This window comes from Bidens hawaiensis, unplaced genomic scaffold (assembly GCF_021521415.1).
Source record: "Bidens hawaiensis isolate Kalapana, Puna unplaced genomic scaffold, B.hawaiensis_p1.1 tig00000566_1, whole genome shotgun sequence".
Lineage (NCBI taxonomy): Eukaryota > Viridiplantae > Streptophyta > Magnoliopsida > Asterales > Asteraceae > Bidens > Bidens hawaiensis.
The window spans coordinates 546,966-619,054 of record NW_027491035.1 but is presented as its reverse complement, the minus strand read 5'-3'; positions in this window follow the sequence as shown (position 1 = coordinate 619,054).

Sequence of the window (72,089 nt, the reverse complement as noted above, 5' to 3'; positions counted from 1 at the left end):
ATTTGTTTGACCAGCTCCAAGGATCGAGTTACTACTCGAAGATCGATCGGCGATCCGGTTACCATCAACTAAGAGTGCGCGAAGAGGATATTTCAAAGACGGCTTTCAGAACACGGTATGGTCACTACGAGTTTTCGGTTATGCCTTTTGGACTAACCAACGCACTAGCCGTATTTATGGATCTCATGAATCGAGTATGCAAGGCGTACCTTGACAAGTTTGTGATTGTTTTCATTGATGATATTCTTGTCTACTCCAAGAACGAAGCTGACCATGAAGAACACTTAAGGGTAATTCTGGAATTGTTGAAGAAGGAACAACTGTATGCTAAACTCTCGAAATGTGAATTTTGGCTTCGCGAGGTTCACTTTTTAGGGCATGTGATCAACGAGAATGGTATCCATGTCGATCCCGGTAAGGTAGAGGCCATCAAAAACTGGGAAGCACCTAAGACTTCGACTGAGGTGCGGCAATTCCTAGGACTGGCCGGCTACTACCGACGTTTCATCGAGGGATTTTAAAATATTGCTCAACCCCTCACCGCTTTGACTCACAAAGGCACTAAGTACAATTGGGGTGACGCGCAAGAATCCGCTTTTCAATTGTTGAAAACCAAACTCTATAGCGCCCCTATTCTAGCCCTCCCCGAGGGAATGGAAAATTTTGAGGTACACTGTGACGCGTCTATACAAGGTCTCGGTTGTGTGCTGATGCAACTCGAGAAGGTTATAGCTTACGCCTCTCGACAACTACGGGTTCACGAGAAGAACTACACGACCCATGATTTGGAACTCGGAGCTGTGGTGTTTGCCCTTAAGATATGGAGGCATTACTTGTAAGGTACCAAGTTTACCATTTACACCGACCACAAGAGTCTCCAACATATCTACGATCAGAAGGAGCTGAACATGCGACAGCGTCGTTGGGTCGAGCTGCTCAAGATTATGATTGTGCCATCAAGTACCACCCTGGCAAGGCCAATGTAGTGGCCGACGCACTCAGTAGAAAAGAAACAGATAAACCCAGACGAGTGCGAGCACTGCAACTCACGATCCATGCAAACTTACCCGACCAGATTCGCGAGGCGCAACCTGAAGCTTTGAAAGATGATAATCTTCCATCGGAACTCATGCGGGGCATGAAAAGCAACTTGAAACCAGATCGGACGGGGTCCGATATTTTGAGAACCGGATTTGGGTTCCACGGTACGGAGAGTTGAGAACTCTGGTGATGGACGAAGCTCACAAGTCCCGATATTCTATCCACCCTGGCTCAGATAAAATGTACCATGATTTAAAGGCACTTTACTGGTGGCCGAACATGAAAGCCGACATTGCCACCTACGTGAGCAAATGCTTGACTTGCGCCCGAGTCAAAATAGAATACCAGAAACCATCTGGCCTACTACAACAACCGGAACCAATGTGGAAATGGGAACACATCTCAATGGATTTTATCACGGGTTTACCTAAGACACCGACGGGATGCGATACCATCTGGGTGATCGTTGACCGGTTGACTAAGTCTGCACACTTCTTAGCGATTAAGGAATCGGACAAAATGGAAAGACTGACTCGTGTTTACATGAAAGAAGTGGTGTCTAGGCACGGAGTGCCTGTCTCAATCATTTCTGATCGAGATTCTCGTTTCACTTCGCACTTTTGGAAGTCGCTGCAAAGCGCACTAGGCACCCGTCTTGATATGAGCACAGCATACCGTCCTCAGACGGATGGGCAAAGTGAACGAACTATTCAGACCCTGGAGGATATGTTGCGTGCGTGCGTGTTGGATTTCGGAAAAAGTTGGGAACCTCACTTACCTTTGGTAGAGTTTTCGTATAATAACAGCTACCACGCAAGTATCAAAGCAGCGCCGTTTGAAGCGCTGTACGGACGGAAGTGTCGATCACCACTCTGCTGGGCAGAGGTGGGTGACAGCCAAATCACTAGTCCAGAATTGGTACTCGAAACTTCGGAAAAGATTGTTCAAATCCGAAATTGCATGGCAGCAGCACGAGATCGCCAAAAGAGTTACGCCGACAAGCGCCGAAAACCTCTCGAATTTCAAGTGAACGATCGAGTGTTACTCAAAGTCTCACATTGGAAAGGTGTGGTTCGCTTTGGTAAGCGAAACAAACTCAACCCACGATATGTTGGTCCTTACCGGATAACTGAGCGCATTGGTCCGGTGGCGTACCGACTGGACCTACCAACGGAACTCAGTGGCGTACACAATGTATTCCACGTATCCAATTTGAAGAAATGCTTATCCGATGAAACCCAAGTAGTCCCTTTGGATGAACTACAAGTTGATGAACAATTACGTTTCATTGAGGAACCAGTCGAGGTTTTGGATTGGGAAACCAAAACGCTCAAGCATAGCAAAATTCCAATCGTAAAGGTTCGTTGGAACTCGAGACGTGGACCGGAGTTCACGTGGGAACGCGAGGATCAAATGATGAAAAAGTATCCTCACCTTTTTGAAGAGCTAACCAAACACAGAAAACCGCGAAACTCGGCAAACTGTCGGACATCACCGAAGGTATGAATTAAATTTCGGGACGAAATTTCTTTCTACTAGGGGATGATATGACAAACTGAAAATTTTTCTTACTTTTTCAGACACTCATTACGACTTGACTCAAATTTTCGGGACGAAAATTCTTTAACATGGGAATGATGTGACAATCGTCAATTTCAGGTTAACTCCGTTAACTCAACTCCGTCAATTCAAACTTAAGATCATTGAATCTATAACGCACACTTCATTACATTTAAACTAGGGTTAAATGACGCTTAACACTTACTACATGTGTAGTCTTTCGGGATTTGCACCGAAACGCAAACGAGTTAACGCAAACGATTGGTGAATAAACGAAAAACGTCAAAACAGTAATTATGTGATAATTATGTGTTACACTTATGTGTTATGTGATAACATGGTTATAAACGTTAACTCAAGATGTAAACAAGTTAGTTTAAGCTAGGAAAAGTAATACTTAGAAGTGGAGGGGCCAGAGTGTAACATAGATTATTATAAATACATCATTAACAATTAACCCTAACTTATTTTCTTTCCCCACAAGAATTCCGATCGGCCTCTCCTTCCTTGTGAACCTTTGGCTGCCGTCACCTATACACACACATACAACCATCAATTCAAGCTTTTGATTGAAGAATTAGGTGCTAGGAAGGTATAATCGATTATCCTATGCATCCTTTATACTTGATTTTGATGTTTGTTGGGTTAACTACCAACCCTAGCTGCCGATTTTCTTATGGTGTTGTGTTAATATGATTGTTGTTGATTTGTTAATGATATGATAACTAGAATTGATATTGTTACATACTAATTACTTGTGTCTTTGATTTGAGTTCAAACAAAAACCCTAATCATGTATGTAATGTGTAATTGATGTGCATGGATGGTGTTTATGGAGTCTAGAGTGTTATACGAATGCATGATAGTTCATAGATTGTTAATATGTTGAGTTTGGATGCAAACAGTTTCTGGACAGAATGTGTTATTGATGTTTAAGTGACTGTAACGAAGTGTAAATTTGAAAATTGGTTGAGATTATTGATACTACAGTAAACTAGGTTGAGTCTAGTTTCTAAAGAATATAAACTTGTAATTTTTGGACAAGTAGAAGTTAACTTTTATGATTTTACAAAAACTTTGTGCAAAGCTGAGCTGTTAGACCTGCTGTTAGGATGTTTTGTAAATATTATATCTCATGAACTACGAGACCAATTGGGTTGGTTCCACTTCTGAAAGTTGAGTTATTGAGTTAGGAACCTAACCCAAGTGGTCTTCCATTTATTGGATTTTTCGTTTAACGGGAATTGCAAATAACATTCTGTTGCACATGAATTTGACTGTTATGAGTTTGCTGTAATGATTTGATGATTGTGAGAAAACTATGTGGAATAAAAATATAATAAAATATGTTCTGGAAACCTAAGACATATATGCTTCTGTGATGATTTTTGGTAAATTAATTGAGATGCTATGATCAGTGGAATAGTACAATCTTTCAAGTAGAATTTCTGTCTTGGTGAAACTAGCTGCTGAGTTTTGTGAAAATGAATGAAACATGATACTTGCTAATTTATTATTGTGTTTTGACCAAATTGCCCTTGAGGGGAATGATTGCAAATTAATTGTCGTGTTTTGACCAAAATGCCCTTGCGGGGAATAATAGCTAATTGATTGTAATGATTTGACCAAATTGCCCTCGTGGGGAATAGTTGCTAGTTAATTGTTATGAGTTGACCAAATTGCCCTTACGGGGAGTAATTGCTAGTGATGTACTTTATGAATACATGACACGTATATGATTGCTTACACATGTAATGTATCATAAATACACTTGTTAAAGTCACACACGATTCACAAACGAAACACGAAACATGTTATGTGCATAGGTATTATGTGCCGGGTCTAGAGACTCGATAATATTCCGACACTTAGAAAATCTCTTTGTTGTTTTAGAACGCTAGAGAGAGTTTTTCTGTGACGCGCATCTTGGTGATTTAATTTGGGAATTTCTTCGCAAACAGTGAGTTTCACTTTCCCCTTTTAAACTTTTTAAACGCTTTTCACATGGGGGAGATAACATACTCCGAAACGCATTTAAGATTTTGTTAATATAGATTATATATCACTTGTAAAGACTAAGTGGCAAACGCAATAACAAAAGTCCTTCATAACATCGAACCGGTTAATATTTGGATAATAGCGAGTCACTGTTGAGTAGTACTACTGGGTTTGACAAACCCCACCCAACGCTAAACTCGACTGGAGGTCGAGTGGGTGTAATCTTGGCTAAACACATACCATGGTCTGGATGACCTAGTGGCAAGGCAAATGATAAACAGTCAGCTTCGGTGTCGAACACTTAGTGATACTTGTTTTATAGGCTAGCTACCTATAGATATATAATTGACATAACACTATCTGGTAACGCAAAACGTTGTAACGCAAAACGCTGAAACGCAAAACGCTGTACGCAAAACGCTGTAACGCAAAACGCTAAACGCAAACGCTAAACGCTTTATTTTATATAAACTGTGAACTCACCAACCTTGTGTTGACACTTTTAGTATGTTATTCTCAGGTAGCCGAGGCGGGCGCGCGGTTTAGGATCATGCATTGCTTGAAACACTTTTAATTATGCAAACTTATTTTAAACTGTTATCATTGGGTTTTTAAGTCGTCCTGCGTGACGCAACATCGGTTTCTATGGTTTTACGCTTCCGCACTTATTTTCATTTAAACGTTTTTATGGTTTGATTATAACTAATGATTCCGATCCTGTTAGTTCACACCCTCTGACGGTAAAACTCCGTTAGTGGATTTTGAGGGTGTGACAAAGTCCCAAGAGCTTGTTCAGTTCTTGGCAACTCTACACCTGCACCTTTCGATGCATTGGGATCATCGTCTCGATCGTTACGCTTTTTTGTCCTCAGCTCGTCACCCTTACAACTCATCTCTTCACACCCTTCATCACTTGTAACCAGGTATAAAATCATAAAACGACATAAGTCTGGACAAGAACCAAGTAACCAGGTATAAAATCATAAAACGACATAAGTAGAATAAATTTTAGAAATAAAGTACACGAGATCAAATTTAGTCTAGTCGGGGACCAACATGTTTTAGAAAAGATCCGAACAGGAATCATACTAATTAAGTGACTGTCACATAGATCCATGTTCAGCTGTATTATGACATAAAGAAACAGGTTGTAAGCAGGTAAATAACTTAAAATGGTTTTCATCGTTTTTGTGATACGGGTTAGCTTCAATTAAGCTCAAAACTTAAATGGGCAACACATCAGAGATTATGATGCCTCCTATCTATTCTCAAAGCTTATTTGGCTTTCCCCAAGTCACCCCGAGTTGACCTCGACCCATAGTGTCTGATTAAATTGTAAGTACACGCCGATCTGTAGAGTCTTCTTCCCGTTCTCTTTCTTGCATCTTGATTGAGAAGTATTAACATTATAAGCTCTAGAATGTCTTAGTAACACATAATAATAAATTTTATTTTATTATTTATTTATTTTTTTTAAATAATAAGATTTACACAGCTTCAAGTAAACTACTGCAAGTCCCGAATCTGGATCACTGCAGTTTTTGACACACCATCTTCACGGGAATCAGAACACTCACGGGCTCGTGTATGACTTGGTAATCGCTTTTCTGCCTATCATTCGGAAATATATATATGGAGACATGCACAACTCTTAAGGAGTTTCCACGTAAAATCGAGGAGATTTAGTTAGTATCACTTCTACTTTTATGCACCATAAAAAGCTACCATGACATACAATGACTGTTCTAAAGTCTTTTAGGCCTAATAACTTCACTAGTTAAGTACATAGAATCAGTTTGTTCATCACTTTCCAAGGTTGGATCAATTTTCTTTTAAACATTGTATAGATACTTCTTACGAAGCAGTAGACTTGAAAAATTATTTCATCTCCCGTAAAAAATTTTAACTTCTATCGCCCCGATCAAGTCAAAGTCTTCAGGTAAATGGCTATCCTGAAGATCCAATGGATCAGCTGGACCGACCACATACGAGTATTTGTCCTTCTAACTAATTATGAACGACTAATTTTCAGCGAAAGAATAAAAACACATCATAAACCGCCCCGGTCACGTTCAGTCATCTGGTTAATGGCTATCCTCATACTCTACAGGTAGAAATGAGGACCAAACATATCCGAAGATATGTCCTTCAAACTGAAGCAACCGACATAATTCTAAGCGATAGTGACGTTTTTTTTTTTTTTACAATAAAAAAAACGAAAAACTCGGTTACTCGGGATTGATCATCACATTTAGCTCAACAAGGTTTTGAAAACGAGTTTTGTCAAACGCTTTAACAAATCAGCGAAATTATCTAACGAATCAACCTTTTCGAGCACAATCAATTTCTTCTCAGCACAATCCCGTATAAAATGATGATGGATGTCAATGTGTTTAGTTTTGATATGCTTTACGGGATTGTTAGTTACTGAGATAGCAGCAGTGTTATCTATGAAAATAGGAGTATGAGTGAAATTCAGACCGTAATCGCGCAATTGCTGTTGTATCCAAAGAACCTGGGAGCAGCAGTTCGATGCTGCCATGTATTCTGCTTCACAGGTAGAAATGGCGACTGAGGTCTGCTTCTTGCACTGCCAGGACACTAATCTGCCTCCAAGAAACTGACATCCACCTGTTGTTGACTTCCGATTCTGATTGCATCCTCCATAATCAGAATCCGTGTAGGCGACTAACTCCAAGTCTCCCCCTTTCGTGTACCACAACCCTAGCTTAGGCTTGCCTTTGATATACCGCAATATCCTCTTCACACCCTTCATCACTATCCATGCCTCTGGTATCTTGAAACCAGGATACAGTACGATCGCTTCATTTTTGGTAAGTGCACAGTGTAATCTTTGTCACAGATCTGAGACACACTCAGCAGATTATGCTTCAGCTCTTCAACGAAATTCACCTTTTCTAACTTCATTTTACCATTAGTCACCGTCCCAATTCCAGTAATTCTACCACCACTCTCTCCAGCAAAACTTACTCTACCTCCCTGAACAGGTTCCATTCGTGTAACAAATTCTTGTTACCCGTCATGTGCCGGGAACAGCCGCTATCCACAACCCATAGATTGTTTGCAGCCCTGTTCAACTGTTCCTGCACGATTAAAGCAAAGGATTAAAATCTGGGGACCCAAGACCTACTGGTCTTGGGTCGATTAAATCTGTTAAAAGGCATCCCGTACTTTGGCTGTCCAAAGTTAGTATTAGAATGATTTCTGTAAGTCCTAAAAGGATACCTTCTAGTAGATTGACTATGAGGCCATCCAAACCTTCGTGAATTAAATTAATTATAACTAATGATTTGGTTGTTAACAGGGAAAAACTGAGATCGACTTCTTTGAAAACCTGGATTAGTCCAATATCTGAACTTTGATGAGTTTTTATTCTTACCATTATAGTAATTACTGTTAGTTCTATTCTCTGTTTTCGAAGGCCTCATACCTCTGAATCTCTGATTCAGAGGGCAATCAGCAATCAGGTGTCCTATTTGATTGCATCTGAAACAGCTCCTGTGTTCAACTTTCGTCTCAACAGTTGTTTTAGATGTTGAGGTTGCATTACTGCCCGTTTGTCTAACATATGGTGGGACATACGGGTTTAGTGGAGAATTCTTTTCAGTTGGTTTATGTTCCTCTCTACGTTTTAGTAACACTGCCTCTTCTTTTGTCTCACTAGACTCGGATGTCTTGTCCGAATTTGATGAGACAGAACTAGGAACAGAAATCTTAACATTCGAAACAGGCTTACTCGTTTCGCTTTTACTAACTTCTGGATCTTTAATCGTAACCTCAACAGGAGCTGTCTGACCAATTTCAACATCAACAGATTTCTGATTACTAGGATCATAAGTATAGTTATGATTATAAGGTGGTGGAACTTCAGAATATCCAATTCCTCCTCTTTTAACTGGGGAACGTTGATCACTTACGAGGTGATCAAGTATTGCGGAGGAATTTCTAAATTGCTCAAGCTTTCTGTTTAGTTCCACCACTTTCACCTGGTAATCAGCTATCTGTTTATCCCTTTCAGCAATTAGTTTGGTTTTCTCTTCTAACACTTCATAGCTAAGATCAATTACTTGTATTTTTTCAGCTAGACTGGCTTTAAGACTTCTGATATCTTTCTCACTAGCTTTTATTTTTACAGTGTAATTTTTTTCTCTAGTTTTAGTGTAATAATGATCTTCTTTTAATGTTCTAAATTGTGCATCCAAACTAACAAACTGATCAGTTATTGTTTTCAATTGTTCAGACAGATTTTCACATTTCGTACAAGGGAGCTTAGAAATTACCTCAAAGAGCTGATCTGTCACCTCTGCCATATAAGCTTGATCTTCTCTTGACTCTGTTTTTTTCTTCAGTTTCGATGTTAACCATGTTGGCCTGTTCGAACACTTCCTCAACTTGCAGATTCCAATTGTATTCCCCGTTCTGTCTGGATATCATCGCCCTATTCTCGTTACTTCCCCCATTTGGTTGTGTTGGCCTGTTCTGACTATGTTCCACTCGTTCATTTGTGCATTCTTTAGCAAAGTGTCCATTCTGTTGACAGTTATAACACCGAACCTTTGACTTATCAAACCCTGGTCTTTCACCAACGAATTTTCTACCAGTCTTCTTCATAAACCTTTTAACTCTTCTTACTATCATCGCCATCTGCCATTGCAGATACATCTCCTCCAGATCATCAGCATCGATCTGATCATAGTCTTCCTCTAAAGTTGCAGGGTCAACAATTTTACCTTTAATGTAATTTTCGTAAGAAGCAATGAAAGATGTATAGAGAGCAAACTGTTGTTCAGCAGATTTAACACTCATGGGCATCTGAGAGTAGTTGTTGTTCGGAACACTTGAAGAAAAACTACCCTTTGTTGTTTGAGGTTTAGAAGTATTTGTTCCACCAGCTACGAAACACACATCACCATCCATGTTGAGAGTTACACGACCATCATGAGTTGAGTTAGCACTCGAGTCTCCCTTTGAGTAGTAAGCTGATGATTCCGACTTCGAACTTGAACTTGAATTACCTTTCGCACCATACATTCCCGGATCCTGAACCTGATCAGTTGGTGTCTTTTTTCGAACCATGTTAAGTTCAAAGTTCGTAGTTTGTTGACTGCTGTTTCCAAGTCAATGTTGGCAAACTCTTTATCTTCTCTCATCAAGACAGTGTATATCTCCCATTTCGGTAGGAGAGCATCAAGGAGTTTTTCTACGATCTCCTCTTCTTTGTAAACAATGGAATAATTGCTGAGTTCGGTCATCAGGTGATAATATCTTGTGATGATATCATCAAGTGATTCATTCTTCAAGTATTTGAACACCGAGAATTGGGTTTTGAGTAGCTTAATCTTGGATGCACGTATCCCCACATTACCTTCAAATCGGTTTTCAAGCGCTTCCCATAGCTCTCTAGCGGTTTTATATTTCCTGAAGGTGTGAAGAATCTCTTGTGGAAGAGCCATTGTTATCGCAGCATGAGCTTTGCTTTCAGCCTCATACATCTTCTTTTCTTCCTCTTCCATCTTATTGTATTTCTTAATTTGTTCACGACCCTCATACAAAGCCGTTGGTGGAATGTATCCATCTTGAATGCACACCCACATCTTAGCATCTTGATATTTAACATACCGCTCAAACCGAACTTTCCAAGCCACGAAGTCGGTACCCTTAAGCATTTTCGGTGCCTTAGTAGCTGAACCTGCTTCCACCTCCATTTTCACCAGTTCCGTAATATTTATAGAAGTCATCTTTGGAAGAAATACAAACGAGCACTCAAAGAAACCAAAAATAAAAATTTTATTCTGAATAGTACTGTAGGCGAAGTTAAACTTAACTTCGCTTAAGTCTTAAGTTCGCTTGAATTCTTAACTTCGCTCCTTTTTAAATTCGCCTGATTAGGCGAAGTTGTAGATAATTTCGCTTAAGTTAAGCGAACTTGTGAGGTAGGCAAAGTTGTTAATAACTTCGCTTAACCTTATATCTTCGCCTAAACCCTACAAACAGTAGCGGCAACTTCGCCTGATGAACAATTGTTTATGCAGGTTTGATTTTGAAGTTTTGCGAGGTATGCGAAGGTGTAATGGGTTGTATTTGATGGTGGGAGGTGAGTAAGACACAAAAACTCGGTATTTTAACGTAAACTCGTCCCGCAAAAAGTCGAACGGAACGATTTCTACACCCGTGTGATAATCCCGAACCACACAATCACGAGCAAATGCTCTGATACCAATTGTAGGTTCCCAGCCGGATCTACACGGAATATCTCGTTCTACGTAGGTGCGGAATCCCTACGTAAGACGATACGAGCGTAGAAGACGATACAAGTTAAACACAATCAAACACACGTTACAATAAACAAAGAACACGTTGTATTGCAACTGATAACACGTGATATATCAATCACCGATTACACAAAACTGAACCACTCTCACAAACAAGCCGTAACCTCAACCTATATAACATTCGACAACTTCGCCTAACATGTTTAGGCGAAGTTGTCACTAACTTTGCTTGTTCAACAAGTTCGCCCATATCAGGAGAACTTGTGAGACAACTTCGCTTAATTCTTAATACAAAACATACTAACTCGATTACAGATACTAGATACTGAACTACTGACATCATGTACCAACAATTAGTTAGATGATGAAGTGCAAGCAGTTTCAACTTGCAAATCATCAGTTTCAATTTCAGTAGCAGCATTGAGTGTGAGTGTTATGGATTCAGGATCTTCATGAGTAACTTTAATGTGGTCTGAATCATCAGTTTCATGTCCACACTCCCTTGGAGTCTTCGCAAATGAAGTTGTGCTAAGACTATCAGTCACTTCATTGTTACATTCTTGAACAACATAGTCTTTCTTTCTTGAGTAGTCTCTCACATCCATATTCATCTCTTCCTTAAATTCAACCTTAGGTTTGCAAAGAAATCCTTGAGGTTTATAACCATGTTTCAACAAGAACTTCTCATCACCAGTTAATTAAGTAGGTTTCTTCCTAGGATGAACACCTTTGTTTATCTTCTTTTCACTGTTTGGTGATCCTGAGAATCATCAGATTTAACTGATTTTGTGTCATTATTGGGAATGATTCTAAGAGGTTGAAAGTTCTTTTTCGCAACAAATTCAGATTTCTTAGGAGATCTGCTTCTTCTACCTTGTTTAGCAATTGGTTTCTTGGGTTTCAAACCAACATTCTTTTCTTTGGTAGTCTTTTGTGCAGCTTGCTTATCAGATTCATTCTTCATCTCATTTTCACACACCTTCCCCTTTCCCAAATATTATTCATACTTCTGTTTATAGAGAATAAAGTTTTGTCCAAACTTTTTCTTATTTGGAACATTGAAGGGTTTGAAGTTGAGTCATCACATTTCTTGCACCACACCTTTCCTTTAAATCTTTCATGATCACTTCCTTTCTTGAATCTCTCACTTGGTCTAGGGGGTCTCACACCAAGTGATTTCTGAGTCTTTATACCATCAAAGTCAATTGAAAAAGGAACAAATTCTTCAATCTTGATATCTTGTCTTTCAACTTTTCCCTTAACAATGACAATTTTCTTCATATTCAAAGGCTCTTCATCTAAGTTCTCTTTATGCCTTGACTGCCTTTTCACATACTCTTCCATGGTTTCAACTTCCCCAATATCAAACACTTCATGGTTTGAGAAAATTGGATAAACTGGAATGTAGTTGTCACCAATAATTGTTTCAGTGACCCTCTTTGTCACACCCTGCCAAGACAGAAACGCAGGTGTGTGACGTCATGTATACCGTAAGCATATGATTATCGCCAACATTCATGTATTAGGATACCAATAGTATTAAAAAGCGTTTACAAATCATAACTTATTTTCAAACAAAATTTGTTGAAAACAATTAGGAGATTTCTCGTATATGTCCCTAAACATCGATAGGGTTATACAAGAAAGATCCTCCAAAATGGTATCCTAATTATGCATTGAGGTCCCGTCTTCATGATTCCTTATGAGCGTTGTTAATTCCCTGATAAACATACGTTTAAAAAGTCAACACAATGGTTTGTGAGTTCACAGGTTTTAAGACTTGTTATGAAATCATGTTTTCATAAATCATTGAATCAGTTCACAAACAAGCATACGATAACTTATTGAAACAAATACGATGATCCTCCGTAGACTAGCTAAATCTAAGAATTAATATGATGAACCCTGAGCCTATAACCAAACCACGACTTATATCCTTTTGCCATGTTCAAATCTCACAGATAGAATATACGCACCTTTTTTCGATGCAATATCGGAGGTTAGCGCGAATAACCTAACAGTAGAGGGAAATGTCAACGTCAATAGTACTATTCGTATATTCCTGTGGCTAACTCCTTTAGCTAATGGTTATAGTATGCAAGCAAGGGACTTATAGCACTACATAGTTCAACTCATGATCGCATAAGGATTGTGTGTTTTGTTTCTAATTATCGAATATAAAAGCAGTTGTGTATGTTTTCCACCCCCGGATTAATAAAACAATAAAACAGTAAAAGGGGGTAGTGAAACTCACCTCGTGAGTTCAGTAGTTGTTTGCTGGCAATTGAAATTTAGACCCAGTTATGCTGCCTTCACACGTCCTAAACGCGTAAGGTCAGTTAGTTCGTTATCGACTCACACTTCGGTTATGCTAGTCGCTTTCACCCAACTAGTAGTCTTGTTTATTCGTTTGTGCCGGTTGCTTTCACCAACCGGTCGTTTCGTTTGTTTGCGTCGGTTGCTTTCTCCAACCGAACGTTTCGTTTGTTTGTGTCGGTTGCTTTCACCAACCGAATTCTTCGCTTATTTCGTAAGTAACTTTTCATACGCTAGTTTTTGGACGTCCGTTGGTGATAGGTTTTTATATAAATTATTTATATACTTGTATAAATATTAGGAACATAACTCTTATTAGTGTCGGTTTCATTTATATATAACCGATTCGTTTGTTCGAGTAGTAAATAAATATAAAAATTATATTTATTTCTAGTTGATAATTTGTTAAATTACAATTAATGTTTGTAGTGAAACGTAATATATTTACATTTTCTTTCGTAATCTTCGAACCTACTTTATATATCGTTTCGGTCATTTAAGACGCACAAGTTATTATTTTCTTTTCGTCATATGTTTTCCAATATTTTTCAATATATATATTAATGTAAAAAAATCAACGTTTTGAGAAAAATTACCGTTGTTGCAAATAACATTTATTATTTATTGTTTTAAAATATAAAACTTAGTTTTATTCAGGAATCACATGTAAGCTTTATATACTTATGTAGCTTGTTTTGAACATGAATAATTAAACAAATATATTTTTGTTTACTTGAAATTTATGGGAGCACATTTTGACACTAAAATATCTTTATTTCTATAAAAAAATATTTTATTTTAAAAACATAAGCTTCTATTTATATGTCCAAAAAGCCACGTTTTTTTATTCTCAACTTTATATATTTTCCCAATTGTTTATATTTTACTAAAATTCACGACACATATATGTTTCTCAAAATCGTGTTATAAACCAAGAGAACCGTGTTTCTACAACCTTAACTTTATATATCTAAAACTAAATACTTCTATAAGTTTATTTTTCCATCTTTCAAATGAACTATATTGGATATATATTTTGAATGAAAATCAATCTTTATGTGTTATTTTTGAAGTTTTGTAATTACCATTTAGGTTCATCTTTTATTCTCATCACTAATATGAAATAAATCTTTTCAATAAGTATGTAAACATCATCTTTTACAATATTCTTGTACATAATCACCTTTCATATTTTATTAACTTGTATTTTATAACCCTCTCAAATCTTAACTAAAACTCATATTTATTAAGTTAAGCTTATGTTTTAGCATCATTAACACATTACCGTGTATTTTAATCGTTGGGTGCTTAAGCTAGCATATACACACTAAATATATAGATAGGCGCAAGAGGTTTAGCTCACATAGTTTTAAGATTAAACCCTTAGTGAGAGAGAGATTAAAGAGTCTTGAGCTTGTGTCTCTATGTAACGCTCGTTTATCTTCCGACCGGGAAGCGTCTCCTACACCATCTTGATCTTGAAACACAATGATATATATTAATTAGGAAGTTTGTATGTATGTGTTTGCATGTACATCACAGAGAGAGAGAGAGAGAGAGAATATAATGGAGAAAGTGATCGTGAGTATATATGAGTATCATACCTAATGAGTGAGAGTGTAGAGAGATATTGTAGAGAAAAAAGGTAGCGGTTGATGATGGTGGTTCGAGGGCGATGGTGTAGTAGCTCTATGGAGAGAATATATATATATATATATATATATATATATATATATATATATATATATATATATATAGGGAGAGGATCATGAGAGAACTCCTTTTTATGGAGATAACTAAAGAACTAATAATGAAATATTTTTAATTTAATTAAAAAAAATATTTTTTAATTTTTTTTCTTTCATCCTTCTTATATGTTGTTATTCTTCACCACAAAAAAATATAAAAATGAAAAAAATAAAAAAAAGTTAACGAGTAATGCATATATGCAATACACCGACTTTTTCCATAATGCATATGTGCAATAGTGTGCATTTTGATATTTTAAATAGTGTTGAATATCATATATATAGTTGTTTGTATTGTATATTTGCAATAATGTTATATTATATACAAAAATTAAAAAAAAATCGATTAAATGCATATGTACATTAGTGTTGTATTACATATATGCGATAATGTGTTTTGCATACAATTATTAGTGTTGTATTTACATATATTCAATAGTGTGTATTGGATAATGCAATTGTGTTGTATTATATGCAATAAAACACTATTGTATATATGCAATAGGCATTAGTGCACATATGCACTACAGTACTACACCGACAAGTTTTTTTTTAATAGGAAAATTATCATCTTTTTAGAATGAGGAAAGAAAAAGAAATCAAAAAATATTTTTTTAAAAATAGTTAAAAATAAATCTTTACTAGTTCTCTCTTTAAAATGAGTTCTCTATAGATCTCACCCATATATATATATATATATATATATATATATATATGTTCGAGTCCTTTAAAAATATCACCAACGCTCGTATTCTTCCGACAAATCCGAAAATTCGAGTAATTTAATAAAAAAAATGTTACTTATATGCAATGTATCGTGCATATGTGGGCTTATGCTAGACTCATTATGAATAAACTTGACAAGGTTTAATCTAGAGGGAATTAATGTAAAGAAATCATGTTTAATGTTTGGACGGAAAACGACTTAATTTACGAAGTGTCACACTCTTCTTGTTATTGTTACTAATTATTTGCAAAACTGCTTTGCTTGGTGGTCTTACTGCATTATAACTCACTTTTGATCTTTCACATATGTCAAAAGACACATTCTCTCTCTTCATTCTTTCATTCAGTTTCTTCATCTTTGGAGTTATGGGTGGCAATAATGGGAGTTTGTCAAATTGAGTCTGGTTTCTTTTGTCTTCTCCCTTTCTCAGCAGCTTGAATTTCTTCATCAGTGATTTGATCACTCAAGTCACTTAGGCCATTAGCATTCAAATCATCAGAATTAAAGTCATATTCAGAGACTTGTACTCCAATTGACTTTTCTTCTCTTACATCTTCTTTCACAACAAATTCTCCCTCTTCATTCACTTCAACCTTCTTGTACAAATCAACAAACTCCTCTCTGTCTTGAAATACTTCTCTAAACTGTTGAAGATAACCATCCCTCTTTTCTTTGTCAACTTTAGGAAAAAAGTTGTTGTTGAATGGTGGTGGAACAACCTAATACTTATCTTTCTCACTAACTTGGTTTAGAATGCACATATGTTTCCTGTGGATACCAAATTCTTTAAGAATTCATTGTCAACTTCCAGCTTTGTGTTCTTCACCTTCTCTTCAGTCAACATATTCTTTAACACATCAATCTCAGTAATGTACCTTTGTTGAGCTCTATAGCTACTCACACAATCATATTCTAAACTTCTGATCTTCTCTTCATTAACAACATCACTTGCTTCATACCCATTGATGATGCTTTGTTTTCTGAAACACTCACCCTCTAGCTTGCCTATTTTCATATTTAAAGTAGTAATTGTTTCATGTAAGTTAGTGATAGGTGATGAGTGTACCTGAGAAGATGATGTTCCAGCCTCATTCTCAATCTTTGCCATAAAAGCAACATTGGCCTTTGAAATATCATCAGCATGGTCACTCCAATCAAAATCTCCTTCATGTTGTGCAGCGACAGCTACATTCCCTTGATTTCTTGGCTGAGTTTGATTGGATCTGTTGAGGTTGTTTTGAGCAGCTTGATGGAATTGGTTTCTTTGATAGTTTTGATTTTGAGGAACAACTTGTTGATTATTCATTTGGGGTTGTTGATAGTTGTTGAAGTTGTTGTTTCTGTTCTGATTCTGCTGATAATTCTGTTGGTATTGAAGTTGGTTTCTAGGATGTTGATTTTGAAACTGATTAGCTTGAAAGTTTCTGGGCTGGTTACACTCCCTAGCAAAATGTCCAGGCTGTTGGCAGTTGTAAAAAAATAGCCTTTGACATATCAAATCCAATCCTTTCATTTGGTCTAGAGAGCAATGATCTACCAGTCCTATTGAATAGCCTCTTGCTTCTCAGTGCTAGCATTGCAGCTTGCCACATTAAATCCATATTCTCAAGGTCATCAGCATCTATTTGTTCCAAATCATCTTGGATGACACTTGTATGAATTAAGTTCTTGGCTACAAATGCATTATATGACTCTGTGAACATTGAGAAGAGTGCTTGAGTGTCATTTGCTTGACCATTGTTACCACCAGAGTATGGCACATGTCCACCTGCCATTTAGGGAGAGTCATTTTCTTCAATAAGTTAGACATTGAACCTTGTCTGTTTTCCATGATGACTTGAGCTACCACCAACAAATGATCTAGGTGTATCAACACCATGTTCGGTTGGTTCCTTTATGATGGGAATTTGTTGTTGGTTCTTGGTAGACAAGTTTCCCATGGGTGCAATAAGAGCATTTGTCACTTGGAAACATGGCTTCTCTTCTTTGATCATTTCATTTTCGATCATTTCTATTTCAGCAGCCTGAAGGAAGCACACTACATCATCCACTTTTAAATAATTGAAATTGGGCTTCTAAAGGATGAATTTGCAGGCAGTGTACCATTCCTTTGGCATGGAATTGAGCAGATCAGTATTTAGTTCAAAATCAATCATGACATAGTCAGTTGTTCGCAGGTCATTCACTATTGCCAAAAATCTCTCAAGAATAGACTTCAATCTCTCTCCATCCTTGTAGTTGAACCTCTCAAGCTATTGCATGAGCCTTTGCTTCTTTATGTTCTTCAGCTCAGTGGTTCCCTCGAACATCTCTAAAATTGCATCATACATTGCCTTTGCGGTAGGATGATGTGCAACCTTGGTAAGGATCTCCCAAGACAGTCCTAGTTTAAGAAGCAAAGGCTCATGCAATAGCTTGAGAGGTTCAAATACAAGGATGTGCAACCTTGGTAAGTGTAACGATTCCGGCAAATCCAGGTATACCCTAGCCGGTATATACTATTTACGTGTCATTTAAATATTGATTATATGAGTTATAGTACGTATATACGAGTATATATGATTATAGTACGAATCATACTCGATTATATAGTGAATCGTATTGGAATTACAGTTAATCAATGATCGGTTATTGAAACCCGAACGGATCGGGAACTACATTATAGACGAAGTATATAATGTTTAGTGATGTTTACGAAGTATTAATGCTTCGGGATAAGTAAATTATAGCACAGAAAAAGGATTTCGATTTAATGGTACGTCGGTACGCTAAACGAAACCTTTAACACCAAACCAAGCAAGAGACAATCAATCAAGCAGAAAAAGATGCGTAATTATTAATAATATGATGTTTTAATGTCATGGGTTAAGTTTTTAAAGTTTTTAAATCAGTTTTATGTAAATTTTATTTTCACCCGAAAAACAACCATTTTATGCTCGTTTTAAGCCGAATTACGAGTTTAAACGAGAAACGAACTGAGCCAGATTATCCACAACATTATCCGGATTGCGTAATCCGAATATGTGGCTTAGAATGGATGTGTGGGACCCACCCCACCCCTTAAGGGAGGCCGATCGGCCCTATCCCCTTATTATTGATTTCATTTTCTTTTTTTTTTACCACACTTCACTCCCAAAACTCTCTTAAATCTCTCAAAGCTTCAAAGTGTTCATCCAAAATCCACCATTTTTAACCAAGAAGTGAAGGTATAATACATGTTTTAAGGCTTGATCCTTGTTTCTAATTCTACAATATTGAGAAAAGGAGGTTTTCATGTGAACAATGGGTGAAAACCCGAGATGAAACCGATTCTCGTGTGATCAAGGGATGTATACAAGTTATACAAAGGATCTTGATCCAAGTAATTAGTTAAAAGTGTTTAGAATGAATTTTTACGGTTGAAATCTTGTAAAAATGAGTTTCCATGTGAAAGATGGGTGAAAACCCGAGATGAAACCGACTCTTGCATGATCAAGAGATGTATACATGTTATACAAGGGATCTTGGTCCAAGAAATGAGTAAAAAGAGTCGGGAATGGATTTCTACGGTTAAAACCTTTGTTTTTACTTAAAAACCGACACTTTGAAAGAAATGGTTTGATTGTTGGTATAGTTTGCTTGGTATAGTGTTATGGTGCTATTAAGTGTTGTATCTAGCGGCTAGCAAAGGCTAGAAACCGAGATCCTTGCGATCTAAAGCTAGAAAACACAAGATAGTTCGGTTTTCGGGTGTTTATGAAATTTGGACAGATTTTCGTGTGCTTAGAGTCGGGTCACGAAATTTCACAGAGATGATCTACACATGAAAATATGAGATCTGTGAATTTTTGGTAATTTTTGGATAAAAGATGAATATTTGGTGAATTTAATGCTCGGTTTTGGCCAAAAATAGTGAAAAATAGCAAAACATGATGAAAAATTCTGGAAAATTTAAGATAAGCTTTTTATAACATATAAAAGTCACCCACAAAATTTGAGCTCAGTTGGAAAAGCCTAAGTAGGCTTTTCGGTGAAACGAGTTCTAGGGCTTTCTAGCTCGGTTTTGGGTGAAAATGGCTTGAAAAATAAGTTTTTAATTCTGGAAAAATTCCAGGAAGTTATGAGGATGATAGAGATCATCCCAGAAAAATTTGGGATTTTTCTAAAGTGTTTTGGTATTTTTGACATACTTAGTGTTTTAATAAAGATTTAAAAATAGATAAATAAATGTAAATATAGGAAAATAAATCTGGAAAAATTCCAGAAAGTTATGAGGATGATAGAGATCATCCCAGAAAAAATTGGGATTTTTCTAAAGTGTTTTGGTATTTTTGATATATTTAGTATTTTAATGAGATTCAAAAATAGATAAATAAATGTAAATATACGAAAATAAATCTGGAAAAATTCCAGAAAGTTATGAGGATGATAGAGATCATCCCAGAAAAATTTGGGATTTTTCTAAAGTGTTTTGGTATTTTTGATATATTTAGTATTTTAATGAGATTTAAAAATAGATAAATAAATGTAAATATAAGAAAATAAATCTGGAAAATTTTTACAAAAATTCCTTACTGTCAAATTAAGTCTTGTGCAAAATTTCAAGACCCGAGACTAATCGGGTAATTATTTGTGCTAAAAAGAACATAAAAACAAGTTTTTAAAGCTTAAAACGTGTAAACCGGCAAAGTTCGCATAAGCGAGCTGACTGGTACATGAAAACTCTAAAAATGGACTATTTCATAAATCTAAGTAAATTAAGTAAAAATAAATCATCCGAAAATAATTCGGATGATTTGGGTAATTTTACCCGATTTTACCGTTTCCGGCACCGAAATGACGGAAACGGGCCCCACGGCCAAACGGGGTGTCAAACCGAGCTATAATTTCATCACCTTAACTAAATTGACTGTCAAACTCTAAGCAATGTCCCAATCTGAGTCCTTAGAAGTGTCACGGGGTTAACATTGTCCCCGAATCGAGTACAGTACTGGGTTAACAATGTTCCCAGATGTACCGATTGATACGTATTTAAGTTATGGGAATTATATAGTAACGACTAGATATTATATTACAGATCCAGGCACGTAGCTGTTCCTTATATTACTCACCGACTCACAAAAAGGTGAGTTTTCACGAGCCCCTTTTTAATGAATTGTTTTAATTATATTTTCCCGGGGCGGAAAACATGTCTTATTTAAAGCATTTAAGTACATACCGATCGTATGGAAATACTTGTACATTTATATATATATGGTCTGATGCACAGAATATATAAAATGTTTATCATGTGTTATTGTTCTGGGGTAACATAGTTCCTAGGGGTTATTATTGTTCTGGGGTAACATAGTTCCCAGGGGTTGTTATTGTTCTGGGGTAACATAGTTCCCAGGGGTATTTATTGTTCTGGGGTAACATAGTTCCCAGGGTTTATTATTGTTCTGGGGTAACATAGTTCCCAGAGGTTGTTATTGTTCTGGGGTAACATAGTTCCCAGGGGTATTTATTGTTCTGGGGTAACATAGTTCCCAGGGTTTATTATTGTTCTGGGGTAACATAGTTCCCAGGGGTTGTTATTGTTCTGGGGTAACATAGTTCCCAGGGGTATTTATTGTTCTGGGGTAACATAGTTCCCAGGGGTTATTATTGTTCTGGGGTAACATAGTTCCCAGAAAGTTAATGGAAATGTTCTGGGGTAACATAGTTCCCAGCATGATTATATTGTTAATAAATGATTATTAAAATGATTTGTCAGTGTTTATTTAAATTAGTGAAACTCACCAACTATTCGTAGTTGACCCGTTTTCTTTACATGTTTTCTAGGTATGCCCAAGTTGGAATGATTGATATGTGCTTAACTATCTGTGCTACCTGTTGGAAGCTTGCTGCTCTATGTTTTGTAATGAATTTATTAATGTCTTATTGGTAATATATGTGTGTAACACCTAGACAGTAACGCAACTCGCAACAATGTAATATGTTATAAATTAATGTAGTGGTATTTTCTTTATAAGCAATGCTGTTGATATCAGATGTGTCTGTTGCATCCCGTGTACGTTTCCGCTGCGGTTACGGGGTGTTACAGAACTTGGTATCAGAGCCATTGGTTATAAAGAATTAGGATGTCTGAAAAAGATACCTAAAATATAACCAGTAGCTCAAGTATTATAGGATCTGAATATCAACTAATAATATATTGTGACGAGATCGGGATGAACTTGGATGGACTAGTGGGTTATTATGGTCCGGAACATAATAACAGACTTGTCTGCACGAGGGAATTCAGGGGAAGTCACGGGGAATTTAAATAGGTAAAATTGGCAACATATGTGTAAGTATATGATAATATTATTATGTGGTAAAATTGTATAAGTAAGTGCATGATTAATTTAATTATGAATTACACTATGAAAAGGGACTATATGTTTGTTAACTTGTGTGCAGGTAAAAATGGCAAGAACACCTAGTGTGTCGACGGAAGAGGACCCGGAAGAGGTCAGTTCCGGGGCCTCTGGAAGCCCAAGTGTAGCACCCAGCTCCGAGCCTTCGGAGGCTAGTCATAGTACTTCTAGACAGACCACCCCAGCTAGGAGTGCTAGTTTACCCTCCCCTGCTAGGGTTACCAGGTCTCCTACCCCGCCCGCACCACAGACCGCCCCGATTCCCCCCAGACACGGTCCCCGCCTCACGGCGCGGATCAGTGCCCCGTATGATCCGCCCACTGTTACCCCACCCAGATCCACTTACCATAGGGGCGAGTCCTCCCGCCCCCAGCCCGAGCCTGCGACCCTACCTGTGTGGGGTCTTCCGAGGCAGGAACGGGACTTGGCGGCTTGGCTACGTGTTCTCACCGAACAGGTGAACGAGCACTCTGTCGCCCTGGTCGTGGGGGTACAGAGGCGAGCGTACCTCGGGGACAGCATACTGGACCACCAGTATGCTATTAACCAGTTAAAGAGGGAGTGCTCATACTCCCACTGGTTGATCGGCCAGATGGAAACCCGAATCCGGGTCATGGCGGCGGTGTTGGTGGTGCTGGTGGCGGTGTTGGTGGGGTTGGTTTACCACCATGTGTAGATGTGTTAGATGGTAGAATCTTGAACCGCTTTTTGATACTCCGTGTAAGTAGTTAGTGGTGATACTAACACGGAGTGAATCTTGTTTAGTTATAGTACAACCACTGGCCCATAGGGGGTCTCTTGTAGGGCATATCATTATCGATACTTTTGGGTATCATTCAAGCACTGACCCATTGCGGGTTATGTCGAGGATGATACCAACATAGGCCCTTTGTATTAAAACCTAGTTATGTAATGTTGACTGAAAGTATGTAAACTGATGTTTGTGTAATATGAATCAATGTTTACTAATGAATGAAATATGTATTGTGTTTTATGATTTGAGATGGTATTGATTATATGTATTTCTTTGATGATTGTGTAGAATGGCACCGAAACGATCAACGAAAATATCGGAAGTAGATGTGAGCCGTTTGATTGCTCAACAGTTGGAGGCGGCGATACCAGATATAGTATCGCGCATCGCCGCCAGTATTAATAACTCGACCAATCCAACCCCTCCGAGCAATCTGTTGGTGCACATTTTGTGGCCGTCGCTTGGCGAATAGTTTAGAATGTTTATGTTGTATGCTGTACACCTAGGTAGTGGTTCACGCTGAAAGTGATCCATTTGAAAGAGCATTTTCAAATGGATACTCATTCGATCGAATGAGTTTCTGATTCGATCGAATGAGTCTGCCATTCGATCGAATAGGACTCATTCGATCGAATGAGTCCTGACCGAATGGCAGCGGGTATAAATACCAGCTTTCAGGCGTGAACAGGTAAGGTTTTCGAGGTTTTTGCGTGCCCGGAGCCCAGGTGCTGTCCGGATGAGGGGGGAGGCCATGCTCGACCTCCCCCTGCCATAGATCGTGATTTCTCTGTTTAAACAAGCATCTAACCGTTCGCGTTTATCAATAAAGTGTTTGTTTTTATCTTTGATCTGTGGTTGAAACCTTCCGTCCCGAACCTGCTCGGATCGTCACCGGTCCTACATCGACACCTCTTGCAATCTTCAGTCAAATCTTCTGCTTTATCTTGATAATCACGTTGAAGAATACCATCATTGCAGCAAGATTCCCCCTTAGACTGAACTCTCGGTTAATGATGCAAAGTGTTCTCCATTGCTGACATCTTCAGACTAAATAATCTGTTTAAAACAACCAACTGTAGAAATTCCCCCTCAGACGTTGACGTGTATCCCAATATATAGACATGACAATACATGCACGCTTCCGCTGCGCGACTTACTATCGGCGAATCTTCACCCACACGGTTACTTCACCAACATGTATTGGACAAATGACAGAGGCTTCCAATCCACAGCTACTCCCCCTAAACAGATTAGTTTGTATGCAGATTCATCATCGGAGACAAAGACACATCATTAACTTCGTGATTGCGAATCACCAATTTTCAACAGAATTCCCTCCACAAAGCGGAATTCTCACATGCGGAAAATAAATATTTAACATGATTGGCCCATAAATAGTCAGATGCTCCTGACTACCCCACAATAACTCAAACTCAGATTCTCTCCACAAAGCAGAATCTTCAGAATGCGGACAATAAATTAAACTTGGTTGGCCCATAAATAGTCAGATGCTCCTGACTACCCCACAATAACATCATACCTCATCAGTAATCACTTTTCTCTGTTCTTCTGTGTTCTTATAACAATCACCACTGTAGAAGCTCAATGAACAAGGGGGTTATCCATTAAACTTGTAGACGATAATTCCTTCAGGTAATTGTGCTTTGTTCATCTTCAAATTTGCCGCTTTAACCGTTAAACATTTAAACGCTCTGACTTTGCCGGCAAATATCAGTGAAAATTTCACTGTCACCAAACTTTTTCTGGAATGTGATCAACATGTATAGGATGTCCAGAAAAATCTTCATCACTGACCCGACAATTAACCGAAAATTTCCCGGAAATTTTGTCGAAAAAATTTTATTTTCGCCAAACTTTTTCAGAAGACTTCCCGACTGATAAAAATGGCTTGGGCAAATTTTCGTGTAAGCAGGCGTTCCAGACTTTTTTTTTTTTTTTTTTTTTTTTTTTTTTTTTTTTTTTTTTTTTTTTTGGTCTGGAACATGTTCGATCGAATGAGAACTGGTTCGGTCGAATGAACCACAGATTCGATCGGATGAAGCACATATTCGATCGGATGAAGAACTGGTTCGATCAGCTATTTGAATTTGACACTTTGAGCGGGAAAACCAGTTCGATCGAATACAAACTGATTCGATCGAATGAAGACATCTGGTTCGATCGAATGAACAGGCTGTCTGGGCGGGAAAACTTGCGTTTGAATTTGACACTTTTGAGCTGGAAGACTGATTCGATCGAATCAGTCAATCGAATAGGCCTATTCGATCGAATGGGGAACTCGTTCGATCGAATGTACTGATTCGACTCCTTCAACGCCAGCCCAGAAAACGCGAAGAACACGAAGAACACACCAACAGTTTAACGTCCAGAACGCAGAAAATCAAGAGCTCGGCTTGCTAGATCGGTTGTTAGACCTTTCTAGCGGTAACCGTGGCTCTGATACCAATTGTAGGACCGGTGACGATCCGAGCAGGTTCGGGACGGAAGGTTTCAACCACAGATCAAAGATAAAAACAAACACTTTATTGATAAACGCGAACGGTTACATGCTTGTTTAAACAGAGAAATCACGATCTATGGCAGGGGGAGGTCGAGCATGGCCTCCCCCCTCATCCGGACAGCACCTGGGCTCCGGGCACGCAAAAACCTCGAAAACCTTTACTGTTCACGCCTGAAAGCTGGTATTTATACCCGCTGCCATTCGGTCAGGACTCATTCGATCGAATGAGTCCTATTCGATCGAATGGCAGACTCATTCGATCGAATCAGAAACTCATTCGATCGAATGAGTATCCATTTGAAAATGCTCTTTCAAATGGATCACTTTCAGCGTGAACCACTACCTAGGTGTACAGCATACAACATAAACATTCTAAACTATTCGCCAAGCGACGGCCACAAAATGTGCACCAACACAATCAAACGCCCATAAATAATGACGGGGAACAAAATGCTAATCCTCCAAGGAATGATAACACTATTCCGAGTAATGACGCACCGCCTAGGGTGGTCGTTACTGACAGCAATGGCCCTATACCTACGGTAGAGACAAACCGTACGGAACCAATTCGTGCATCCAGGGGATGTTCGATCAAGGATTTCATGTTGTGCAAGCCATTGGAGTTTAGCGGGTCTGAAGGACCGAATGGGTTAGTTAAATGGAAAGAGAAAATCGAATCAGTGGTGAATATTAGCAACTGTCCCGAGGACTGTATCGTTAAGTACGCCACCTGTACATTCACCGACCATGCCTTGACATGGTGGAACACCATAGTACAGACTCGAGGTCAGGTGGCGACAAACCACATGACCTGGACGGAGCTTAAGGCTCTTGTGTTGGAACATTTCTGTCCAAAGAATGAATTGCAGAAACTGGAAAATGAGTTGTGGAATCTGGAGATGAAGGGGGCGGACCACTTGGGTTATACCAATAGGTTCAATGAACTGTCACGATTAGTACCATGGTTGGTCACCCCGGAGACGAAAAGGGTGGAACGTTATATTTGGGGACTTACTCCAGTAGTGAGGAGTATAGTCAACGCGGGGGGACACCGGACGTATGAAAGTGCAGTGACACAGGCTGGCATAGTCACGTATGATTTCTTGCGGAGCGGATCACTAAAGGTGACAGGAGAATCCGCTGGGGGAAAACGGGGTGCGCATGATCATAGAATCCAAGAAAAGCAGCAAAGCAAACGAGCTAGGCCCGCTGCCCAGAGCTATGCCATGACTAGTTCGGGCGGAAGGCAAGAACCGCAGAAGGGAACGTTTCCTAGGTGCGGGAAATGTGGTTACCACCATAGTGGCGTGTGCAAGGAGGTGGTGTGCCACCGGTGTGGCAGGGTTGGACACTACGCACCAAATTGTAAGACAAATCTGAACAACCTGAACCGACAACCACAACCTATTCGGGCGCAACCATTTAGAACTCAACCAGCCCGACAGCAGAACCCGCAAGGAAACCAGATGGTGACCACTAGCCGTGCTTGCTACGAATGCGGTAGCACGGATCACTTCAAAAGGAACTGCCCGAAACTGAATCAGGGAGGAAACGGGAGACAACTCGCGGGTCAGCCATCGTCGTCCAATCCGGCGCGAGGCCGAGCATTTGTGATGGGAGCGAACGAGGCGCGCCAGGACCCCAGCGTAGTGACAGGTACCTTCCTCGTCTCTGATCATTACGCTTCTGTATTATTTGATACAGGCGCCGATAGAAGTTTTGTCTCCGTTAGATTCCTTTCGATAGCAAACCTTCCTATTGGTGAAACCATAGAACCCTACACCGTAGAGGTCGCTAACGGTAAAACCATGATAGTTAATCGGATTGTTAGGAATTGCCCTTTTATTCTGAGCGAACAATCCTTCCTGATTGACTTGTTACCGGTAGAATTGGGTAGTTTTGACGTGATAGTGGGAATGGATTGGTTGGCACGTAATAGGGTAGAAATAAACTGTGAAAAGAAAACCGTCAAGATCCGGGTGTCGGATGACGAGGAGGTATTAGTGCAGGGAGAAAAATCCGGCACCATGATACCATTTGTATCCCACCTCAAGGTGTTGAAATATATACGTCAGGGATGTGTGGCGTATCTAGCGAGCCTGACGGCCGCTGATTCTGAGGAAAAACGGGTGGACGAAATTCCCGTGGTACGCAAATTTCCACAAGTTTTCCCAGAGGAACTTCCTGGATTACCGCCAACCCGACAGGTTGAATTCAGAATCGATCTGTTACCACAAGCTGGCCCTGTTGCTAAGGCCCCTTACAGACTTGCACCGTCCGAGATGCAAGAACTATCCAACCAGTTGCAGGAATTGTTGGATAAGGGGTTTATACGTCCCAGTTATTCCCCGTGGGGTGCACCTGTACTATTTGTGAAAAAGAAGGACGGAAGCCTTCGAATGTGCATTGACTACAGGGAATTGAACAAATTAACCATCAAAAATAGGTATCCTCTACCCCGAATCGATGATTTGTTCGACCAACTACAAGGTGCGAACTATTTCTCAAAAATTGATCTTAGATCGGGATACCACCAAGTTAAAATTCAGGAGGAGGATATCCCAAAAACCGCGTTTCGGACTCGCTACGGCCACTATGAATTTCTAGTTATGCCTTTTGGGCTAACAAATGCGCCAGCGGTGTTCATGGATCTCATGAACCGAGTCTGTAAACCCTATCTTGACAAATTCGTCATTGTATTTATTGACGATATTTTGATATACTCGAAGAGTAAAGAAGAGCACGAGCAACACTTAAAGTTAGTTTTAGAGCTCCTGGATCAGGAGAAGTTATATGCAAAATTCTCCAAGTGTAACTTCTGGTTACAAGAGGTGCAATTCCTCGGTCATGTTATAAACCACCAAGGAATGCACGTTGATCCGAGTAAGGTTGAAGCTATTAAGAATTGGCAAGCGCCTAAATCTCCAAAGGAAATCCGCCAATTCTTAGGCTTAGCTGGGTACTATCGTCGATTTATTGAGAATTTTTCCAGCATTGCCCAACCTTTAACCCTGCTGACTCAAAAGGATCGGAAGTATGAATGGGGTGAAGAGTAGGAAGCGGCGTTTCAAACGCTAAAGCAAAGGTTGTGTCAAGCGCCAATCTTAAGTCTCCCCGACGGAGACGATGGATTTGTTGTATATTGTGACGCATCCCGTAAAGGGTTAGGATGCGTGTTAATGCAAAATAAAAAGGTCATAGCCTATGCGTCTCGACAGTTAAAAGTTCATGAGAAAAACTACACTACTCATGACTTGGAACTGGGAGCAGTCATCTTTGCACTTAAAATCTGGAGACACTATCTCTACGGTACAAAGTGCACCATATTCACTGATCATAAAAGTTTGCAACACATATTCGATCAGAAAGAACTGAATATGAGGCAACGAAGATGGGTCGAGTTGCTGAGTGACTATGACTGTGACATACGATATCACCCCTGCAAGGCTAACGTTGTAGCCGATGCCTTGAGTAGAAAGGATCGAGTCAAGCCACTACGCGTGCGAGCGTTGGGGATGATAGTCCAGTCGAGCCTTTCGGATTTGATTCGAGTCGCTCAACACGAGGCGTTGAAAGAGGGCCAATTGGATAAAGAAGGACTTTACGGGAATGAGAAGAATTTCGAACAGCGTGTGGACGAAATTCTCTATTTCAAAAATCGGATTTGGATTCCGACCCTCCATGACCTTCGTGATTTGATCATGGATGAAGCGCATAAATCGAAATATTCCATACATCCGGGATCAGATAAAATGTACAAGGATGTGAAAGAATTTTACTGGTGGCCAGGAATGAAAAAGGATATAGCCATCTACGTCGGCAAGTGTACGACGTGTGCGAGGGTTAAGGCGGAACACCAGAAACCCTCGGGGATGTTACAACAACCGGAGATTCCCGAATGGAAATGGGAGCAAATCACAATGGATTTCGTGACACACCTCCCCAAGACGCCCCGAGGTCATGATGCAATTTGGGTAATCGTGGATCGATTAACCAAATCAGCACATTTCATTCCAATTAGGAATAATTTTAACACTGAGAGACTTGCGCAAATTTATATAAATGAAATAGTGTCTCGTCATGGCATCCCCATCTCGATCATCTCCGATAGGGATAGCCATTTCACCTCCAAACTTTGGCAAGCTGTCCAAGAAGCATTGGGAACACGTATTGACCTAAGCACAGCTTACCACCCTCAGACCGATGGTCAGTCTGAGAGAACCATTCAAACTTTGGAGGATTTGCTTCGTGCCTGCGTACTGGACTTTAAGGGAAATTGGGATCAACATCTCCCACTCGTTGAATTTTCCTATAATAACAGTTATCACAGCAGTATAAAGGCAGCACCTTATGAAGCATTGTATGGGCGGAAGTGCCGATCACCACTTTGCTGGTATGAAGTGGGTGACCCGCAGGTCATTAGATCGGATCTGGTCCAGGAGACGACCAGCAAGATTCTTGAAATTAAGAACAACCTGAAAGCCGCGCGGGATCGGCAGAAGAGTTATGCCGATACCCGTCGAAAACCGTTGTCATTTGAGAAGGGTGAAAAGGTATATTTGAAAGTATCACCCTGGAAAGGAGTGGTCAGATTTGGAAAGGCGGGGAAGTTGGCCCCTAGATATATTGGACCATTCATTATTACTGCAAAGATCGGTCCGGTAGCTTACCGACTAGAACTGCCTGAGGAACTAAGTGCAGTTCATAACGTGTTTCATGTGTCGAATTTGAAAAGATGTCTGGCGGATGAGACATCGGTGTTACCCTTAGAGGGTGTTCAAATAAGTGATAAGCTCAACTTCGTAGAGGAGCCCATTGAAATAGTGGACGGTAAGATCAAGCAACTTAGACACAATAAGATCTCGTTGGTCAAAGTTAGATGGAATTCGCAACGAGGCCCAGAATTTACTTGGGAACGAAAGGATGAATTTCGGAAGAAATACCCCCACCTATTTCCTCAAAAGGAAGTAGTTGACGCGTAAAATTTCGAGGACGAAATTTTTATAACGGGGGGAGAATGTAACGATTCCGGCAAATCCAGGTATACCCTAGCCGGTATATACTATTTACGTGTCATTTAAATATTGATTATATGAGTTATAGTACGTATATACGAGTATATATGATTATAGTACGAATCATACTCGATTATATAGTGAATCGTATTGGAATTACAGTTAATCAATGATCGGTTATTGAAACCCGAACGGATCGGGAACTACATTATAGACGAAGTATATAATGTTTAGTGATGTTTACGAAGTATTAATGCTTCGGGATAAGTAAATTATAGCACAGAAAAAGGATTTCGATTTAATGGTACGTCGGTACGCTAAACGAAACCTTTAACACCAAACCAAGCAAGAGACGATCAATCAAGCCGAAAAAGATGCGTAATTATTAATAATATGATGTTTTAATGTCATGGGTTAAGTTTTTAAAGTTTTTAAATCAGTTTTATGTAAATTTTATTTTCACCCGAAAAACAACCATTTTATGCTCGTTTTAAGCCGAATTACGAGTTTAAACGAGAAACGAACTGAGCCAGATTATCCACAACATTATCCGGATTGCGTAATCCGAATATGTGGCTTAGAATGGATGTGTGGGACCCACCCCACCCCTTAAGGGAGGCCGATCGGCCCTATCCCCTTATTATTGATTTCATTTTCTTTTTTTTTACCACACTTCACTCCCAAAACTCTCTCAAATCTCTCAAAGCTTCAAAGTGTTCATCCAAAATCCACCATTTTTAACCAAGAAGTGAAGGTATAATACATGTTTTAAGGCTTGATCCTTGTTTCTAATTCTACAATATTGAGAAAAGGAGGTTTTCATGTGAACAATGGGTGAAAACCCGAGATGAAACCGATTCTCGTGTGATCAAGGGATGTATACAAGTTATACAAAGGATCTTGATCCAAGTAATTAGTTAAAAGTGTTTAGAATGAATTTTTACGGTTGAAATCTTGTAAAAATGAGTTTCCATGTGAAAGATGGGTGAAAACCCGAGATGAAACCGACTCTTGCATGATCAAGAGATGTATACATGTTATACAAGGGATCTTGGTCCAAGAAATGAGTAAAAAGAGTCGGGAATGGATTTCTACGGTTAAAACCTTTGTTTTTACTTAAAAACCGACACTTTGAAAGAAATGGTTTGATTGTTGGTATAGTTTGCTTGGTATAGTGTTATGGTGCTAGTAAGTGTTGTATCTAGCGGCTAGCAAAGGCTAGAAACCGAGATCCTTGCGATCTAAAGCTAGAAAACACAAGATAGTTCGGTTTTCGGGTGTTTATGAAATTTGGACAGATTTTCGTGTGCTTAGAGTCGGGTCACGAAATTTCACAGAGATGATCTACACATGAAAATATGAGATCTGTGAATTTTTGGTAATTTTTGGATAAAAGATGAATATTTGGTGAATTTAATGCTCGGTTTTGGCCAAAAATAGTGAAAAATAGCAAAACATGATGAAAAATTCCGGAAAATTTAAGATAAGCTTTTTATAACATATAAAAGTCACCCACAAAATTTGAGCTCAGTTGGAAAAGCCTAAGTAGGCTTTTCGGTGAAACGAGTTCTAGGGCTTTCTAGCTCGGTTTTGGGTGAAAATGGCTTGAAAAATAAGTTTTTAATTCTGGAAAAATTCCAGGAAGTTATGAGGATGATAGAGATCATCCCAGAAAAATTTGGGATTTTTCTAAAGTGTTTTGGTATTTTTGACATATTTAGTGTTTTAATAAAGATTTAAAAATAGATAAATAAATGTAAATATAGGAAAATAAATCTGGAAAAATTCCAGAAAGTTATGAGGATGATAGAGATCATCCCAGAAAAATTTGGGATTTTTCTAAAGTGTTTTGGTATTTTTGATATATTTAGTATTTTAATGAGATTCAAAAATAGATAAATAAATGTAAATATAGGAAAATAAATCTGGAAAAATTCCAGAAAGTTATGAGGATGATAGAGATCATCCCAGAAAAATTTGGGATTTTTCTAAAGTGTTTTGGTATTTTTGATATATTTAGTATTTTTATGAGATTTAAAAATAGATAAATAAATGTAAATATAAGAAAATAAATCTGAAAAATTTTTACAAAAATTCCTTATTGTCAAATTAAGTCTTGTGCAAAATTTCAAGACCCGAGACTAATCGGGTAATTATTTGTGCTAAAAAGAACATAAAAACAAGTTTTTAAAGCTTAAAACGTGTAAACCGGCAAAGTTCGCATAAGCGAGCTGACTGGTACATGAAAACTCTAAAAATGGACTATTTCATAAATCTAAGTAAATTAAGTAAAAATAAATCATCCGAAAATAATTCGGATGATTTGGGTAATTTTACCCGATTTTACCGTTTCCGGCACCGAAATGACGGAAACGGGCCCCACGGCCAAACGGGGTGTCAAACCGAGCTATAATTTCATCACCTTAACTAAATTGACTGTCAAACTCTAAGCAATGTCCCAATCTGAGTCCTTAGAAGTGTCACGGGGTTAACATTGTCCCCGAATCGAGTACAGTACTGGGTTAACAATGTTCCCAGATGTACCGATTGATACGTATTTAAGTTATGGGAATTATATAGTAACGACTAGATATTATATTACAGATCCAGGCACGTAGCTGTTCCTTATATTACTCACCGACTCACAAAAAGGTGAGTTTTCACGAGCCCCTTTTTAATGAATTGTTTTAATTATATTTTCCCGGGGCGGAAAACATGTCTTATTTAAAGCATTTAAGTACATACCGATCGTATGGAAATACTTGTACATTTATATATATATGGTCTGATGCACAGAATATATAAAATGTTTATCATGTGTTATTGTTCTGGGGTAACATAGTTCCTAGGGGTTATTATTGTTCTGGGGTAACATAGTTCCCAGGGGTTGTTATTGTTGGGTTTTATACAAGTTTATCAAAGTTTCAAGTTAACCACTTTAGCATGAAAAACGCAACGGAAGCTTAGTTTTAGAACTTGTTTAATGAACATACCATTATGTAAAACTAAAACCCGAAATACAAGGATCAATATTACAAGAACTAAATGCTAACATAATGTAAAATGTACCTCTTCTACCTTTAGAAGAAGATGTAGGTGAATGAAGAAGATGATGACTCCAAATGGCAAGGTTGCAAGGTAGGAACCCTCAAGCTAGTATACCCCAAGCTTTGTAGCAACAACACCAATTAATTGCTAGGATTTGAACACTATACAAGCTCACAAAAACACCCAATTTTCTGCCCAAATGGCCGTGAGTTTTAGAGAGAAAGAGAGAGTGTTTATGAATTCATTCTACACTTGAAAAATTCAAAAGACAAGACCCAAATGCATGTGTTGTGAATGGAGGTAGATAAAGTGGTCATCACAAGAAGACAAAGCCTAGGATTGGACCAAACTCTCCACCCACATGGGGTGGACGGTTATTTTTTTTTTATTTTTTTTTTTGTTTTGTTTTAACCATTTAAAACATCTCCATTCATTTTATAAAACTCATTTTTTATAAAATGTACATACATTTATATAATTATTTAACTAATTAAATAATTAATTTATATAAACAAATTATCCAGATAATTTATTTAAATCCTCAAGTGTGTTTGTTTAGAAAACCAATTTCCAAACACGTAGTGTTCGGTATTCGTTTAAATGATCAAATCATTAAAAGAATACATTTGGTGTTGTCTTGCTTGTTATTGGGTATGACCCGACTTGGATCAAACACAGTTAGCCACATTAGTATAATTATGTGTCTCGGGCATTCGTAATTCCAACAATCTCCCACTTGCACGAGATACATAGAAAATTAATGCAAGTGGTGAATACCGCCTAACAACAGTTCACCACCCCTAATGTGTTTGACGAAGTGCCATTCAATAACATCATCCCTTCAAGTCCCTTACTTGATATGATTTAGGTGAATCTATCATTATATCCCTTTGTTACTAGATGTCATGTTGGATCTAAGAGACATAGGCGATCATTCTCTTTACAATTCAACTTTATCAGGCCTTAGACATCTAAACTCTCAACACATAAGAGGAACAAATTCCATCTTGACTGTATACGCCTCTCACTATCACTTTATACTCCACCCGAGCTCATCCTTATGTACCATCTTTTACGAATAGCGAAGGGGAGAGTCAAAGTGTAATACTTGGTGAAAATCAAGACCCAGTATACATCTCAGGTCTAAGGATAATATGAAATTCTCCTTTACTCAAAATTACTAATGATCAGGTCCATCGACTCCATGTAGTAATATTGAGAGCGGGTCAGTCCAATATTTGTATCCCACAAATATCTATGAACCTTGGCAGCAAACCTATGCTCCATATTCATTCCTTATGAATATCCACCAATTCTAGTTCATAATAGTCTTGCTTCATATTTGTTCCCACAAATGTGATCGACTACGGACTTTTAGAATAAGATAACTTATTCATGGATTAAACATGCAAAATTAGAATTTAACTCAAGATTCCATAATCATATAAAAGAGTTAAATTACAAAAGTCTTTTAAACGTAAATACAAAATAGATCAAATCCAATTACTAGAATATCGAAGTCCTAAGCCACTCGCATGACGCTCATGTTTCGGTCTTTCTAGGAGCTTCGTGAATGGATCCGCAAGATTTTGATCAGTTCCAACTTTGCGAATACATATCTTTCCTTTTTCAACTTCATCCCTTATGTAGTTGAATCTCCGCTCTATGTGCCTTGTCTTTTGGTGCGAACGAGGTTCCTTGATTTGAGCAATCGCACCCTCGTTGTCACAAAAGATTTCTAGGGGGTCTTGAATGGTAGAGACCACCCCTAGATCAGTAATGAATTTCTTCAACCATGCAGCTTCCTGAGCTGCCAATGAAGCGGCGATGTATTCTGATTCTGTAGTGGATAATGCTACCACTTCCTGTTTTGAGCTCTTCCAAGAGACAGCTCCTCCATTAAGAGTGAACACATACCCAGATTGTGATCGAGAATCATCTCGATCAGTTTGAAAGCTCGCATCCGTGTAACCTTTTATAGCGAGTTCCTCCTCACCAGATCCATATATCAGAAACATATCCTTAGTTCTCCTAAGGTATTTCAATATGTTCTTAACAGCCATCCAATGACTGTTTCCTGGATTCTGTTGGTATCTGCTTGTCATGCTCAAAGCGCATGACACATCCGGTCTAGTACATATCATCGCATACATGATGGATCCTATAGCAGAAGCATATGGGATTTGTTTCATTATCTCTTGCTCACCCTTTGAGCTTGGACATTGAGCTGAACTCAATATAGTCCCTCTTTGAATAGGTACCAAACCTTTCTTGGAGTTTTCCATCTTGAACCTTTTCAAGATTTTATCAATGTATGTACTTTGGTTCAAACCTATCAAGCGCCTTGACCTATCCCTATAGATCTTTATTCCCAAAATATAGGCAGCTTCACCAAGATCCTTGATGGAAAATCTACTTCCAAGCCAAGCCTTAACGCTTTCCATGGTTGGAACGTCATTTCCAAATAGTAGAATGTCATCGACATACAATACTAAGAAGGTTATTATACTCCCACTAGCTTTCTTATACACACAAGCCTCATCAGCGTTCTTGATGAATCCAAAATTTTTGATTTCTTCATCAAAACGATGATTCCAAGTTCTAGATGCTTGTTTCAATCCATAGATTGATTTCTTTAACTTGCATACTTTATTAGGATGTTTCGGATCGACAAAACCTTCAGGCTGAACCATATAGACATCTTCCTCAAGATATCCATTTAGGAAAGCGGTCTTGACATCCATTTGCCAAATTTCATAATCATAATGTGCAGCTATGGCAAATAATATCCTAATAGACTTTAGCATTGCTACAGGCGAAAAAGTTTCATCATAATCAACCCCTTGAGTTTGAGTGAAACCCTTAGCTACAAGTCTTGCTTTATAAGTATCCAAGTTTCCATGCATATCAGTTTTTCTTTTGAAAACCCACTTACTTCCAACAGCTTTGGAGTTGAGTGGTGGTTCAACCAATTCCCAAACTTGGTTGTCATACATGGATTGCATCTCAACGTTCATGGCTTCAAGCCATTTGTCACAATCATTCTTGGACATTGCATCACGGTATGTGGTTGGTTCATCCGAATCTACCACGTAGCAACCTTCTACAAAAAATCCATATCTTTCAGGTGGATTGCTAACTCTACCAGATCTGCGAACGTTTTGTGTGTTTTGATCAACCACTTGATCACTTTCAACAACCTCTTGTTGAGTGCTAGTATCAACCAATTGTGTATCATCTTGTGGTTCTTGATCCTCATCAAGTTCCACTGTTCTACTATTAGTTCCTTCCTTAAGGAACTTAGTTTCCAAGAACTTACCCTTTCGAGCAATAATAACCTTTTGCTCACCAGGGTCGTAAAAGTAATATCCTAAATCATCTTTAGGATAACCTATAAAGATACACTTAGTGGATCGGACTTCTAATTTGTTTGGGGTGTATTGCTTTACATAAGCTTCACAACCCCAAACTCTTAAGAATGATAGCGATGGAACCCTTCCATGCCATATTTCAAAAGGTGTCTTCTCCACTTTCTTGGTTGGAGCCATATTCAATATGCGAACAGCGGAAAGTAAAGCATAGCCCCAAAATGATAGAGGTAAAGTGCTTCTAGCCATCATCGATCGAACCATATCTAATAGGGTACGATTTCTCCTTTCAGACACACCATTATGTTGTGGTGTTCCAGGTGGAGTAAGTTGTGAAATAATTCCACAACTCTTAAGATGATCTTGAAAAACACCACTTAGGTATTCACCTCCTCTATCACTACGAAGTACTTTGATTGTGGTCTTGAGTTGTCTTTCTACTTCAATTTTGAAGTCTTTGAACATTTCAAAAGCTTCATCTTTGTGTTTCAATAAGTACACATAACCATATCGACTATAATCGTCAATAAAGGTAATGAAGTATCTTTCACCATTCCTAGTCATTGGTCTAAAAGGACCACATACATCCGAATGTATGATACCCAATAATTCTTTTGACCTTTCAAAAGTTTTATTAAAGGGTTGCTTTGTCATTTTGCCTTGTAAACAAGATTCACATACATCAAATGAATCATACTCATTTGTTTCTAGAATACCACTCTTGCGAAGAGTTTGCATGCGATTCTTGCTTATATGTCCAAGGCGACAATGCCAAAGATAGGAATCACCCAAGTCCTTCTTGAGTTTCTTGGTGTTGATATTGTACATTGAACTACTATGTGACGTACCAATTTGATCTATTTCATATATACCATTCATGGGTATAGCTTTAAAATAAAATATGCCATTCATCAAAACATGAATATCATAATCTATAAATTTAAGATCAAAGCCACATTGTTTTAAAAGGGACACGGAAATAATGTTTCTCCTTAACTTAGGAGCATACAAAACATTCTTCAAAATTACTTCCAAACCACTTGGAAGCTTTAACATGTAGTCTCCTTGGGCTTGGACTTCAACTCTTGCTCCATTGCCCATAAAGAGACTAATGTCCCCTTTGTTGAGTTGTTTACTTCTTTTGAACCCCTGCAACAAATTGCAAATGTGAGTTCCACATCCGGTATCAAGTACCCATGTATTTGAAGAAATAACATTTAGTTCAATATGTATAGTAAAGATAATACCTGAGGTATGCCCCGCATCCCTCTTATCTTTTAACGCTTTGAGATAGGTCGGACAATTCCTTTTCCAATGACCTATCTCTCCACACTCAAAGCATGGATCTTGCGCCGCAACCTTTTGCTTCTTTTCCTTCGGTTTGGTGGGCGTGATGGCTTTCCTCTTTCCCTTTCCTCGGACGTGGCCCTTGCCCTTAGCAACACTTGCTTTGGGGTTGGAGTTATGTCCCCTTTTTCCTTCATCGATTGTTAGAACGGGTAAAGCCTTTTTACCCATTCCCGCTTCGGCCGTTCTTAGCATTGCGTGAAGCTCACCAATGCTTTTGTCCCACCCATTCATGTTATAATTCATGACAAAGGTTTCAAACCTTTTGGTCAAAGAGTTGAGGATCAAATCCGTAGCCAACTCATTAGACACGGGACAATTCAACCTACGAAGCTTTTCGATGTAGCTTTTCATCTTTAGGACATAAGATGAGACGGTTTGGGTTTCCTCCATACGACATGCATGAAACGCTCGAACCGTTTCAAAACGTTCCGCTCTAGCTTGTTGAAGGAACATTTCCTTCAATTGAGTTATCATGTCGTATGCCCCATGATGCTCGAAATCCTTTTGGATTTCGGGAATCATAGTCCCTAACATGAGGCAAGAGGCTTGCACCGAATCTTTGGTGTACTTGACCCAATCGTTATAAGCCTCCTCATTTTCCACGTCAGGCTCGTCGGGAATGGGATCGTCTAAGACATATGATATCTCTTCTTGCTTGAGAACTATTCTCAAGTTGCGATACCAATCCATAAAGTTATTATGGTTTAGACGATCCTTTTCAAGGATGGTTCTTAAGGATAGGTTACGGGTGTTATGGGTAGAGGTGTTTGCATTGTTAGCGGCCATCTACAAAATTTAACAAAGTTTTATTTTAGTATTATAAACAATTTAATTATTAATACCCTTTTATTCCAGATTTTAAAATAATAATTAAATTCTAGAATCCAACGATAAATCAAATTTCGGTTAGGTGACCTTTATCCCGTTATTTGATTTAACAAGGTAGTCAACCTTGACAATTGCAACCCTTTGCAACTTCTAGAGGTATGGGACCATTCGAAATCCTTATTTCGTGTTGGCATGTTTATCCCATCAACACCATTGGATCCCATGCTTAGGTGACCTTTATCACATGGTTTCCAATTCAAGTCGTCCTACTTGTATAAACATGTAAGATTAACATACAAGTGGTTAGGTGACCTTTATCCCACAAATATGTTAATATTACCCTAAGTATATTAGTTTGCTCAAAATGGTTAGGTGACCTTTATCCCATTAAAAGTTCCCTAATACGTTAAGTGTCATACAAAAGGATGGTGTTAGACTTGTTTCCTTGGTAATATGAAAAAGGGATTTTTAAATTTTCAAATATTCTAGTTGAAAAACATTATGCCATATCCTAACATGCATTTAGTAATATGGCGATTTTGAAAACCAATTTTCAAGGTTCTAGTTATAATAAAACCAATTTTATTATATGTGAGTGATCGCTTAGTTTTAATAAACCCATTTAATTAAACTAATTGACGCGATATTACCAAATATATATTAGAACCCGTTTTATGCTTGTTGTCGTTCCTATGTGACGGTTTGGATATCCTAATATCTATCAACCACACATTACATTAAGTAAAACAAACAACCAAGCATACACATGCAAAATATAGTCATAACCGAAAACCACTAAATTTGACCATACTTGTTAGCCGAAACAAGTGTAGGTCATAAGTCACACCTAAGGGACAAAACATGACACAAGGATGGAATGTTGACTCCCACTTGACCTTGCATCCAAATGCTTCAAGTATCCTCTCCAAGTTGTTGTGTTCTTTTTGGGCTTGTTAATGGGCTCCAAACTTCCAAAAGTCTTCTTGGACCCAAGAGTGAAATTTATGGGCCTAATGGGCTTGAATCCCATGATGGGCCGGTGAGGCCCAACAAGCCCAAAATTTCGGCCCAACCAATTTCACCAAATCTTGCATCTTCTAATTTTTACAAAATGTATCCTAATACATATTTTTCTAAAAAAAGAAAATGCAACTAATCTACTTATTACATACCAACTTATGAATAAATAAATTACACAAGCCTAAGATTATGAATTATTACAACCATATTGAATAATAAACATAATCAAAATACACATAACAACAATCAACACATCCAAGGTCTAGGTTTCGGTTATGACACATCCAAACATACCAAATGTTCTAAGCATGCAACCTAAGCAACCAATGCCCAAATTTCACCAAAAAAAAAAACGGCCCCCCCCCCATGAGGCTACGGCCACCCCCCCCAAAATTTTACAATTTTGATATTTCATCATCCAAATGTTAAATGGTTTCCTAAGATCTTTCCATGCATGTCAAGATCTTACAAAACCATGAGGGGTAAAATCCACCAAATTTTCGGACCTCCCTTTTCACCCATGAAAAATCCGAAATGTATGAACACAAAAGAAGCATAAGTCCTTGTAACCGGCTCTTGATGCCATTGTTGGGTTTTATACAAGTTTATCAAAGTTTCAAGTTAACCACTTTAGCATGAAAAACGCAACGGAAGCTTAGTTTTAGAACTTGTTTAATGAACATACCATTATGTAAAACTAAAACCCGAAATACAAGGATCAATATTACAAGAACTAAATGCTAACATAATGTAAAATGTACCTCTTCTACCTTTAGAAGAAGATGTAGGTGAATGAAGAAGATGATGACTCCAAATGGCAAGGTTGCAAGGTAGGAACCCTCAAGCTAGTATACCCCAAGCTTTGTAGCAACAACACCAATTAATTGCTAGGATTTGAACACTATACAAGCTCACAAAAACACCCAATTTTCTGCCCAAATGGCCGTGAGTTTTAGAGAGAAAGAGAGAGTGTTTATGAATTCATTCTACACTTGAAAAATTCAAAAGACAAGACCCAAATGCATGTGTTGTGAATGGAGGTAGATAAAGTGGTCATCACAAGAAGACAAAGCCTAGGATTGGACCAAACTCTCCACCCACATGGGGTGGACGGTTATTTTTTTTTATTTTTTTTTTGTTTTGTTTTAACCATTTAAAACATCTCCATTCATTTTATAAAACTCATTTTTATAAAATGTACATACATTTATATAATTATTTAACTAATTAAATAATTAATTTATATAAACAAATTATCCAGATAATTTATTTAAATCCTCAAGTGTGTTTGTTTAGAAAACCAATTTCCAAACACGTAGTGTTCGGTATTCGTTTAAATGATCAAATCATTAAAAGAATACATTTGGTGTTGTCTTGCTTGTTATTGGGTATGACCCGACTTGGATCAAACACAGTTAGCCACATTAGTATAATTATGTGTCTCGGGCATACGTAATTCCAACAGTTATTGTTCTGGGGTAACATAGTTCCCAGGGGTATTTATTGTTCTGGGGTAACATAGTTTCCAGGGTTTATTATTGTTCTGGGGTAACATAGTTCCCAGGGGTTGTTATTGTTCTGGGGTAACATAGTTCCCAGGGGTATTTATTGTTCTGGGGTAACATAGTTCCCAGGGTTTATTATTGTTCTGGGGTAACATAGTTCCCAGGGGTTGTTATTGTTCTGGGGTAACATAGTTCCCAGGGGTATTTATTGTTCTGGGGTAACATAGTTCCCAGGGGTTATTATTGTTCTGGGGTAACATAGTTCCCAGAAAGTTAATGGAAATGTTCTGGGGTAACATAGTTCCCAGCATGATTATATTGTTAATAAATGATTATTAAAATGATTTGTCAGTGTTTATTTAAATTAGTGAAACTCACCAACTATTCGTAGTTGACCCGTTTTCTTTACATGTTTTCTAGGTATGCCCAAGTTGGAATGATTGATATGTGCTTAACTATCTGTGCTACCTGTTGGAAGCTTGCTGCTCTATGTTTTGTAATGAATTTATTAATGTCTTATTGGTAATATATGTGTGTAACACCTAGACAGTAACGCAACTCGCAACAATGTAATATGTTATAAATTAATGTAGTGGTATTTTCTTTATAAGCAATGTTGTTGATATCAGATGTGTCTGTTGCATCCCGTGTACGTTTCCGCTGCGGTTACGGGGTGTTACAGTAAGGATCTCCCAAGACAGTCCAAGTTTAATCATTGCTAAGGCCCTGTCATCCACTTTCCTCAACCTGTCTCTTACAACACCAGTAGCAGTTGCACCATCAGTAGCTTGTGGCCTATTTTTGATCTAATGCCACATGTCTACAACATTGTAGCACACAACCGCTTCAAATAGTATGTTCCATTTGGTGAAGTTTTCCTACCCATAAAGTCTAGGAATCTTATTAGTTGAGACTTCCTGCTTTTCTAAACCAGACATCTTGGTATTTTGAAAAGCACAATCAGAAAATCAGTGAAAAACATAGAACAAAATCAGAATTTTTCAAAACAATCAGATCTGAGGAACAAATCTTCAGATCTGATATATCTGGTTCGATTGGAGCACAAAATTGTAATAAAGATGTAAACTTTAACTAAAATAAGGAAAAGAAAACATCAGATGTTTGTAGATCTGGACGGAAAAAGAAGAACAGAGCAGTTGACGTCACTCTTCAATGGAACAGTGCTTTACTTACGTCATTGTTCTTCTTCAAATCTTCAATCAGCAACAAGTTCTTTTCCCAAATCAGCAATCAACAAGCTCTGATACCACTTGTTGGTCCCGAATTAGTTACTCAATACTCACAACAATGTCATAACCCACACATTTAATGTGTCGACAAGAGGGTTAATGACGGATTTCTAAATAAAGAAAGATTCTTGTTTGTTAACGGCTGAATCGGAAACAAACAAGATTTGTTGCTAAAGAGGTTAATAAAGGTAACAGACACGAACAATAACTCAAAAAATTTCCATTTATATAAATAGATTCATACAAATGATAATCGATTAGGGTTTCTTGTCGGGAATGTATTTTCAATGATAACCTAGGATAGCCATCACACTCAATCACGAATATTCGTTCTTATCTGAAAAGTGTAAAGTGGCAAATCCGTCCATCTACCGCAAGAGGCGTGCCCTAAATTATTCCTTTTATAGGCCTACCACCTCCTGACAGCTGTCATTCCTTCTAGAAACCCTAATGATTGGTACATATTCAAAACTATACTAAGTGTAAAGACAGGTCTTCCGGGTAGACTTTGTAATACTAGTCTTCTCCGAGTAGGCTTTGTGCCATTTTGTTCTTTACGAGTAGACCTGGTAACCTTGAAGTGTGCTCGGGAACAGTTCTCCGGGTAGACATTACTTAGAGTACTTTCCTAAGAAAATACTCACCAAGCATACTTCAATCTTCTTGACCATAGAAAACTTTGCTCGATATCGTCTTATGAGCAAACTTGTTCTTCTGAGTTCCAATCAACTCTCTGCTAGTGTATTAACTTATTAGCAAAGCAATGTGTGCTTGGTAACACTGTAGCTTGCTTGGAGTTGAACCTTGCCCAATGTGTTCTTAGGATAATTCTTAACTTCTATCAAGCATGCTCGGACCACTGTTTATTAATGAATACCTTGCTAGATCTTCCAAGTACTTGGCTTCAAAAGCTTGGTGAGACCTGTAACATTACGGAAATTTTGAGCCAAAAATGACAAGTTTTCAAAGTTAAGGGACTGAAAATGCCAAATTCCAAACTCCAGGGTTTAAATTGTAAAATCTGTTTTTCCTGACCCATCGCGGTACACGATGGATCAGAAGGGACACACCAAATTTCAGCTTATCTCTCTCTCTCTCTCTAACATCACACTACACCTCGATATTCGTACCTTCGATCCACCTCGATAAACGTGCTATAATTCCTCGATTTGAGTGTCCCGTTCCTCGCCCGTGTCGACGTTTCCTTGAAGTACGTGCCACCCTCCACCCACATACATACCAAGAAGGTGTTTGTTCTCGAAAGGTGTGTCGTCAAATTGTTGGAGATTGATGTCGTCGTTGGCATACCAAAGTTGATCAAGAAGTGAAGCGGCATCGGATTGCTGCTTGAGTTCCTAGGGTTTCCTATACACCGATAAGGTTAGGCGTAACGACAAATCAATATAATACAATATTATATTAAAGACTTAAGCCTTAAGTCGAGGTTATACTCGATACCTCGATAAAAGAAAAAGAAAACATAACAAAGAATGAATGAAAGATAAGATATTGAATATTGTTAAATACGTATATATGTGTGTAAGTATATATGTATATTATTTGTTATGAAAATTATTATTTAAGCAATAATGATTATTCTTAAATAATAAAAGAAAGAGAATACGTTTCTTAGAGAAGAAGAAATGTCGGGTTTTATGAATAAACTAAAGTTTTATTAATTTCTTTTAAACTAAAGGTTTTCAAGTAAAAGAAAGTGAACTAAAGGTTCATCGAGGATTGAGTTATAAAATAAGACTAAAGGTCCTAAGCCGGATTGTATATCTGACTTACAAATGTTTATACTCGTACTATAGGTGCGAGATAAATAAGGGAAAGACCCTCGGACGGGTGAGTGAAGCCGATCCCAAAGCGATAAGGTGAATACGCCCCCAAACTTTTATAAACTTGTTTTCAAATGAGTTAAACATGTTATATGAAAATTTTTTACAAGGAACTATGTGTTCCTAAAACCTTTATAAATAAGGGTATAAACCTAGCCCTCAGGCTGTGGTATACGTGTGTTTGAATCCTTACACAGGTGGTACTACGCGGTGAGCACACCGCACCACCCTTGGTCGTAGGATGCTCTCCTGCAGGGAGTACGACCGTTGTGTATATTTATGGGTACTAAACTAAGTCGAACGTTGCGGTGTTTGCTGAGGTGACCTAGAGTAGAGGCTCGAATTTATAAATGTGTTATTTGACTTTGTTATTTCTAAGCCACTTTGGGCCGAGGCAGGCGTAGTCTCGAGGGGTAATAACGTAAAAGAAAATATTTTTGCATCAGCGTGTTCACCAGCATTTGTTGCTGACGTATTTTCTTATATTTTGCAGGTGAACAAAGTTAGCACTTGGATTGACGAAGTTCTTTGAATATTCGATGGCTCGGATTCATTTTGTAAACTTAATGTATTAAATGGTGGTTCGTAAAACAAGTAATACTTTTTGTAACAACTTAAAACGGGTATTTTATAATCCTGTCTTTTGAATATATGTAAATGTTATATTTTGATCCTTGAAATTTATAAGTCTTCCGCTAAATTAACGCAACTCTGATATATTTACAATTATGGTACCAAGTATTGGTCACACTCCTAGGCCCAAGATGGGGGTGTGACAGGTTGGTATCAGAGCCATCGATCTTAGCGAACTGGGTATCATAAAACAATACCCAAGCTTCGATCCAAGAATAGGAAATAATTGTTTATGTGTTTTAGGGATAAGATAGGCTGGTAACCTTTCTTTCCCTCTCTACATTCTAAACCACCAATAATATTAGATGTCATTCAAAGCTCATATAGAAGACTTTGTGCGCAAGGCAAAAGAGGCCGGAATTGCTGAACCTTACTCCGAGGATAACATGAGTGATGGATACTATGAAGCATACTTTGACCAAGATGTGGAACATGACCTGACCAAACCTGTGTATTACCCAGGAAGCAAACACTACCCAATAGACGTTCCCTATAGTCCACCAAAACAAAGATTTGAACCACCAAGGCACTCAAGTTACCGTCCACCAAGATTACTGATGTATAATCCTTCCGAAGTACCGACGTACCACCCGGCAGAAATCCCCACTTACCAACCCTCGGAAGTACCACAGTATTACCCAACAGGATACCTACCGCCAAATCCTCATCCATCCTATGCATTCCTTTCCAACTTACCTATTAAGGAAGAACCAAGATCCCCATCCTCTAACTGGATAAAATGTCATTCCGATCAACGACGATGGCATACCAGAAGCTCCGCTTTCAATGAAGTTAACTCCTATCCAAGCAACGGTGAAGGACCGTCCCACAAGCCCAAAATGAGGATAATGATACATTGTTAAATTTTCCAGATGCCCTCAATAAACAATGAAACCACACAACCCATGGAGGAAGATACACCGGAAGAAGAAGAACCAGAAGAAGAGGAGGATCCTAAGGAGGAATCCGACTCGAAAGTAGAGCATCCCGATAACCCCAATGAGATATCAACATCCATGGAAGCATAACTCACTTCCCAAAACCCAAGCTACGGTTCTGTTGATCCATATGTCCAATATCTCGAGAAACTCAAGAGCCAAGCTTCGTCAAGCTTCCCACCGTTCCAAGGAAGGATTCCATCAATCTAAGAGCAAGCGGATGAAATTCGAGAACAGAACCAAGCTGCCAAGACTTACCTCTACCTTGCATCCGACATGACTTACGTTCCGTATCCAGAAGAATCACTATGAGATGGTGACATTGGGTTACCATGGCCCACCTCCACAATATGGATACCCCAACGTAGTCCTGCAGTCATATAAAGAGCACTTGGATCGTGCCCTACATGAAACGGACGAATGGAGAAAGAAGGTGGCTGAGGAAGGAAAGAAAAAGAAAAACATGGGAGAAAAACTTCTTCGCAAATGCAACAAGATGAAGAAAGTGGTGAAGAAGTTCTTGAAAGACTGAAGATGGTGGAGAAGAATTTTATGAGGAGTTATGTGTAAAATAACTTTGTATGATATGTGACATAGATGAGTAATAAGATCGTTGAAACGTTCTTTGAATAAAGATAGGTTAATCAATATATATATATATATATCAAATGATATATACATATATATATATATATATGTATGTGTAATATAAAATATATATATACTTTTGTGATATATATATATATGAAATAAAACATATGTTTAATATAAGAAATTTGTTAAATTTCAGTTAAAAACATAACTAAAAGAAAAATGCCTGAGCAAAGTAATAATGAGAATGCTCGAAAAGAAAAAGAAATAAAAGAAAAGGGAAAAGGTCCCGAGAAAGAACAAGAGGAAGAAATTCCCGAAAAATATATGAATAAAATTCAAAAGATGATCAAGAAAGCGGTTAGGGAAGAATCAGAATTTAGATCTCAATTTAGACATTCCCAATCTAGACAAACTAAAAACTCTCGATCTGTTAATCCTTCCAAATCCGCAAAATCCCGTCCGAAACCGTCTCCTGTTGAGGAGAGTGTTCATGAGTCTAACGCCGATGGTGGAGTTAGGCGAGAGTTCAAGAAACTCAAAATTAGTGGGTGTTCATTCAAGGACTTCAAATACTATAGACCGAAAGAGTTCCATGGTGACAAAGGAGCCATCACAACCATGAGGTGGCTTGAGGAAATGGAAACAATCGTGATAACAAGCAAGTGCTCCGATGAGGAGAAAATTCAATATTCCGCCCTAATGTTCAAAGGAGAAGCGCACGAATGGTGGAACGCTTTGTTGATGAGTAAGGGGAGAGATGTGATGTATGGTTTAACATGGGATGAGTTTAAGGCAATGGTGATGGGAAAGTTTTGACCCATGCATGAAACCGACCAGATCCAAACAAAATTTCTTAATCTTAAGGTCGTGGGTACGAATCTTCGTGAATAAAACACCAAGTTTCATGAATACTGTCGTCTGGTTCCCCAGCTGGTTAACCCTTAGTCCAGCCAAGTCACACGATACATTTGGGGACTGCCGCGGGAAATCCGGGACATGGTAAGGTCACACTTACCACAAACTGCCGACTTTGCGATGGAATTGGCTGGTTATCTGATGGGCGGTATGATTCGAAACAAAGAAGAGGACAAGAAAGTTTTGACAACAACAACTCTAGGGAGAACAAGTGGAGGCGCCAACTACAAAGGCAAGGGCGTAAACCAAAGCAGATTCAATTCAAACGCCACGCCATGTAAGACCTGTAGGAGGTATCACAAGGGTCGATGCAACTTCGCCCCACCTCCAAAGGTGTGTGAATCATGCAAAAGTACGGGTCATGAGCTGCTGATTGCTGGAAGAAAAAGATGACGTGCTATAACTGCAAGGAGATGGGCCATCTTAGTTTCAAGTGCTCAAAGAACAAACCCGCGACTGGTGGTGCGGGTGGAAGTGGCAAAGATAGGAAGGGAAACGCTCGATTTTTCATACTTGACACAAAGAAAGCCGCTGACACGCCGGAAACCATTACCGATACGTTTCTAGTCAACAACACCTATGCTGGAGTTTTATTTGAATCGGGTGCCAATTTAAGTTTTATAGATTATAGTTTTTATAGTCTATTAAACGAACCATTAACAAAATTAGATAAAACTCTAAGCGTCGAGACTGCTAGTGGCGAAATCGTTAAAATCTCCGAAGCCCTTGAAAACGGAAAAATACTTCTAGCTGGTTATATTCTGCCTATTTGTTTGTTGCCCATGAGTCTGGTTGGTTTTGACATTGTACTTGGTATGGATTGGTTATCCGATAACCATGCTCGTATCATCTGCAATAGCAAAACCGTTGAACTTCAAGCCCCCGATAAATGAACAATTCGAATTGAAGGGGACAAAGACGCCGACCAAGTTAGCATAATTTCCCAGATTAAGGCTAACAAATGTTTGAATCAAGGTTTCCTCGCATTCATGGCCTACGTCACTGAAGAGTCAAAGCCATAAGAAATCAATGGCGTTCCTATCATTTTCGACTTTTCTGATGTCTTTCCTGATGAACTTCCCCGAATTCCTCCCGATCGTGAGTAGAATTTAGGATCGATCTCATTCCCGGTACTGCTCCGATCGCCAAAGCTCCGTATCGTTTAGCGCCAACTGAAATGAAGGAGTGAAAGAAACAACTCGATGAGCTACTTGAAAAAGGTTTCATTCGACCGAGTTCGTCGCCTTGGGGAGCACCTATTCTATTCGTCAAGAAGAAGGACAGATCTATGCGTATGTGTATCGATTATCGTGCGTTAAACAAAGTCACAATCAAAAATCGTTATCCACTCCCTCGAATCGATGATCTTTTTGACCAACTTCAAGGTGCTAGCTTCTTTTCTAAATCGATCTTCGTTCCGGCTATCACCAACTCAAAGTCCAATCTGAGGATATTCCAAGGACTGCTTTTCGAACAAGGTATGAACATTATGAGTTAACGGTCATACCATTTGGACTTACTAATGCCCCAACCGCGTTCATGGACATGATGAATCGTATTTGCAAGCCTTACTTGGATAAATTTGTTATCGTATTCATTGATGACATACTTATTTATTCTAAATCAAAGGCTGATCATGAAGTCCATCTTCGAACTTTGCTTGAAATTCTTAGAACCGAGAAATTGTACGCTAAGTTCTCGAAATGCGAGTTCTGGTTGCCCGAGGTGCAATTTCTTGGTCACATCATCAACGTTAACGGTATTCAAGTGGACCCCACTATGATTAAAGCTATCTCTAAGTGGGAGGTCCCGAAGTCGCCAACCGAGATTAAAAGTTTCTTAGGTTTGGCTGGCAATTTCCGTAGGTTCATCAAAAACTTTTCTCGAATCACCGTTCCCCTAACATCCTTAACTCGTAAGAACATCAAGTATGAATGGGGGACGAAGCAACAAGAAACGTTCGATATACTCAAACAAAAGCTCACTCAAGCACCGATACTGGCCTTGCCAGAAGGTACTGAGGATTTTGTAGTATTTAGTGACGCATCTCACTCCGGCTTGGGATGTGTACTAATGCAACGTAAGAAAGTAATCGCTTACGCCTCTCGTCAACTCAAAGTACACGAAAAGAACTACACGACTCACGATCTAGAGTTAGGAGCCATAATCTTTGCACTAAAGATATGGAGGCACTATCTCTATGGAGTAAGATTTACCGTGTACACCGATCATAAAAGCTTGAAACACATTTTTGATCAAAAAGAGCTCAACATGCGCCAACGACGATGGATGGAAACGCTCAATGACTATGATTGCGAGATTGTTTATCATGAAGGCAAAGCCAATGTTGTGGTTGATGCCTTAAGTCGCAAGGAACATGAGAAGCCCAAAAGAGATCGAGCATTGCGTTTAGAACTCCAAATTGATCTCATTGAACAAATCAAATCCGCTCAAACTCAAGCAATCAATGAAAACCAAATCTCCAACGAAAAGCGTAATGGCACCATTGACTCGTTAGTCAAGGGTGATGATGGTATCCTTATATTTGGTAATAGAATTTGGTACCAATCGTTGGAGGCTTGCGTGAGAAAATTTTGAATGAAGCTCACAAATCTAAGTATATGATGCATCCCGGAAGTGATAAAATGTACCACAATCTCAAAGCAAACTATTGGTGGAATGGAATGAAAAGGGATGTCGCTTCGCATGTTGCGAAATGTTTAACTTGTTTGCAAGTCAAGGCTGAACACCAAAAGCCTTCGGGATTGCTTCAGCAACCCGAACTTCCCGTATGGAAGTGGGAGTTAATTACTACGGATTTTATTAATAAACTCCCTAAAACGACTGGACAACACAATGCTATTTGTGTGATTGTGGATCGATTAACAAAATCCTCACACTTCATACCCATCAAAGTCGTATTCAATGGATAGACTAGCGCGTATATATGTGAACAACATCGTTTCTTTGCATGGAGTACCGTTGTCTATAATCTCTGATCGAGACAGTCCTTTCACGTCTCATTTTTGAAAAAGTTTCCAACAAGCTCTTGGTACAAAGCTTAACCTTAGCACCGCCTATCATCCGCAAACCTATGGGTAAAGCAAAAGGACTATTCAAACGTTGGAAGACATGCTTGGGGTTGTGTGATTGACTTAGGTGGAAGTTGGGATGACCACTTACCCCTAATGGAATTCTCGTACAATAATAGTTATCACACAAGTATTCAAGCCTCACCATTCGAGGCGTTATATGGTCGTAAGTGTAGGACGCCCGTGTGTTGGTCTGAAACCGAAGATAATCAATTATCTGGACCCGAAATAGTCCAAGAAACCACCGACACGATTCTCCAAATCCGAGAACGACTTAAGACGGCACGTGATCGCCAAAAGAGTTACGCCGATATCCGTCGTAAGCCGTTAGAATTTAATGTTTGTGACAAAGTTCTGTTGAAAGTCTCGCCTTGGAAAGGCGTAGTTCGCTTCGGTAAGAAAGGAAACCTAAGTCCTCGATTCGTTGGACCCTTCGAGGTACTTGAACGAATCGGCACTATTGCATACCGATTACGACTGCCCGAGGAAATGCAAGGGATACACGATGTATTCCATATTTCGAATTTGCGTAAGTGTTTAACTGACGAATCTTTGGCTATGCCATTAAAAGATGTTGAAATAAATGAGAACTTAAAATTTGTAGAACGTCCAATTCAAATTGAAGATTCAAAAACAAAGAAATTAAAAGACGAACTTTGAAAATTGTAAAAGTTAAATGAGACTCGAGTAGAGGGCCCGAATATACTTGGGAACTCGAATCGGAAATGAAAAAGAAATACCCCCACTTGTTCTTATAAAGCAATCTCGAGGACGAGATTTATTTCAAGGTGGGGAGGATGTAACATTACGGAAATTTTGAGCCAAAAATGACAAGTTTCCAAAGTTAAGGGACTGAAATTGCCAAATACCAAACTCCAAGGTTTAAATTGTAAAATCTATTTTTCCTGACCCATCGCGGTACGCGATGGATCAGAAGGGACACTCATCGCGGTACGCGATGGGGTGTTTGACACGTTGTGACACGTGTGCCACGTGGCACACGGTGGCACTGCGTGCTGCCACGTGTCACCACGTGGCAACACTGCCGCCACGTGGCGCAGCATCTGCCACGTGTCGCCACGTGGCAGACCTATTGTCTGACTCACCAAGGCTACGTCGCGGTACACGACGGGTGCCTTGAAGGCGGTCGCCTACCACGATTAGATCTGGATTTTGCCTATAAATAGCAAGTCCGGGATCTCCATTTGAAACACCAAAATTCAGCTTATCTTTCTCTCTCTCTCTCTCTAACATCTCACTACACCTCGATATTCGTACCTTCGATCCACCTCGATAAACGTGCTATAATTCCTCAATTTGCTTGTCCCGTTCCTCGCCCGTGTCGACGTTTCCTTGAAGTACGTGCCACCCTCCACCCACATACATACCAAGTAGGTGTTTGTTCTCGAAAGGTGTGTCGTCAAATTGTTGGAGATTGATGTCGTCGTTGGCATACCAATGTTGATCAAGAAGTGAAGCAGCGTCGGATTGCTGCTCGAGTTCCTAGGGTTTCCTATACGCCGATAAGGTTAGGCGTAACGACAAATCAATATAATACAATATTATATTAAAGGCTTAAGCCTTAAGTCGAGGTTATACTCGATACCTCGATCAAAGAAAAAGAAAACATAACAAAGAAATGAATGAAAGATAAGATATTGAATATTGTTAAATACGTATATATGTGTGTAAGTATATATGTATATTCTTTGTTATGAAAATTATTATTTAAGCAATAATGAGTATTATTAAATAATAAAAGAAAAAGAATACGTTTCTTAGAGAAGAAGGAATGTCGGGTTTTATGAATAAACTAAAGGTTTATTAATTACTTTTAAACTAAAGTTTTTCAAATAAAAGAAAATGAACTAAAGGTTCATTGAGGATTGAGTTATAAAATAAGACTAAAGGTCTTAAGCCGGATTGTATATCCGACTAACAAATGTTTATACTCGTACTATAGGTGCGAGATAAATAAGGGAAAGACCCTCGGAAGGTGAGTGAAGCCGATCCCAAAGCGACCAGGTGAATACGCCCCCAAACTTTTATAAACTTGTTTTCAAATGAGTCAAACATGTTATATGAAAATTCCTTACAAGGAACTATGTGTTCCTAAAATCGTTATAAATAAGGGTATAAACCTAGCCCTCAGGCTGTGGTATACGTGTGTTTGAATCCTTTCATAGGTGGTACTACGCGGTGGGCACACCGCACCACCCTTGGTCGTAGGACGCTCTCCTGCAGGGAGTACGAACGTTGTGTATATTTATGGGTACTTAACTAAGTCGAACGCTGCGTTGTTTGCTGAGGGCGAATTTATAAATGTGTTATTTGACTTTGTTATTCCTAATCCACGGTGGGCCGAGGCAGGCATAGTCTTGAGGGGTAATAAAGTAAAAGAAATTATTTTTGCGTCAGCGTGTTCACCAGCATTCGTTGCTGACATATTTTCTTATATTTTGCAGGTGAACAAAGTTAGCACTTGGAGTGACGAAGTGCTTTGAATATCCGATGGCTCGGATTCATTTTGTAAACTTAATGTATTAAATGGTGGTTTGTAAAACAAGTAATGCAAAAGCGGTAGGTTTTGCATATTGTTATATAACTAACTTAAATAACATCGTATATGCAAAATGCAAAAGCAGTAGGTTTTTCATATTGTTATTTCACCAATTTAAATAACATCGTATATGCAAAATACAAAATTTCTCATAACATAAATTATCCATATAATTTATTTATTACACAATTGCAAATATTTAGAAACCCAATTTCCAAATATTCTAAGTGTTGATATTTATTTGTTAGATCATATCTTAAATAAATATCGTAGTGTTTGTCTAGCTTGTTGTTGAGTATGACCCGACTTGGATCATAACGTACTAGCCACATCAACTCTAATATGTGTCTTGGGCAGACCGATTCCAACAATCTCCCAGTTGCACAAGATACAAAGAAGATTGATGCAAAATGGAAAATACCGCCTAACAACGGTTTACTATCCCTAATACGTATGACGAAGTGCCATTCAGTAACATCATCCCTTCCAAGTCCCCGACTTGAAGTTATTTAGGTGAATCTATCATTTATCATTTTACCACAGATGTCATGTCAAATCCAGAGAAATAGAGTGATCATTCTTTGTTGATTTAACTTAACAGGCCTTAGACATCTTACTCTCAATGCATAAAAAGGAAAAATCCCCTTTTGACTACATACGTCTCTCACAATCATCTCCTACCATACCTGATCTTAGTCTTATGTACCATCGTGTTTCAGAGCAGTGAATAACTAAGTTAAAGCATTATATTTGGTGAATATCAAGACCCAATATGTATCTCAGGTCGGAGGATACTAGGATATTCGTCATTACTCAAATTTACTTATGATCACCTATCACAAGGATTCCATACAGTAACATTTGAGGGCGGGTCAGTCCAATATTTATATCCCATAAATATCTATGAACCTTGGCAGCAAAACCTTGCTCTATATTCATGCCTTATGAATATCCACCAATCCAAGTTCATAATAGTCTTACCTTCATATTTGTTCCCACAAATATGAGTGACTACGAACATTTAGAATAATTAACTTATTCATGGATTTAAGCAAGCTAAAACGGAACATAACTCAAATTGTCATAATCATAAACCATAATCATATCAACGAGTCAAAATAACAATTGTTCCGATATCCAAATACTAAGTAGATTAAATCCAATCACTAGAATATCGAAGTCCTAAGCCGCAAGTATGACCCTAATGCTTCGGCCTTTCATGGAGCTTCGTGAGTGGATCCGCAATGTTTTGATTGGTGTGAACTTTGCGAATAAATGTCTTTCCTTTTTTCAACTTCATCCCTTATATAGTTGAATCTCCGCTCAATGTGCCTTATCTTTTGATGTGCACGTGGGTTCCTTGATTTGAGAAATTGCACCCTTGTTGTCATAAAAGATCTCTAGAGGTTCCTGAATGGTATGGACTATCCCTAGATCGGCAATGAACTTCCTTATCCATGCAGCTTCTTGAGCTGCCAATGAGGTGGCGATGTATTCCGATTCAGTGGTGGATAATGCTACCACATCTTGTTTTTCACTCTTCCAAGAGACTGCCCCACCATTCATAACGAAAATATATCCCGATTGTGATCGAGAATCATCTTGATCAGTTGGGAAACTCCCATCCGTTAACCCTTTACAACGAGTTCCTCCTCACCAGAGCCATATATTAGAAACATATTCTTATTCCTTCAAAGGTATTTTAATATGCTATTAACAACCATCTAATGGTTATTTCCTGGATTTTGTTGGAATCCAGTTGTCATGCTCAAAGCGCATGACACATCTGGTCTAGTGCATATCATTGCATACATGATGGATCCTATAGCTGATGCATATGCGATTCCTTTCATTTTCTCTTGCTCATCCTTTGAGCTTGGACATTGAGACCTACTCAATATTGTTCCTCTTTAAATAGGTACCAAACCATTCTTAGAGTTCTCCATATTGAACCTTTTTTTGGGCCTTGATTAGAGTGGTTTGTACTTAGTCTATTTGTGTTTGGGTTAAGCATGTAATGTGGGATTGGGCCGCGTATGTAAACCGAGATCCCAAGGGATCTCTGTGGGATTTTGGTAGTTATTTGAGCTAGTTGTTTTGGTTCCCTCTATATATAGCGTGTATTGTATAGGGTTTTGGTTGTTCATTCAGTTGTTAAGTTTCGATCGTCTACGTGTTTACTAGACGAGGTTGTATTTGTGCTTAATCACCCAATGTATAATAATAATACGTGTGTTTTGAAGCTTTGCTTGTGTTGCGTTATTGTGTTTGTTCGTGTTCTTGAGTCATCGGGTATTAGGATTCCGCACTAATACTTGGTTGGTTGATATCATAGTTGTAGTGATCCAGATTCAGGACTTACAATTGGTATCAAAACCTTTAACCTATTCAGGCGCGTTATTATAATATCAACGGATTCAAGATATCAAAGTTTGGTGGTATTGTTGATTTCCGGTGGGTTAGTGTTCGGAGAAGAAGAGATAGTCAATTTTGGGTAAAGATTGGTTTTGGTTAGGAAAGGAAATCAAATCCCATTTTCTCGGAAGTTTATTACACTAAAGATTAAGTTTGTTGAGAATTAGTTCTCGGCTACTGTTGGTTCTCGGCCAAGATTAGTTCTCGGCTACTATTGGTTCTCGGCCAAGATTAGTTCTCGCTACAGTTGGTTCACGGCCAAGCTCAGTTCTCGGCCATAGTTGGTTCTCGGCTAAGGAAATTCTCAGTAGACTTGGGTGTTTCGGTTTTCACCCTGTTCTCAGTCAAGTTTTGGTCAATTTAACTAGTTCTCGGTTAAAATACTCGAGTTCTCAATCAACTTGGTAATCTGTGATCGCTGTTTGGGCCTGATCAATCTTATTTGGGCTTGATATTTGGACTTTAATAATTTTTTGACCTTAAAACTCAATTAACTAATCTAGTCAGAATGGAACAATTAACAAATAGTAACAATTCAGCTAACTCATTGTAGGTTCCCATCCGGATCTACACAGGAGTATCTCATACTACGAGGGTGCGGAATCCCCTACGTATACGATACGAGTGCTAACACGGAGAACACGTAAATCACTCTAACATCTTTGATGTGTCTTGTAAATCAAAAAGTACGTACCCTTCGTCTTCAAGCATGAACTCCCTGTCTCACACAAACTGAGACCAACCTCCGGTATTTCTTCGCTTCGTCTTTCCACGCAAGTATATAGAAAATCTTCTTCTCATTAAGGACCTGCAAGTCAGCTTGAGACAAATTAACTAAGTGCATTAGATCATACACTCTTAAGATCTCCTGTTCGTCTTCATCTTCCATCACAGCTTCAACAGTTTGGCAATCAACATACCACCACTTAAGATCCTTCAACACATCCTGGGGCATAAGCTTCATAGGTACCTTTTTCAAACACCGAATTGGCTTATACTTCATCACCATCCAGGGCTTTCCATCAGCCCGCATACCTCGTTCCTTATCTTCAATTAGCTTCCCCTTTTAAGACTTCAAGAGCTCAAACTTTTTCTCCTTAACACTCTCCTTCCACACCATCTTACCAACCCATCTCGCAAAAGCATCATCACTTCGATTTATCAATCTCAACCAAGCCAAATATTTCACTTCACACTCAGGAAAAGTGTTAAGCGATCTCAATGCCTTAGCAAAATACCGAACCCCATCATATCTCTTTATCACAAACAATTTTAACTGTTCATCATACAACCAACAAATAATACCTTTCTTCGATTCAGCATAACCCTTGATATTGTAACTTTTCTTGAACATTTCTTGAAGAACCATTGAGCACAGCCTTCTTTCCATCTTGGCTGCTCTTCCCATTCAGAATCACCCGACACATTTTCATCTTGAACTGCATTTTCTTGATCAACACTTGGAATATCGTGCTCAACACAATCATCAATTATCTTTCCTTCCTCTAACCCACTATCAATCTCTATCTGTTCACCAATTTTCTCAATCTCACAAATAGTCAGCACATCATCACCCAAGTCATCCTCATCATCATCAACAACCACTGTCTTACCACCTGCACTGCCTGACGGACCAGCAGACTCCCTCTGAGATGTGGAAGTCCCAAGAGTTTGTTCAGTTCTTGGCAGCTCACCACCTGCATCTTTAAATGCATTGGGATCATCGTCTCTATCCTGTCTTTTCTTCGTTCTCAGCTCATCACCTTTGCAACTAATATTCCCTTGAGATGCTAAGAACTGTTTAAGAGCATCAAGGAGTTTACCGTGTTCAATAAGAAGTGATGACTGAATCTGGTTCTTAGCCACAAGCCGTTGAATAGCTTGTGTTTGAATGAGTTTATCATTGATTGGTCAGCAACAACTCTTTCAAGTGCTGCAATTCGCTCAAAATCAGACATGGTGGCATCATAATCAAACCGCATGTGGGATACATCTTGAGCATAAGGCGGTGGAATTCCCAAACTTGCTGGAATATCCGATATAGATTGAATAGTAATCGTGGGTGGCATAGAGACAGATAACCCAGCAGTCGCTACTAGTGTGGACTCAACAAATCTGGCTACCACCTCCGATGGAGTAATCGAAGGAGGTGGTAAGGAAACAATCTATGGAGCTGACATCTGTGTCGTGGAGGGAACAATAGACGGTGCAGACACAGCCACCGTAGCCATACTAGAGATCACTGATAACGGGTCATCAGAAGATGAAGGAAGCATAGACATACCATTTAATGATGATGGGGCAAAGTGAACGACACTCGAACTTTCACCGACTCAGGCTTTCTTTGATCTTGGTACTAAGCGATACAACTCCTCCTCATAGTCTAATTCACTATCATCTGAATCTTTCTTCCGTTTACTATGAATTCTTTCTTGTGTTGCAAGAACTCTCTGGGCTTCAAAAATGTCATCAGTGGAGGAATCAGATAAAGTTTTCTCAGAATCCACCATAGAGGCAACAGAAGGGCCCACCGACGGACCAGCCACAGAAACATGTACACCAGAACCTTCAACCACCAAGGCTTGAACTTCAGCCGCAGGATCAACTATTTCCATATCAAAGAAACCTTGCCTCCAAAGGCAACCTCAAGATCAACTTTTTCTTCGGGAGCTGCATGTCACACCCTCAAAATCCACTAACGGAGTTTTACCGTCAGAGGGTGTGAACTGGCAGGATCGGAATCATCAGTTATAATCAAACCATAAAATAAAGTTTCACACCATGAAAACGTTTACGAGTAATTAAATGCGGAAGCGTAAAAAAAAACCTTTAATCAAAAGTTGCGTCACGCAGGACGACTTAAAACCAATGATAACCGTTAAAAATAAGTTTTGCATAATTAGAATGTGTCAAGCAATGCATGTTCCTAAACCGCGCGCCCGCCTCGGCTACCTGAGAATAATATACTAAAAGTGTCAACACAAGGTTGGTGCGTTCACAAGTTATATAAAAATAAATCGTTTAGCGTTTGCGTTCAGCGTTAAGCGTTTTGCGTAACCATGTTACGGCGTTTTGTGTTTTGCGTAACCACGTTACGGCGTTTTGCGTTTTGCGTAACCACGTTACGGCGTTCTGCGTTACCAGATAGTGTTATGTCAAATTATATATCGATAGGTAGCTAGTCTATACAACAAGTATTACTAAGTGTTCGACACCGGAGCTGTCTCGTTTAGTAAGTGCCTTGTCACCAGGTCCTCCATACCATGGTAAGTGTTAGCCAAAATTACACCCGCTCGACCTCCAGTCGAGTTTAGCGTTGGGTGGGGTTTGTCAAACCCAGTAGTACTACTCAACAGTGACTCGCTATTCCAAATATTAACCGGTTCGATGTGTAGGACTTCAATTGTTTCGTTTGCCACTTAGCCTTTACAAGTGATATATAATTTACTAACAAAATCTTAAAATGCGTTGTGGAGTATGTTATCTCCCCCAAAAGCAAAGCGTTTAAAAACAGTTTAAAGAGGGGAAAGTGAAACTCACTGTTTGCTAAGAATTTCCCAAAATAAATCACCAAGATGCGCGTCACAGGAAAACTCTCTCTAACGTTCTAAAACAACAAAGAGATTTTTCTAAGTGTCGGAATATTATCGAGTCTCTAGACCCGGCACATAATACCTATGCACATAACATGGTTCGTGTTTCGTTCGTGAATCGTGTGTGACTTTAACAAGTGTTTTTGGTGACACATCACATGTGTAAGCCACCATATATGTGTCATGCATTCATAACGTACATTACTAGCAATTCTTCCCCGTAAGGGCATTTTGGTCAACGATTAACAATTTACTAGCCATTATTCCCCATAAGGGCATTTTGATCAATTTATGACAATCAATTAGCAGTTATTCCCCACAAGGGCATTTTAGTCAAAACACGACAAGTATCTTGCAATCATTCCCCTCAAGGGCAATTTGATCAAAACACGATAATAAATTAAGCAAGTATCATATTTCATGCATTTTCACAAAACTCAGCAGCTAGTTTCACCGAGACAGAAATCCTACTAGAAAGATTGTACTACTTCACCGATCATAGCATCTCAATTAATTTACCAAAACTCATCACAGAAGCACATACGTCTTAGGTTTTCAGAACATATTTTATTACATTTTTATTCCTCATAGTTTTCTCACAATCATCAAATCATTATAGCAAACTCATAACAGTCAGATTCATGCACAACAGAATGTTATTTGCAATTCTCGTTAAACGAAAAATCCAATAAATGCAAGACCACTTGGGTTAGGTTCCTAACTCAATGAGTCAACTTCCAGAAGTGGAACCAACCCAATTGGTCTCGTAGTTCATGAGATATAATATTTACAAAACAACCTAACAGCAGGTCTAACAGCTCAGCTTTGCACAACATTTTTGTAAAATCATAAAAGTTAACTTCTACTTGTCCAAAAATTACAAATTTATACTTTATAGAAACTAGACTCAACCTAGTTTACTGAAGTACCAATAATCTCAACCAATTTTCACGTTTACACTTCGTTACAGTCACTAAAACATCATATACACATTCTGTCCAGAAACTGTTTGCATTCAAACTCAATATATTAACAACCTATGAATTATCATGCATTCATATGACCCTCTAGACTCCATAAACACCATCCATGCACACCAATTACATATTACATACTTGATTAGGGTTTGTGTTTGAACTCAAATCAAAGACACAACAATCACATGCAACAAGATTCAATCTAGTTATCAAATCATTATCAATCAACAACAATCATGTTAACTTCATACATACATGAAATCGGCTCATCTAGGGTTTTCAATTAACCCTTTAAACATCAAAATCAAGCAACAAGAATGTAAAGGATGATCCATTATACCTTCCTAGCACCTAGTTCTTCAATCAAACACTTGATTTGATGGTTGTATGTGTGTGTGAAGGTGACGGCAGCCAAGGAGGTGGAGAGGGTTTCCGATCGGGGTTAGGGAGAAGAATAATAATAAGTTAGGGTTTAGTTTATGATGTATTTATAAACATAACATGTTACATTCAAGTCCCTCCACTTCTAAGTATTACTTTTCTAGCCTAACTAACTTGTTTACATCTTGAGTTAACGTTTATAATCATGTTATCACATAACACATAAAGCTAACACATAATTATCACATAATTACTGTTTTGACGTTTTTCGTTTATTCATCAATCGTTTGCGTCAACTCGTTTGCGTTTCGGTGCAACTCCCGAAAGACTACACATGTAGTAAGTGTTAAGCGTCATTTAAACCCTAGTTTAAATGTAATGAAGTGTGTGTTATAGATTCAGTGATCTTAAGTTTGAATTGACGGAGTTGAGTTAACGGAGTTAACCTGAAATTGACGAATATCACATCATTCCCATGTTAAAGAATTTCCGTCCCGAAAATTTGAGTCAAGTCGTGATGAGTGTCTGAAAGAGTAAGAAAAAAAATTTTCAGTTTGTCATATCATCCCCTAGTAGAAAGAAATTTCGTCCCGAAATTTAATTCATACCTCCGGTGATGTCTGACGGTTTGCCGAGTTTCGCGGTTTTCTGTGTTTGGTTAGCCCTTCAAAAAGGTGAGGATACTTTTTCATCATTTGATCCTCGTGTTCCCACGTGAACTCCATTCCACGTCTCGAGTTCCAACGAACCTTAACGATTGGAATTTTGCTGTGCTTGAGCGTTTTGGTTTCCCAATCCAAAACCTCGACTGGTTCCTCAATGAAACGTAAATGTTCATCAACTTGCAGTTCCTCCAAAGGGACTACTTGGGTTTCATCAGATAGGCATTTTTTCAAATTGGATACGTGAAAAACATTGTGTACGCCACTGAGTTCCGTTGGTAGGTCCAGTCGGTACGCCACCGGACCAATGCACTCAGTTATCCGGTAAGGACCAACATACCGTGGGTTGAGTTTGTTTCGCTTACCAAAGAGAACCACACCTTTCCAAGGTGAGACTTTGAGTAACACTCGATCGTTCACTTGAAATTCGAGAGGTTTTCGGCGCTTGTCGGCGTAACTTTTTTGGCGATCTCGTGCTGCTGCCATGCGATTTCGGATTTGAACAATCTTTTCCGAAGTTTCGAGTACCAGTTCTGGACCAGTGATTTGGCTGTCACCCACCTCTGCCCAGCAGAGTGGTGATCGACACTTCCGTCCATACAGCGCTTCAAACGGCGCTGCCTTAATACTTGCGTGGTAGCTGTTATTATACGAAAACTCTACCAAAGGTAAGTGGGGTTCCCAACTTTTTCCGAAATCCAAAACGCATGCACGCAACATATCCTCCAGGGTCTGAATAGTCCGTTCACTTTGCCCATCCGTCTGAGGATGGTATGCTGTACTCATATCGAGACGGGTGCCTAGCGCGGTTTGCAGCGACTTCCAAAAGTGCGAAGTGAAACGAGAATCTCGATCGGAAATGATCGAGACAGGCACTCCGTGTCTCGACACTACTTCCTTCATGTAAACACGAGTCAGTCTTTCCATTTTGTCCGTTTCTTTAATCGCTAGGAAGTGTGCCGATTTAGTCAACCGGTCAACGATCACCCAGATGGTATCGCATCACGTCGGTGTCTTTGGTAAACCCGTGATAAAATCCATTGAGATGTGTTCCCATTTCCACATTGGGAGTTCCGGTTGTTGTAGTAGACCAGATGGTTTCTGGTATTCTATCTTGACTCTGGCACAAGTCAAGCATTTGCTCACGTAGGTGGCAATGTCGGCTTTCATGTTCGGCCACCAGTAAAATGCCTTTAAATCATGGTACATTTTATCTGAGCCAGGGTGGATAGAATATCGGGACTTGTGAGCTTCGTCCATCACTAGAGTTCTCAACTCTCCGTATCGTGGAACCCAAATCCGGTTCTCAAAATATCGGACCCCGTCCGATCTGGTTTCAAGTTGCTTGTTCATGCCCCGCATGAGTTCCGATGGAAGGTTATCAACTTTCAAAGCTTCGTATTGCGCCTCGCGAATTTGATCGGGTAAGTTGGCATGAATCGTGAGTTGCAATGCTCGCACTCGTCTGGGTTTATCTGTTTCTTTTCTACTGAGGGCGTCGGCCACTACATTGGCCTTGCCAGGGTGATACTTGATGGCACAATCATAATCCTTGAGCAGCTTGACCCAACGACGCTGTCGCATGTTCAGCTCCTTCTGATCGTAGATATGTTGGAGACTCTTGTGGTCGGTGTAAATGGTAAACTTGGTACCGTACAAGTAATGCCTCCATATCTTAAGGGCAAACACCACAGCTCCGAGTTCCAAATCATGGGTCGTGTAGTTCTTCTCGTGAACCCGTAGTTGTCGAGAGGCATAGGCTATAACCTTCTCGAGTTGCATCAGCACACAACCGAGACCTTGTATAGATGCGTCACAGTGTACCTCAAAATTTTCCGTTCCCTCGGGGAGGGCTAGAATAGGGGCGCTGCAGAGCTTGGTTTTCAACAGTTGAAAAGCGGATTCTTGCGCGTCACCCCAATTGTACTTAGTGCCCTTGTGAGTCAAAGCGGTGAGGGGTTGAGCAATCCTTGAAAATCCCTCGATGAAACGCCGGTAGTAGCCGGCCAGTCCTAGGAATTGTCGCACCTCAGTCGGAGTCTTAGGTGCTTCCCAGTTTTTGATGGCCTCTACCTTACCGCGATCGACATGGATACCATTCTCGTTGATCACATGTCCTAAAAAGTGAACCTCGCGAAGCCAAAATTCACATTTCGAGAGTTTAGCATACAGTTGTTCCTTCTTCCGCAATTCCAGAATTACCCTTAAGTGTTCTTCGTGGTCAGCCTCGTTCTTGGAGTAGACGAGAATATCGTCAATGAACACAATCACAAACTTGTCGAGGTACGCCTTGCATACTCGATTCATGAGATCCATAAATACGGCTGGTGCGTTGGTTAGGCCAAAAAGCATAACCGAAAACTCGTAGTGACCATACCGTGTTCTGAAAGCCGTCTTTGAAATATCTTCCTCGCGCACTCTCAGCTGGTGGTAACCGGATCGTAGATCGATCTTAGAGTAGTAACTCGATCCTTGAAGCTGGTCAAACAAATCATCAATTCGGGGTAAGGATAACGGTTCTTGACCGTCACCTTGTTCAATTCCCGGTAGTCGATGCACATTCGGAAAGTCCCGTCTTTCTTTCGGACAAACAAGACAGGGGCTCCCCACGGTGATGAGCTAGGTCGGATAAAACCCTTATCCAACAAGTCTTGCAACTGAGTGGACAGTTCCTGAAGCTCCGCCGGTGCGAGCCGATACGGGGCTCGTGCTATGGGTGCTGCACCGGGTGTCAACTCGATTTGGAATTCGACTTGAGGAATAGGAGGGAGTCCAGGCAAATCCTCCGGGAAAACTTCCGGGAAGTCTCGCACAACAGGTATATCTTCAATTCGTTTCTCCTCGGAGGGTTTCTCAACAATCTGCGCCAAAATTGCCGGATGACCCTTTCGTAGATACTTTTGCGCCTTCATAAGGGTAATGACGCTGGTGGTCATGCCGCTTCTCTGGCCTCGGACCGAAATGATCTCGCCGGAAGGGGTAGTAATATGGACTATCTTATCGTGGCATATAATCTCCGCTCGGTTCTCGGATAACCAGTCCATGCCGACAACGACATCGAAACTACTAAGCGTAAAAGGAATAAGGTCGATATCAAAGACATGACCTGACAGTTTTAACTTGCATCCCGCAAGTACATGAGTCGTTACTATAGTCTTACCATCAGCTAATTCAACAAGAAACTTAGCATCTAACGGAATTGGAGTTACATCTAAGAGTTGACTAAAGGCTTTCGACACAAAACTCATATCAGCTCCAGTGTCAAACAATACAGAAGCAAAACAATCGTTTACAGGGAACTTACCAGACACCACGTGCGGATCATTGCGGGCTTGACCCGACCCAATCACAAACGCTCTTCCCTTGCCATTGCTTCCACCACCACTGCCACTTCCATTACCTCCATTGTTGTCATTCTGTTTCAGCTTGGGGCAATCTTTTCTGAAATGACCTTCCTGCCCACATTCAAAGCATCCTTTCGTCGTCATAGGTGGCTTAGGAGCACCCTTTGCCGCAAGGTCTCCTCTACATTCTTTCGTTTGGTGACCCATCTTTCCGCATCTCTAACACTTGGCACGGTCACACTGGCCAACATGATGATAGTTGCACCTGTTGCACTTTAGATATTTCCCAGCATATCCGCTCGAAACCTGCCCGCTACCGTTGTTGTTGTTGTGATTCTGAGTGTTACCGAGTGAATTCGGGCTTACGGTAGTGTTGTTGCGGTGGGAGGTTCGAGGATGAAGATCTGGTGTTGTCAAACTTCCTCTTCCCGCTGTTCGGGTTGCTGTTGCTGTTATTGTCGTTACTCTGGTTGTCACGGGCTTTAACGGTCGAACCCCTAGGTGGTAACGCGCCTGATCCGTCAGTTTGTGAGCTAAACGGATCGCTTGTTGGATCGTGGCTGGCCTGGAAGACGTCACCATGCCCTGAATCTGCTGTACTAATCCATCAATATACATTTCTATTCTCTTGCTCGGCGGATCCACCATCCGCGGACACATCACAGCCAACTCGTGCGAACGAGTAGTGTAGGCTTCCTGCGTTGGGCTGAGAAGGCTGAGTCGGCCTTTGAGATGTGTAATTGTCCCCCTGCCAGTAGGGTCAAATTCGCTGCTGGAACACTTGAGGACTCTGCCCTCACTTGGTGGAATTCGAACGTCCAGATCCTTGGATTGGAATTGGCTAATGCGATGAACTGGGAGGAGTTCAAAAACATAACGGAGTTTTACCGTCAGAGGGTGTGAACTGGCAGGATCGGAATCATCAGTTATAATCAAACCATAAAATAAAGTTTCACACCATGAAAACGTTTACGAGTAATTAAATGCGGAAGCGTAAAAAAAAAAACATTTAATCAAAAGTTGCGTCACGCAGGACGACTTAAAACCAATGATAACCGTTAAAAATAAGTTTTGCATAATTAGAATGTGTCAAGCAATGCATGTTCCTAAACCGCGCGCCCGCCTCGGCTACCTGAGAATAACATACTAAAAGTGTCAACACATGGTTGGTACGTTCACAAGTTATATAAAAATAAATCGTTTAGCGTTTGCGATCAGCGTTAAGCGTTTTGCGTAACCACGTTACGGCGTTTTGTGTTTTGCGTAACCACGTTACGGCGTTTTGCGTTTTGCGTAACCACGTTACGGCGTTCTGCGTTACCAGATAGTGTTATGTCAAATTATATATCGATAGGTAGCTAGTCTATACAACAAGTATTACTAAGTGTTCGACACCGGAGCTGACTCGTTTAGTAAGTGCCTTGTCACCAGGTCCTCCAGAACATGGTAAGTGTTAGCCAAAATTACACCCGCTCGACCTCCAGTCGAGTTTAGCGTTGGGTGGGGTTTGTCAAACCCAGTAGTACTACTCAACAGTGACTCGCTATTCCAAATATTAACCGGTTCGATGTGTAGGACTTCAATTGTTTCGTTTGCCACTTAGCCTTTACAAGTGATATATAATTTACTAACAAAATCTTAAAATGCGTTGTGGAGTATGTTATCTCCCCCAAAAGCAAAGCGTTTAAAAACAGTTTAAAGAGGGGAAAGTGAAACTCACTGTTTGCGAAGAATTTCCCAAAATAAATCACCAAGATGCGCGTCACAGGAAAACTCTCTCTAACGTTCTAAAACAACAAAGAGATTTTTCTAAGTGTCGGAATATTATCGAGTCTCTAGACCCGGCACATAATACCTATGCACATAACATGGTTCGTGTTTCGTTCGTGAATCGTGTGTGACTTTAACAAGTGTTTTTGGTGACACATCACATGTGTAAGCCACCATATACGTGTCATGCATTCATAACGTACATTACTAGCAATTCTTCCCCGTAAGGGCATTTTGGTCAACGATTAACAATTTACTAGCCATTATTCCCCATAAGGGCATTTTGGTCAATTTATGACAATCAATTAGCAGTTATTCCCCACAAGGGCATTTTAGTCAAAACACGACAAGTATCTTGCAATCATTCCCCTCAAGGGCAATTTGATCAAAACACGATAATAAATTTAGCAAGTATCATATTTCATGCATTTTCACAAAACTCAGCAGCTAGTTTCACCGAGACAGAAATCCTACTAGAAAGATTGTACTACTTCACCGATCATAGCATCTCAATTAATTTACCAAAACTCATCACAGAAGCACATACGTCTTAGGTTTTCAGAACATATTTTATTACATTTTTATTCCTCATAGTTTTCTCACAATCATCAAATCATTACAGCAAACTCATAACAGTCAGATTCATGCACAACAGAATGTTATTTGCAATTCTCGTTAAACGAAAAATCCAATAAATGCAAGACCACTTGGGTTAGGTTCCTAACTCAATGAGTCAACTTCCAGAAGTGGAACCAACCCAATTGGTCTCGTAGTTCATGAGATATAATATTTACAAAACAACCTAACAGCAGGTCTAACAGCTCAGCTTTGCACAACATTTTTGTAAAATCATAAAAGTTAACTTCTACTTGTCCAAAAATTACAAATTTATACTTTATAGAAACTAGACGCAACCTAGTTTACTGAAGTACCAATAATCTCAACCAATTTTCACGTTTACACTTCGTTACAGTCACTAAAACATCATATACACATTCTGTCCAGAAACTGTTTGCATTCAAACTCAATATATTAACAACCTATGAACTATCATGCATTCATATGACCCTCTAGACTCCATAAACACCATCCATGCACACCAATTACATATTACATACTTGATTAGGGTTTGTGTTTGAACTCAAATCAAAGACACAACAATCACATGCAACAAGATTCAATCTAGTTATCAAATCATTATCAATCAACAACAATCATGTTAACTTCATACATACATGAAATCGGCTCATCTAGGGTTTTCAATTAACCCTTTAAACATCAAAATCAAGCAACAAGAATGTAAAGGATGATCCATTATACCTTCCTAGCACCTAGTTCTTCAATCAAACACTTGATTTGATGGTTGTATGTGTGTGTGAAGGTGACGGCAGCCAAGGAGGTGGAGAGGGTTTCCGATCGGGGTTAGGGAGAAGAATAATAATAAGTTAGGGTTTAGTTTATGATGTATTTATAAACATAACATGTTACATTCAAGTCCCTCCACTTCTAAGTATTACTTTACTAGCCTAACTAACTTGTTTACATCTTGAGTTAACGTTTATAATCATGTTATCACATAACACATAAAGCTAACACATAATTATCACATAATTACTGTTTTGACGTTTTTCGTTTATTCATCAATCGTTTGCGTCAACTCGTTTGCGTTTCGGTGCAACTCCCGAAAGACTACACATGTAGTAAGTGTTAAGCGTCATTTAAACCCTAGTTTAAATGTAATGAAGTGTGTGTTATAGAATCAGTGATCTTAAGTTTGAATTGACGGAGTTGAGTTAACGGAGTTAACCTGAAATTGACGATTGTCACATGCAACAGGGTCAACATTAGGAATTTCTTGAACAACCGGTGATGGTTGAACCACAGGAGGTGGTTGAGGAATATCAACTTGTTGCGAAGCCGGATCATTGAACTCATTCTCTGGCGGAGCAACGTAAGCAGGGTTCACAAGATATCCAAACAAGGCAGTGTGCCTTGGACGAAGTTCAGGCTTGCTATGTGGACTAGATGACCTACACTGTGCAAAAATTCTCTTGTTGATGCTTTCCACATAGGAGATAGGACGACGTTGTGGCAGATTGGGGGCAACATGATTGAGAATCATTTGTAAGAATCTTGGGTACATCAAGAACCGTTCCCGTGCCACTGCCCGTCGCTAACGATCAATCTCATAAAATACGATCTGACTGAAACTATAAGGCATATTGTAGTTCAGTGCAGCCATTGCAGATTGCATCGTTGTACCCATACCATCAGAACCAGCCTTGCGACCAGACATGCACATAATCATCACGTGCATCAAGAACCGCCACTGATCTAACAGAAACCCCCTTCGTCTTTGTGAATCTTCCAACGGACCAGATTACCCCATACGAAGAAAAGCTCCGTTTCTGAAAGTAGCTGAAAACTCAGTAGGAACCTGAGTGGTTTCAACCCCAAAATGTAAAGCTTCACTGATCTGATTGGCCGAAACTGCACCACTTGATTATTCACTGTAGCACGCATTACTGGAGGTTCGACTCGACAGTCATATTCCACCGTCCTCCAGAAGTCTTCGATGTTTGGTAGAGATACGGTAGAGTAGTTGTAATGGCATGAAAGATACATGAACGAATGAGAAACGAGATGATCTCATGAAAGTCATCAGCTCCACGACCATCCGGATCCAAAGTGACATACATGTTGTGACCCGGAAAGAACTGTCTCTTATCACCGTCACCTTTGTCACCACCTGTACCACCAGCACCAGCCACAACAGCCATACCTGAACAACCATACGAACTATGTTAGATAACTGGTGCATACAGCTTAAAACTTCGCTGAATTAACTGGGCGAAGTTGTGGCATTGGCGAAGTTGTTATCTTCGCTGGGGATAGATCTTCGCTTGTATGCAACACATCATAATAGGCAGGTAACAGATAATAAACTAATTATAGCCTCAACAAACAAGTATAGTAGCGAAGATAGAGTAAAGGACAGGTGACAATGCAGCGAAGTTATCTTATGGGCAAAGTTAGGGTTAACGTCGCCAGACCTAACTTCGCTGCTTAAACAGCTTAAATCCAGACACTGTATGATGAAAATATGGACAATCAGCCATTGATCGCGTGTATAGGAAAATACGATTTAGGTTCCGAACATCTATTTATCCTCAAAATAATCTTTAATCAATCAGAAATAGTGTTAGTAGGGTTTCTTAATAAGACTGATTAAAACATGACATTTTGGAATAGATTAACAACCAAAAGATATGAATTATGACACACAAGAGGCCGACGAACCTTAATTTCAGACGAGAAACTGATAATAAGAAGTTTGAATCAAAGGGTAAGTTCGTCGAGGGTTTAAGAAATAATGGTATGACCGAGTTTGACCATATGTTCACCTTTTAAGGTTTAACCCAGTAGCGATGGTGCGATGGTGATCGATACGAGATCCGCACGATGTCTAGGAGTCCATATGTTCACCTCCAGAAGTTCTCGTAAGTCCCTGGTGCGATGGTGATCGATACGAGATCCGCACGATATCCAGGAGTGCGAAATCCTCCAAGACTCGTTTATGGTGTTGGAGATGAAGAACACGAATAAACACAAACATACACACGAATGAAATAAACGAATCTGCAGAACCTTTATATATTAATCAAAACGAATTACATACCGAACGAGAAAACAAAAACACGGCCGACCCGAGGTGATCTCTACCTCGGGTCTGGCCACACGACTCTCTCTTTCTGTTTCTCTCTATGCAACTAAACAATTGAACAATTGAACTACTAACTTTTTTCTAGATTAACCAAACCCTAAACATGACACACGTATTTATAAATACACAAACTCGCGGTCTTGGGCTTGGGCTTGTGCCTCCAGGTGAAGTTGTTCCTAACTTCACCAACAGATGAAGTTTTTCCTAACTTCACCAACACGTGAAGTTGTTCTAACTTCACCAACGACAAAGTTGGCTCCCTCCAACTTCTCCCCAACTAGTCGAAATTTCATAGCGACGGTCAAAAAATGCACCAACAGACTCCCCCTTGACCGTTGCTCTCAATTCTAACAAATACTAAAGATCATCTGTTACAAAACATGCACCAATAGACACCCCCCTTAACTGATGATCTTCTGTGTTCTTCATCTAGTAGTACTTGATATTCAGACATTGCACAGTGATCTTCAAGGTTGAACTTCACCTATACATGCAACATCAATCCTGACTTCAACCAGCAGTGTCTGAAACTGTCTTGTAGCTTCACAAATCTACCAATCACCCAACGTCTTCCATATCAGATCTCCCCTTCAGTGTAAGCCCCTCCGAACTATATCGATCGAGATCTTTGACCTTCATCCAGGTGCCTAATCGATCATCTCAACCATTCGGTTAGTAAGATAAGGTTCAATCTTCAACTACTCAACATCAAGTGATCAGTTTCATCACAAAACCACCATGATAGAATCTAACACACTTGACCATAAATATATAACGGGTGTCCTCATTTGATATTGTAGGTTCCCTGGATGGATCACACGAGATATCCCGATATACACAGGTGCGGAATCCCTGTGTAAATCGTTACGGATGTAGAATACAAGCTCACAAACACACGAATACGATACGAACAAAACTCACGTTATATTAATAACTCAAACCGTGATACTTACAGACTCTTGACCTCACGTCACTTGACTCACTGAATTACACGTAAATTAACCAACTAACCAACAACTAAAACGATCAGCCGTACACTATATAAATACACGACAACTTCGCCTCAGGCGAAGTTGTCCATAACTTTGCTCGTTCAACAAGTTCGCCTAGGCGAACTTGTCAACAACTTCGCTTTAACAAACAAATACACAAACAATATTACAGACTCGATTACAGATATTAGACATATGAACTACTGACATCTATGCACCAACAGACTCCCCCCTTGGCAGTAGCTTCATATCTTGATCTTTCAGCTCTTGTCTCGTAATCCTGTATCTTCATGCGTGCACTCCTTCTCTAACACATACCGTGACTACTCGCTGATATTTCCTTGCTTCATCCTTCCAAGCAGGAATATAGAATATCTTCTTTTCATTCAACACTTGCAGATCAGCTTTCGATAAGTTAACAAGATGCATCGGATCATACACCCTCAGCACTTCTTGTTCATCTTCGTCTTCCATCACGGCTTCTGCAGTCTGGCAATCAACGTACCACCATTTTAGATTCTTCAACACATCTTGAGGCATAGTCTTCATTGGAACCTCCTTGATGCATCGGATCGGTTTGTACTTCATCACCATCCATGGCTTGCCATCTGCTCTCATTCCCCTTTCTGTATCCTCCACGAGCTTTCCCTTCTGTGGCTTTAATAATTCAAACTTCTTCTCTTTTATGCTTTCTTTCCACACGATCTTCCCAATCACTCTTGCCATGTTGTCGTCACTTCTATTTATCAGGCCCAACCTGGCCAAATCCTTCACCTCACATTCCGGCAACGTATTGAGAGATCTCAACATTCTTTTGAAGTATTGAATACCATCATAACGCTTCACCACAAACAACTTTATCTGTTCATCATATATCCAACAGATAATTCCCTTCTTCGACTCAGCATAGCCTTTGATGTTATAACTCTTCTTGAA